Here is a 72089-nt window from a genome sequence, read left to right as displayed (position 1 = left end):
CACAATGCCTTTTACCTTAGGCCTTGGAGGTTTCTTAGCATGAGAGGTTTTAGACTTGAGATTTGTCTTCTCAGCTACAAATATAGCTTCTTCCTCCTTTAAAGTCTCTTAATCCATTCCAGGATTATGCTTGAGAAATAGTCTTCTAGCAATTTCTTCATCAAGTATCTGAATCTTGGGATCTTTATAATAGACGGTAGTCTCCCTTCCCTTGAGCTTCAGAGTTTGCAAAAGCTTCTAAGAGTCTTGACTATCACCTTGAATGAGAAGATCAGAACTTGATATCAGATTTTGATTATCAGAACTTGCTATCAGAGCTTGAGCATCTACAGCTTCAGAACTTGTCTTCTTCTGTGTAAAAATAGAAGATTAGCTAACATCAGTAATTAGTTTCCTTAAAGAAACTTTACTGCTTTTCCCTTGCTAGGGTTTCCCTGGTCATCTTCTTTGTCATCCTTCTTCTTCACTACTTGACTAGTTGAGCATTTGGACTTCACTACCTTCTCCCCCTTTTTGGCATCATCTGGTAGGAGTAGAGATAGAAGAAGTTCTACTAAAGATTAAATTTCATTCAGTTGAGCTTGTTGAGAGGCTTGATTCTGCAGCACCTCAGTCAGTTGGGCCTGTTACTTTTCTTGAACCCTCTCAATTGCCTCTACTTTCTTATGAATAGGTCTGGTAAACCTCTTTTGTTTAGCTTGATCTCCATATCCAGCTTATCAGCTTTTTCCAGAAGTTTGTCAACCTTTTCATGAGTAATGGAGTGTTGAACTTGAAGGTTTTTAGTACTGAGAGCTATGACTTTAAGTTGAGCTTTAAAGTAAGATTTTTTCATCAACTCATCATCTTTAGCAATATAATCTGTCAGCACTTTGGAGCTTGGAATGAAATCAGATTCATTCCACTTTTTGGTCCATTCAACTCCTCTGTGTGTTTCTTCCCATGGAACAAGAGCAGCTTGTTCAACAAACTTTTTAATCAGTGCCTCCTCTCCAAGAGTTTGAGCTGGTGTATTTACTGGAGCTGACTCTCCAGAACTTGCAAGAAACTCTTCATCTTCTGACAACACAAGTGTGTGTGTGGTTGTTGGAGATTCTGGTACAACTTCATTTGTTTCCACATCCAGAATTGGAGTAGTTGGTATGTCAGCTTTTAGTGGAGAAACAGGTGGAGTTGTCACCTGTCCTTGAGGTGCTTCCAGAAACAGGATAGAAGGAATGATCATCCTATGAAGGTCAATTTCAGGACTTAATCCTGAATCTTCAATTTGAACATTTTCTTTCATTGGAGAGACAGGAGGTGTGATCACTGTATCCTGAACAGTGTCTTCATCCTGAGGTGGAGGTGACAAAGCTTCAATCACTATTAGCTTTGATGAGATCAGAGATTCAAGATCCCCTTCCTCAGCTTCATTAGTATCCTCAGATGGAGGTTGTGCCATTTGCCTTCCTGCTCTCATTTTCTTTGATCTCCTGGTTGGTGGAGAAACATGATCTGCATCAGAACTTGCAAATCTTTTCCTTTTCTGAATTTCAGACCTTTCAGCTTCTACTGTCACAAGTTCTGATGCATGAACCTGGACTTGTTCCTCTTCATCATCAGACTCATCCCTTAGAATCATCCTTCTTCTCCTTGGTGTAGATTTAGGAACAGATTTTGCCTTTGAAGATTTTACAACTGGCACTTTTTGGGAAGTACCAGAGGTTGGTTTGGTAGAAGGTGCTGATGGTTGAGGTTGAGAAGATTGTGCAGGTTGGAAATAAGTTCTGATGGTTGGCTGTGCTTGTGAGGCTTGAGTTGGTTGAGCATTTGTTGAAGGTGCTGATGGAGGTTGAGATTGTACTGGTGTTATATCATGATATATGGAACTGTATGTGTGAGGATCAGCATTTATTAAGAATTATTTAACTGATTCAGGACAACAGAAAGTATAAATAAGTTGACAAAATCTAGAAAAATAGACTATATTGCTATCTTCTTTCATCCTATCACCAATAAACCCCAAAACAACACTTGCATAATCAAAATGTGTTTGATTCGAAAGAGCATACCCGATTTGCTGACTCATTATGGGTATAGCATCAAAGTTTAAGCACTTATTGGTGAAAGCTTTTGTAATACAATCAAAGAAAAAGCTCCACTCCCTCCTGATGTGGGGTCTCTTCAATTGTCCCATCTTTGACAAAGACTTTTCATAGCCCAGACTTGCCATCATTTGTTGAAGAGCTAGCTCCTCAACTATTAAATTGAAAATGCAATCTTCTATAAAATGTAGTGTTTGTCGAACAGTTGACAAGGTCACCACATGCTCATCCCCCCTTTTTGTAAAAATAATACTTGGGGACCCACCTTTTCCACCATCATCATAAACACATGTCCTCCAAAACTCCAGTATTTGCTTGCCTGAAAGAACCTGAGGTTGGGTCAGTGCGTAGCCTATTTCACTTCGAGCAAGAAATTCTTGGACGAAATGAAGTTCTGAAGGAGCCTCGTCCTTAGAAAGAATAGCCATGTAGTTATTAGGAACAAACTTGGCTCCATCATATATTAGATCTTTGGGTGCCATTTCTGTAAAGAAATAAGTGAGAAAATGTGTGTTTACAAGGTGTTTGTTAAAATGCCTGTAAGAAAGTTCGTCAGAAAATAGAGAGTAAGAGAGAGAGAGAGAGAGAGGGGGAGAGAGAGAGAGAGAGAGAGAGAGTAAAAGAAATAAGGAAGTAAGTAAGAGAGAAAGTAAAAGATTTGGGTAATCTTTTGTCTCTAATATTTATACTCTTTCCACTCAACGGCTCTTTTTGGAAGTAAAACAGACACTTTACACCTGTCATCCAGTAAATAGTCAATATAGTAGTTAGTGGGCACGGGAAATAAGCAGTAATTATTGCACACATGCATATGAAAAAACCAACACGCAACCCATTAACCAAATGATTATCACTTTTTTTATCTCACTTAATTATTTTCTGACAAAATATAACTGTTACAGTAAATACTAAAAATAAGCCAAGTAATTAAATAATGTCACGTAAGCATCAGAGTTTCCATAGACTATTATCAGAATTTAACGGTCATCAGAACATGGCTTCTGTACTCAAAAAGTGAATGACTGTATCTGTGATTCTTCACAAAAATACTGACTTGTCCTTAGAATTTATGCAAATAATACTTAACTGTTTGTCAAAAACAACTTAATCACCACAGTAATTTTCATCATTCATATGAAGTGAGAGTGTGTGCATTTGCAAAAGATCATAAAATGATTAAAATTTGATAAACTTCAGTATATCTTAGAAATAAGGCATAACTAGGAAAAGTGCTTAAAATCTGTCTTTAATTTTGAAGTCTACTATAGACTAAATTTATGCAAGAGTCCATCTCAACTGTTTGTGCTAATTTTATGCATCTTTTGTCATTCTTTTTACAGTGGCTTCTCAGTGTAAATGAGTCACAAATGCTATCAGAGTTTATGCTATTATCATAGTATTTTTCAGTAATCAGAGAATGTGAAAAGTCACCAAGAAAAATTTATTTTCTTTTCTAATGCATATAACTTAATACCGGCAATGCACTTGGGTCTTCCCTTTCACATATTTACTCTAGATCTCAAAGGAGTACCTAACTTCAATTTTTCTTTTCTTTTGTTTTCTTCAGATAAGTGAGGCTTATCAAGCATGTAGTTCATCCTTAAGATTTACTGACATCATAATTTGACAGAGAAGAAGCAAAAATCTAGTTTGAGACTTAGTAATAAGATACACAAAGTAAATTTAACTAAGATCAAAATCAGAGTTTGCTTGTGTTATGGATTTCCACACAAACAACTAATTCAAACATGGGATATGTAGTTTGTTAAAGACTACTAAGTCAACATCTAACAAATAATCCTCATTAGAGTGAATAGTCACAGAACATTCAAAACATTATCAGAGTATATAGAATTACATCTGATAATAATCAGTATTCAATATATTACAATTTGAGCACAGATTACATGGAGATAAGACAATCTATAAACACTGATCATAAAGTCTGATGCATGTGAACAAAAACTAAACAGATTTGGAGAAAGAACCTGAAACCATTCCAAGTTCATTTACCAGTCTTGCAAAGGTAGCTTCACATAGTGCTTTTGTAAAGATATCTGCTAGTTGTTGATCTGTTGGAACAAAATGCAATTCCACTGTACCTTCCATCACATGTTCCCTTATGAAATGGTACCTAATGCTGATGTGCTTTGTCATTGAGTGTTGAACCAGATTACCTGTCATAGCAATAGCACTTTGATTATCACAGTAAATGGGTATTTTAGAAAATTCTAACCCATAATCCAGTAACTGATTCTTCATCCAAAGAATCTCTGCACAACAGCTTCCTGCAGCAATATATTTTGTTTCTATAGTTGATGTGGAAATTGATTTCTGTTTCTTGCAAAACCAAGAAACCAATCTGCCTCCAAGAAATTGGTAGCTTCCACTAGTACTTTTCCTGTCTATTTTGCATCCTGCAAAATCTGCATCTGAGTAACCTATTAGCTTAAAGTCTGATTCTCTAGGATATCACAATCCTAGATCAGATGTACCCTTGAGGTACTTGAAAATTCTTTTCACAGTACACTGTTCAGGATACAAATCTTGCCTAAAGACAGGTAGCATACATGATATCAGGTCTACTTGCAGTTAAATAGAGTAAAGAGCCAATCATACCTCTGTAGTTAGTAATATCTACTGATGCTCCAATATCTTTATCTAACTTGGTTGTAGTGGCCATGGGAGTGGATGCAGTTGAACAGTCTTGCATTCCGAATTTGGATTAATTTATGAGAGTACCTTATTCACTTTGCTTGACTTGAAGTCCCATAAAATAGCAAAGTTATCCCATCATACTCATTTGATATCTTGACTGCATTAGCTTTGCAAACCTTTCACAAAGTTTGGCATTTGTAGAACGAAAGATGATATCATCAACATATATATGTACCAAAAGAAAGTTCTTTCCATGGTTGAGGTAGAACAATGTTTTATCAATTGTGCCTCTGTTAAATCCACTTTCCAGAAGGAATTGAGCTAAACTCTCATATTATGCTCTTGGAGCTTGCTTAAGGCCATAAAGTGCTTTGTCAAGTCTGTAGACATGATTAGGAAATTTTGGATCTACAAATCCTGGAGGTTATTCAACATATACCTCTTCTTCTAATTCTCCATTGAGAAAAGCACTTTTCACATCCATTTGAAAGACTTTAAACTTTTTGTGAGCAGCATAAGCCAAAAAGATTCTTATGGCTTCCAATCTAGCAACTAGAGTAAATATTTCATCATAATCAATACCCTCCTGTTGAGAGTAACCTTTAGCAACCAGCCTTGCTTTATTTCTTGTAATTATGCCATCACTGTCAGTTTTGTTTCTGAACACCCATTTTGTGTCAACAATGGATCTGTTCTTTGGTCTTGGCATTAGGGTCCAGACTTTATTTCTTTCAAATTCATTTAACTCTTCTTGCATTGCTTGCACCCAATCAGCATCTTGAAGAGCTTCTTCCACTTTCTTTGGTTCAGTCTGAGATAGAAAGGAATGATAGAGACATTTATTTGATGTTGTTGTTCTAGTTCTGACACCTGCTTCAGGATCTCCAATTATTAAGTCAGGTGTGTGTGATTTGGTCCACTTCCTTGCAGATGGAAGTTGATCTCTAGAATTGGATTCTCCCCCATGATCCATGTTGTCTCCATCAGCATTTTCTGATGCTCCCTCTAAAGTTATACTCTCTGAAATTGCAGAATTTGAGTTGGATCCTTTGAGAATTGAAGAATCAGAGTTTCCAGAATTATCATAATTTGGCTCATCAGAAATTGATGAATCGGAACTTGAAGAGCCAGTGACAGGTTCTGATGCTTCTTGAGAGTCTTGAGATGTGGTAGGATCATTAGCTTGCTCCTCCTGAACAGGTGCATTTTCCCTTGGAGTAGTTACCACAATTTCAATGACATCAGAATTTATCCCGTCAGAACTTACAGGATCAGGATTTAGGTCATCAGATTTTACAGAATCGGAATTTAAATCTTCATTTTCAAATCTCATCTGATCATGATCATTGAAATTTTCAAGTCCAATAATCTTTTTATCATCAAAAGATACATTGATAGATTCCATGATAACCCTTGTTCTTAAATTTTAGACTCTGAATGCTTTTGTAGAAAGTGGATATCCAACAAAGATTTCTTCATTAGCTTTTAGATCAAATTTTGACAGCTGTTCAGGATGAGTCTTAAGAACAAAACACTTGCATCCAAATACATGAAAATATTTCAGATTTGGCTTCTTTTTCTTCACCATCTCATATGGTATTTTTCCATGCTTGTTTATGAGTGTAGCATTCTATGTAAAACAAGAAGTCTGCACAGCTTCAGCCCAAAAGTAGGTTGTTAGCTTTGCTTCATCAAGCATAATTTGTGCAGCTTCAATGAGAGTCATGTTCTTTCTTTCTACAACTCCATTATGTTGTGGAGTTCTAGGTACAGAAAATTCCTGCTTTATTCCATGCTCTTTGCAGAACTCTTCCGTGATTGAATTCTTGAACTCAGTGCTATTATCACTTCTTATGATTTTAACAGAATCTTCAACCAACTTATCCAGCTGTCTGACATGATCAGTTAGAGTAGATGGAGTTTCATTCTTCTTGTGCAAGAAATACACCCAAGTGTATCTTGTGAATTCATCCACTATAACCATAGCATATTTCTTTTTTGCAATGGACATGACATTGACTGGACCAAATAGATCAACATGCAGTAAGTGATAAGGCTCAAGAATTGAGGATTCAGTTTTGCTCTTGAATGAAGATTTTCTTTGTTTTGCCTTTTGACATGAATCATAAAGGCCATCAGAAGCAAATACTGATTTTGGCAGTCCTCTCAGAAGATCTTTCTTTACTAGCTCATTTATGTTGTTAAAATTTAAATGAGAGAGTCTCTTGTGCCAATTCCAGCTTTCTTCAATTGATGCTCTGCATAACAGACAGATTGCAGAACCATCAGAGTTTGTTCAAAGACTGGCTTCATATATGTTACCATGTCTGTAACCTTTCGGAACCACTTTGCCTGTAGAATTACTTACAACTTCACAGTGTTCTTCAAAGAAATCCACATGGTAACCTTTATCACAGATTTGACTCACACTTAGCAGATTGTGTTTAAGTCCTGAGACAAGAGCTACTGTTTTAATGATGACATTCCCAAGATTGATATTGCCATATCCCAGAGTCTTTCCCATGTTTTCATCTCCATAAGAAACTCCTAGGCCAGCTTTCTCCACAAAGTCTGATAGCAGGGCTTTATTTCCAGTCATATGTCCTAAACATCCACTATCCAGAACTATGATATTTTTCCTGTTGCCCTGCAATCACAAAGACCACTATTGGTTAGTTTTAAGGACCCGGACTTTCTTGGATCCTTTGGCCTTTTAAAGTTTGTTAGCATTTGCAGCGGATTTAATTTTAGAGTTTATGCTAACTTGCTTCTTATCAGACTTTATATCAGACTTTGCATCAGAATTTACACTAGAAGGAATTACACTAACTTTCTTCAAAGAAGGTTTTATTTGATAATAATCATAGTACAAACTATGATATGCCTTACAAGTATAAATAGAATGCCATAAACTACCACAATAAAAACAAGGATTTTTTGGTTTAAACCTAACAGACTGACTAACTCCTGATCCAGGAGGTAAAGAGTTTATATCTTTATTTTTCCTGCAAAAAGAAGCAAGATGGTTAGACTTTCCACAGTTATAGCATTTCTTTCTAGGAGCATTAGGAACAGGCATATAATTATTGCTTTTATTCACACCTTCATTTCCATTCCTATTTTTCCTAGCTTCCTTTACCTTGTTCACATTTCTAATCTCTTTCAGCTTATGCTTAAGCTGCTTCTTTGTCATTAAACCTATGTTAACTGAAGCTGGTTTGTCCTGTTTCAATTTGTCAGAAGTTGACTTTTCTTTGACTTCTGTTTTAGAATCATTCATCTTTTCAGACTTTGACACATCAGTTTTTGCTACAAATTTAACAGGATTGACTTTAGCTTTTCAGCTTTCTTGGTAAAGTTTGATTTAGATGACACAGTTTCCTTTTCTTCCTTATCATCTAGGTAACCTAGACCTTCTTTCCATTTTCTATTTTCTAAGATTTTCTGAGTTGTTCTTCCATAGTTAGTCCAAGTTTTGATTATCTCCTTTTCCTTTTTCAGTTCAGATTTAAGAGATTTATTTAATTTTAGCACTTCATCTCTAACATACAAAGCCTCATCTCTTTCTATCTGAGTTTGATGGAACATAACTAACTCTTTTTCTAAATAGGTATTTCTGTTTTGTAAGAGCAAGACTTTCAGAAGTTAATCTTTCATTTGTTAAAGTCTGATCTTTAAAACTAATGAACATGGTTTTTAGCTATAATCTTAGCTCAGAAATATCATCAGTATGAAAAGCAAGAGTTGATTGAGGTACCTTTAATTCAGCAGCATCAGTACTGCTATCAGTATTTACCAGCAAGGCATAGTTCACCTCATCTTCAGAATCTGAAGTATCTGCCCAGTTTTTCTTCTTTGTGATAAGTGCATGTCCTTTATCACCTTTTCCTTTCTTGTAGCCAGGAGAGATGTGGCCTCTTTCACCACAATTGTAGCATTTGACATTTGAGTTGTCTCCTCTGTCAGACTTTCCTCCTTTACCTTCAGACTTTCTGAACCCTTTCTTTTCAGAACTTCCACCTTCCCTGGAAAACTTTTTGACCTTTCTGAATTTCTTGTAGGCAATCTTTATGATACCCTTCACCATAAGAGCACACAGTTGCATCAACTCTGCATCAACATCAACTTCAGATCAATTTTCAGATTATGAGTCATCATCATCATAATTTGATGACTCTGAATCAGACTGTATGATGAGAGCCTTTCCTTTGCCCCTCTTTGAGACAACCACTTTAGGAGATTCCTTCTCAGCTTTAAGAGCAACTGTCTTTGACTTTCTTCCATGCCTTTTGCTCCTTTGATCCATCTCAAGTTCATGAGTCTTGAGCATACCATAGATTTTATCAAGAGTAGTTTCAGCAAGGTCATAGTTGTCTCTTATGGTAGTAGACTTCAAATCCCAATTTTCAGGAAGAGCTAAAAGGAACTTTAGATTTGAATCTTCAATATCATATAGGATACTCAAATGCTCTCAGTAAGGGAACCCTAATACTCTCATATCGATTGTGAGTTTCATTGTTTTGAGTATCTTGAGTTTTGGTGGGCTTAGGTGGGGTTTGTGTTTCTTCAGACATGATTGTAAACTGGATCTCACTGTTTGTAAATCAACAGAGAGGCTTTAAAACCACTTATTGGGTCACACAACACTATAGAAGGGGGTTGAATATAGTTTTTATACAATCAAATCAATTTCGAACACAAGTATGTAACAGTAATCAAATATATTCAATATAATAAACTATGTTACAATAGAACAGTTGTTCTCTCTCAGTGATGAACAATATCACTAAGAGTTGCTAGGTTACAATGTCTATTCTTTCTCGTTAATGATAACACATATAGTGTAAACCCTAAGCTGTGTTTATATAGTACACAGTTATAAGATATCTTCTAATTGATATGGAATATAATTCTGTCTCCTAAAATATATCAATCAGATATCATCTTCTACAAGTCTTCTTGTCTTCTAACTCTCCATGCATATCTTCTATTGTTTTAGTCATGATCCTTTCTTGTAAATCAGCTACTTCCCTTATCTGAAGTATCCGCACTTAAGTCCTGATATAAATCCTGACGACCTTAAGTTCTGATATAAGTTCTGACTTCGGTAAGTTCTGATTTCCAGTAATTCTTGATATTAAGTTCTGAAACTAAACACAACAGATTAGACATGACATCTCAAATATATCTAACAGAAGCAGGGGATATATTCTTGTTGTAGTTGAAGTTACGGCTTCTATTATCGAGATTCAGCAGAAGGATCCTTTCTTTAGGTACATTTTGATTTTCCTTTCCTACTTATGTAAATGAATAAGTTAATACAGCAAAACCTATAAATTTATCATCGAATAGTTATTTTTTAAACCTTAGGTAATGTATGAAATTTGAGGTATATGTATATATGCGTAATTTATAGTGTATTATGTATGGCGTGTTTGTGGCTTATGTAGGGATGATGTTTCTGAGAACCTGTTGCATTCGGAGGAGATGTTGGCGATTTTATAAAGTATGGCAATTATGACGTACTGGCTCTTTCAATTATTGTTTTCAATATGTAAATGTATTTGGCTTGTACGAATTCGTGCTTTTGTTGCAAAGTGGGATACTTTATGGTTTGATTGCGTAGTTGACAAACTATACGGTTAAAGATATGTAGTAGCATTGTTAGGGGTTGAAACTTTCTGAATTTTATTTAATGCTTTAAGGTTTATAAACAAAATAATGTCATTATTATGAATATATCTAGAGGCATGTACCGCCTTCTAAAAATTCATTATGGAATGTTTTTAAATTATATGAAGGCATAAATTCAGAGTATTGTTGTTGGAAACTGAAACGACGTTCTAAGTTATTGACGGACTTGACATGATTAATAGATGACATTTTTTGCTAAAACTATTTTTGCAGTAGCTTTATTACCTTATTTAAGTTGTATTTTTTTTATGTTTCTATCTATACTCTAACTGTTGCATCTCAATTGTGAAGACTTGTGAATGGTGTTGTGGAAAAGACACGTAAGGAGACTGAGGTTTCAATTGGGGAAGCAGCTGATGAACTCATTCCACGTATGCTAATAGATGTTCGTTATGGTGAGGAATCCGTTTTACATCCATTGTACTTGAAGATGGTTATGTTTAATCACATTGATTTTCTGGTGATATAATAACTTCAGTTGTTTCTCTATGTTTTAGAGTGTTCACATCGTGATATGCCATCTCTTCAGCTTGTCCGGCTTGCTTCTTTTAAGGTTAATTAGTGTATAGTTTGATGGACTGAATAATCTTATTTCATCAATTAAATATCATTTGTGTCTTTGTAAAATATTGTTTATTGTCATGTGCAGTTTTTACAAACCAGTCCTTGCATTGTGACTAAATGGTCTTGAATAACTTATAAGGCTTTTAAGTGTTCTTTTTTGGGTGGACAACTCTTCCACTTATTTATATTTATATATTTTGTAGCAAAAATATTTTTTTGATAATTCATTTACTTATAAGTTATAAGTGATGGGAAACGGAAGTGAATTATATGCATTAATCCACCAGATACCGAAAGGATTAAGTATAAAGTAACATAATTAAAAGGAGTTTTATTTAAGGATGTATGTATGTGTGTGTGTATAAATATAAATATATGTATATATATATATATGAGGATGAGTTTTATTCCCTTATTATTGATAACTGTTAATATCTATTTTACTCGGACTCGGCTAGAATTGTCCAACATGGATACATTTTCGAGTATCGGACTTTGGAAACATTTTGAAAGATATACATGTTTTTGGCATAAAATAAGTGTCCAAGTCCCAGTATCAATGCCCGAGTAACGAGTGTCCGACACGAGTACTCAAAGGTAAAATGAAGAGTCCGAGTAATATAGATAAATATTGAGGCTGTCAGGTATTATTTGCTCATTGTTGATGTGGTGTTCAGGCACTTGAGTGGTTGAAGTCCTATTACTGGGAGCCTTAGACAATGGTCATTCCAAGTGATCCAAGTAATAATGTCAAGAAAGAGATTAAGTTTGTGTTGCGTGAATTGTTTCTCTCATTTGATGTGAAGCAAACTCATCAACCAACTTCTTCTATGGACAAAGAAAAACGTATGTATACTCTCTTAATCATTTGTTTGTACAATATTTTGTAGCCTTGTTTGTTACACCACATCAACCCAAATATACCCTTTATGTTTCAAAAAAAAGAGAAGGGCTTTATTAACTTTAGTTAGAAGATTATAGTCTGATTTGCCATCAAGCTGATATATCAGTTTGTAAAAATTTGTAGTTCATAATGTTACATCAGGATTTGCTATAGCTTCTAGGTTTTTATTACACTTGCTTAAATGGCAAGGTTAGATTTACTTTCAATTGCTCAAAATTAGTGGTGAGGGCTCTACGAGGAATGATCACGGGTAGTGCCTCATCACATACATGTGACTTCTCATGACCAGCTAGTAGCTTATCAAGTATTAAGACACATAACAGTTTCTTCGATTTAGAAGAATATTATTTTGAAACTTTTAGGTTGCCCATAGATAGGAAGGAAAATATCTGATGAGAAATAATTATATTTATGGGAAAGTATGGAAAATATTGAATTTATGAATGAGGATGGGGATGGTAAAGCTCTATAGGATGAAGTATAATGGGAGAGAGAAGCAAGGTAAAATTTTCAAATTGCTACAGTCTACTTAAATAAAATTATGTAGCCCGGTAAAAATAAATTTTGAAGAAAAAGCTTATGATAAAAGATGGATGCATTTTTATCTGGTTCAATTCTTCAGTTTCAACATTTTAAACATGAATATTAAATTTTGCTTATGTGTCTTGATTGACTCTTTGGACCATTTGATTTGTCTGCTTTGTTTTGGTATAAGGGTGTCAGTACACAGTTAGGTTCTTAATGCATGAATTAAAAAATAACAAAATTATTATATTATAAGCATTTTGGAGCTAGGTTTCTTTAGGCATTTTGGAGCTAGGTTTCTTTAGGAAAAGGTATTGAACTGGAGCTAGTTGTTTTCATTATTTAGCCGGTCCGCTCTCTTAGAGTGCTAAACTTGTGCTTTAGGAGTGCGAAACTGAAGTTTTAACACTGTTGCGACGCTAGTGCTTAGTAACACTAAATAGATGTTTAAACCCAAGGAAAATTATGTGAAGAGACTTTCAAGTAAGTTGGTATTTGTTTAATGTTTGATTTTGACTTTTCTTGTGCATCTAACTTTTGGCGGTTATTTTGTGTTTGGTTTTGTAGAAGCATATACACGGGAATAGCATTTACAATAAGCCATGAATGTACCTCAACTATTTTGTTTTACTTTTGTATAATTTATTTATTTCCTTGCATTTGTAGGTGTTAAATATTCTAAAAACCTTTTTAGACGTAACAAGATTCTCTCACTTAAGGCTCGCAAGATTTCTTTCAAGGTTGCAGGCAAGATTGTATATTTGATTTCCTTTATCTTTTACATTTTTGGTTTTTCCTTGCTCTTTTTTTTCTTTGCTCTTGTAATTTGTACCCACCCCCAAAGCGTGACTTGGGGTCTGGATTTGAATGAGAGATTCTACTGGACAGATAATTTTTAAGCAATAATTTGTGGACAGTACCTGTTGTTAAGTGTCTAAAGCATGTCCTAAGTTTTAATTGGTTAATGAGATATTGATGCATAATAATTAATAGAAAGCCATTCAGAGACTTATTTTATATATTATTGTCTGGAATAAGCCCTATTCAGTGAAAATTGTAATCATGTGAGATTGTTTTTACATCCTACTTGGGTTCACGTAGCATAAATATGCAATATTTTATTGTGGAATTGCTAACTTGAAACTTTATAGCATACTGGTAAATTGTAGACTACTTAAGCCGGTCACTTAACATTTGTTACTAAATTTACTTTAGGTCCTAAGAAGCATATTAGCAGAATGTTGAAAAGTTTTTCGCGGTTTTACTCTTCCTTCTCCCCAGAAGTAGTATTTGTTCTATTGAAGTTGCTGTTGAAGGCATCAGATTCTGCAGATTTGATAGTGGTAAAGAATTCTATTAGCCACTCTGCTAACTATTTGCAGACTGGGTTGAATGATTTAAAGTCTGTCATTGTTAAATTATTAGACAGAGAACCAGAGTTGCTTGTGAACCTTTTCAGAGGAATTCTTGATATGATTGAGACTTTAGAGTCGGGGAATTATGATATTGGTAAGTTTTGTGGCATTCACACTAAGTTTTTAACACTATGGTTTTTAACATGTTTTGTGTGGCTAATAATGGTTCTAAATTTACAATATAATATCATCGGTTATATTTAATTGTGAAAAAATGTCTAGAATGTAATCTAGAGACTGGAGGTTGCTTGTCTCGTCTTGCTTGATTCATTACTTTATTTGTATTTATAGTGAAATGCATTTGTTAAAAACTTTTGGAAAAGTTGTAAGTTTCCTTTACCAGATAGAGAAAAAGCAGGGCCGCGACCCCTGAACTAATTAGTGATCTAATAGGAGTTTCCTTGTTTCAATGTTCGGTAATCATAAGTTTGATAATTCTTAGTTTCCCTTTTTGTGTTGATTTCTCATTTGTCCACGCTACGTACTTATTTTGGTATGCTATGTTGATTTTATTATCTTCAATAATATTTGTTTCATAGAAGGTAATCTGCACATCTATATGCCTGCTTCAAAAAAATAACAATTGTTTTTTGGCTTTAATCTCTATCAAGTTTCTTCTCTCCTGCATTTTCTTCCTCACTTGATTGTCATTTTTTGGCTGTATTCACTAGTATTCAATTCAGCGTTGATCCAACATAATTAGGGTTATTGTCAGGAGCAGAACATTTTAAGTCAGTTGAAGTGGTCTCTCAAATTGAACAGTTGTCTCATCTGTTCGAGTGGTTGGTCTTCAGTTGTAAAGGATTAAAGCTTGTAGTGAACAAAGAGTCTGCAGTTAAAACTAGTTCATCTACAGAACTGGTTCTTTCAAATACAACAATACTGGAATATTTACGTAGATGTCTAATGTTATCTTCTGGAAACAATCAACTAATGAAGTCAGCCTTGGTTATTGCACACATGACAGGAAGTAGTAAACTTAAGAAATTAGCTTTAATAAATTATTTGACTCTGCATGATGAAGATGAAAATTTGCCCTCTGTTGGTTCTGGAAGCTACCCCGCCCAGCAGGAGTATGATCTTCGTAAAGTGGCTGAGAAGCTAGAGGGTTTTAAGAAGCAGCATGTGAAGGACATTGATGCAAATGCAACAGATGGACATGTTGGTAGGAGTGTTTGGGTGGTGGCGAAATCTTGGAACTCATGTTCCATCGGTATGCTTCCTCCTGCTCAAGGTTATTCGGCTCATCTTCCTGTTCTTGACGATGATGAATATCATGAAGAAGTTAAAACATCATCTGGACTCAAGGAGTTTCCGGAGTTGAACCATTGTGATGGTAAAAGAGAAGCAGATTGTAGTCTTGTAGATCTGGAAAGTTTATGTTGCAAAAAAATGAGAGAGGGCGGTGCTGGTTTAGAATCAAAAGACAAACAAAGCCAATCATTGGAAGCCTATTGTAAGACCCTTGGACTGGATTGGAATTCGGGGTTCGGTTTCACTAGGCAGCCAAGTGAAATCAGGACCGAGCGTCATCAGGCGGCGACTCTGATTGGGCGCCAGGTGGCGACACGGACTAGTCGCCGGACAGGGACTCAGATTGGGAACTATGGCGACTCGAGTTGGATTTGGTTGGCTGAATTTTGTGTGGGCAACAGGGAGCCGGGAGCTAGCTTGGAGTCCAAAAATAACTAAGGGGCTAGTCAAAACGTGGGCATATATGTGGCAATGGGGGCTGATTATATATGTGATATATATGTGTATATTTGCTGGGATATGCACTAGTGGGATGCTGAGGTAACTATCTTGCAGTTGGGGCTCAAGACTTGGTGGGAAATTCGAATTTGAAAGCATTTGAATCCTGGAACTGCTAGTAACTTCCAGCAGTTGGGGCTGCTGGGCCTGTTGTGGTTGTTGGGGCTGTTGGGGCTGCTGGGGGCCGAGAATAGGCTCTTATATATATAGATAGGCATTTTTGAATGTAATCTAAGTGGAATTATGTACAAGTTCTTATTGTATTATGCACTTGTACTATATGTTAGGCAGTATGCAAAGTCTGTAAGCATATGTTGGGATTGTATCCTTATATTGTTGGGCAATAAAAGGTTGGGCATTCAGACTCGTAAATTTGCTGTGTATTTACATTTTCTTGGTAATTAGACACACTTGCACACACGATTGGATCTTGGTTATGCGTGGGTTTCATAGTTATATTGTTGTGTTTGGATTGCTGGGGTTGCTGGGCGACAACCTCTCGAGAAGGCTGACTACTTGGGCGTTGGGGCGATCGAGTAGGCCGCACGGATCAGAAATTTCAGAGTAGAAAATCTGATCCCGTGATAAGTGGTATCAGAGCTGCGTTGATAGATTCGTGGATTCAACACAATGGCTGGTGGAAATTCTACGGGTGAAAGGTTGGCTAGACTTGAAGATTTTTTGGGGGTGCCTTTGTCAAGTGATGAGATTCCTATAGCGAATCAGGTTCAGGTTCTAAGGGAGGGCCTGGATGAATTCAAGACCACAGTTGATGATCTTGTGAGGGTTATGAAGGAGGGTTATGATGCCCAAATTCAGGCATTGCGTGATGAATTGGTGCTGGTGAAGCGGGCTGCTATCGCTGGTGCATCGAGTGGAAGGGAGGGCCACTCAAAGTTGAAAATTCCGGAGCCGAAACCTTATGATGGGGCGAGAGTTGCCAAGGATCTAGAAAATTTCTTATGGGACATGGAGAAGTATTTTAGGGCTGCCCATATCGATTTTGTAGAGCAAGTTTCAATCACAAGTATGTACTTGGTTGACGATGCAAAATTATGGTGGTGGACTCGTACTGATGGTGATGCGAGTGTGGACAGGCCGGAGATAACCACGTTTGAGGCATTGAAGAGGGAACTTAAGGAGCAATTTATGTCACTTAATGCTTCTTGGCTTGCTAGGGAGAGTTTAAGGAATCTCAAACAAACGGGATATGTTCGAGATTATGTTAAAGAATTCAGTTCTTTGTTGTTGGATATAGAGAACATGTCGGATGAGGATAAGCTGTTCAATTTCTTGGATGGACTTAAACCTTGGGCGCAGGCAGAATTAAGGCGACAAGCTGTGAGGGACTTGCCGACTGCTATCGCCGTTGCTGATAGTTTGGTTAACTACAAGCAGGCTGGTTCTCATAACGCTGAAAGGGGTAAAAATAGTGGCAAGAATCACAATGATGAGGACAGAAACAAGAAAAATGACAGGAAAAATGGCAATGGTGATGCCAAGGATAATAGGCAGTCTCAAGGTGTTGGTGACAAGGGGTGCTTCATATGTGAAGGGCCACATTTTGCAAGACAATGTCCCAAGAAAGAGAGATTAAATGCTCTTCGTGTTGATGAAGAGAATGAGGAAAATAATGAGGGAAATGATGGGGTTCAAGTGAGGGTGAATCCTATGCGTTTGGTTGCACTAAGGACTGAAAAATCCATGGAGGGTGATGGAATTATGTATGTCAAGGCCTTAGTGAATGGGAAGGCAGTCATGGTTATGGTAGACACGGGTGCTACAAATAGTTTTATTGGATTGGATTGTGCTCCAGAGCTTGGGCTAAAGCTGGAGCCAAGTTCAAATCAGATTAAGATGGCTAACGCTGAGGTGCAGAAAATTGGGGGTACTTCAAATGTTGGCTTGACTCTTGGTGAATGGAAAGGTAACTTTACGTTTCATATTGTTGCCTTAGATGATTTTGATTGCATCCTAGGTATGGACTTCTTTAGGATGACAAGTAGCGCTATTATGTTGTGTTATGGAGGTGGGATTTTGATCATGGATGAGGCATGTCCATGTTTTGTGAAAGTTGTTCCTATGCAGATTGACAAGGGTAAAAAGAAAATGAAGAAGTTGGGGACTGTTCAGATTTTGATCGGCGACATGTTTTGTGAAATTGAATCACAGGTTGGCGAATCATCTCTACAAGGCAGCGAACTTGGTAATTTTCTGGTTGGGCCTAAGTCAATGTCTCCTAGGGTTGGGGGCGCTGCTGGAACTTAAATCAAAATGGAATCTGATGTGTGGGCGACTGGGCTTCTACACATGGTCATCAGGTTTGGTGATGAAAGGGGAAAAATTGTGGAGGTTAATCTGATCAACTTATGGTAGCTGGTTGGGTTTGGTCGTGGCAGGAACCGTAGGCGGAATTGCAGCCTTGGTTCATGGGCGTTGGTTTTGTTACTTTGAGAGACGGACTTCTCAAAGTTGTTGCTGAGTTGATGAGAACATTAAACTCAGGAGGTGTGGGATGGTTTGTAAGACCCTTGGACTGGATTGGAATTTGGGGTTCGGATTCACTAGGCAGCCAAGTGAAATCAAGACCGAGCGTCATCAGGTGGCGACTCTGATTGGGCGCCAGGCGGCGACACGGACTAGTCGCCAGATAGGGACTCAGATTGGGAACTATGGCGACTCGAGTTGGATTTGATTGGCTAAATTTTGTGTTGGCAACAGGGAGCTGGGAGCTAGCTTGGAGTCCAAAAATGACTAAGGGGCTAGTCAAAACGTGGGCACATGTGTGGCACAAGGGGGCTGATTATATATGTGATATATATGTGTATATTTGCTGGGATATGCACTAATGGGATGCTGAGGTAATTATCTTGCAGTTGGGGCTCAAGACTTAGTGAGAAATTCGAATTTGAAAGCATTTGGATCCTGGAACTGCTAGTAACTGCCAGCAGTTGGGGCTGCTGGGCCTGTTGTGGCTGTTGGGGCTGCTGGGGGCCGGGACCAGGCTCTTATATATATAGATAGGCATTTCTGAATGTAATCTAAGTAGAATTCTGTACAAGTTCTTATTGTATTCTGCACTTGTACTATATGCTAGGCAGTAGGCAAAGTCTGTAAGCATATGTTGGGATTGTATCATTATATTGTTGGGCAATAAAAGGTTGGGCATTCAGGCTCGTAAATCTGCTGTGTCTTTACATTTGCTTGGTAATTAGACACACTTGCACACACGATTGGATCTTGGTTATGTGTGGGTTTCATAGTTATATTATTGTGTTTGGATTGCTGGGGTTGCTGGGCGACAACCTTTCGAAAAGACTGACTACTTGGACGTTGGGGCAATCGAGTAGGCCGCACGGATAAGAAATTTCAGAGTTGAAAATCTGACCCCGTGACACCTACCATGGTCATTTGATGTTGGATGGTGTGCGGAAGAAAGTTCAAGAAAAAGAGATACTTGACATTGCATCAGACAAGGATTTTGGTCTAATGACTCGTACCTTCTTCTTTGCTAATTAGACATTTTGCTACCTGGTTTCTCTTTGCTGAACACATTGGTGGCTGGCCATTGTAGATGTTCCTCTTCTACCTGTAACAATCCAATTTTTTACGAACCTAGATCTTGGTGTGAAGATTTTTAGTTGCGAATTGTTGGCCTGAGTTGTTGGAATTGTCAAGGTTTCAATGCTGCAGTCTCAGAGAACCTCGGTCGCAGAAACTCGTAGAGCTTTCGGTAAGAATTATAGATTTTACTGGAATCATCTGCATGTCCTTGCATTAATCATCTTTTATTTGAATTATTTGTTGGTAGATGCCGTATCTAGACTAAGTTCTTACGTAAATATAATTTGGTGTTTGCAGTTGAATTTACTGGCATCCCTGAGTTAAGCTTTTACTTTTGATTTAAATGAAAGAGGCTATAGTGGCTCATTACAAGGGTTCCTTCAAATTCAGTAAATCCTAACTGGTGTACTGGGAACTATAACACTTGAGGACTTCTTCACCCTGACTCAGATGAAAGATGGTCTGACAGCTCTGGATCGAATAGTAGAAAGGGGGTAGATGCTTATTCCCAAATACTTATAATCAGTGAGAATGAATTACAATCATCCAACTTGCATTTAGTGCATAGAAAGTGGTAATTTAATTTTCATTCCAACATCACATACATACATGTTATTCTAATTCCTAGTTCTTCTCTCCACTTCCATTCCCACTTTACAAAGAGAATATGAATATGTTCCCCTCCAGCTTTCTTCGTTAGTGGGGCTGTTAATTGTTTGCACTGTCAAACAGAATCAGTATCGCAACTTCTGCGGCTTTCATTTTTTTCCCTTGGGGACAAAAATTAATATATTACTCGTAGTATCAATTTTGTTAAAGTCCACGCTTGTACTTGTTCATCAATTGTGCATCGCCTATTGGCTACTCTCTCCATATTATGCTCATTCTGTAATATAGTCATTATTAGATTCTCTAAACGTATAGTGTCTATAGAATTGTCTCATTTATAGACTAAATTAAATTAATAATACTTTAAGAACCATTATGTTTCTCAGTTCAATTTTAGGTTGGAAAATGTTTTCTTAGATATTTAAAAAAAGTATGGTTCAGTTAACCGTAGACTCGACTCGGTTTAAATATTCTACTTGTTTAACACCATTCCTACTCGATTATGGTGACACACGCTTATATTCAAGGATAACTTCAATTTAATTTTCAAAATCTTCAATACTAAAAAAAAATCCCAATTGAGAAAATAATCGTAAGAGTAACTCTAATAACTTAGGTATTTGGTGTGTCAAACTGATTTCAAGAAACGGTCTTTCTAATGTGTGCACAAGGGCACACATTAGTCATTAACTCTAATAAAAATGAGCTCTTTTTATTGATGGAATTGATGTGAATGCAGGGGGCCATTAACATTTATTATTCAATCACCAATAAGAAGAGCTCATTTATATGTGAGTTAGTGACTATTGTGTGCCCTTGGGTAAAATAATAGTCTTTCTCTGTCCCATTAAATTTTATACATAACTTTTTGGCATGTTTTTCAATACTCGTTTAAAGTATATTCTCATAATATTTTTTTCAATTTTTTTTGAATAAAAATTTTATATTTAAATTTTTATTCAAAAAAATAAAAAAAAATTATTAAAATATTTTATAAAAATCTCAAAATATGTAAAAAAAATACACATATACATCTCGTTTGGACGGAAGGAATATCATACCACAGTAAGTACTAACTTAGGTATTTGGTATCGTAAACTGATTTCAAGAAATGTGTACAAAGACACCACCAGAAGAGTACCTCAATGATTTCTTACCCGCAAAGATTTATGTCTTTTTAAAGCTATTCTTAACTTTAGTGTTTTCAATTTATTTAGGTTTGTTTATTCTTTTCATGGAGAGATTGATGAATTTTGGTGCGATTTAATGGCCTTAATTTTAGAAATGCGGAATTCAAAATTTTAATTTAGTAATAATAGTTGTTATTAAATTATATTTATTGTCAATAGCTCAAAATGAATGAGACGAAGTATGTAAATTTATACATGTTCACTCTTACAATTATTTGATTATATTTTTAAGAAGAGCAAATTTCTCAACGATCTGCTCTATTTTATATTTATTTAACTCGATTATTTTAGATACTGTATAATTGTTTATTATTGATTTAATTCTTCGTAAAAAAACACGCCCCGACTATCGCATGAACTTTATACTCAAATCTTCAATAATTTGAAAGCTACAATTACTATAAATCTAGAAAAAAACAAATACTAATAATTTAAACCAAAGTACAAACATAACCTTATCCTGACAATGCGTGGGATTGTGATAAGAGGACCGAGAGTAAGAGTACTACTTGTACCCACGTACTAGGCTCTAGAGTTATAGGATATTAGCATGGGGCCCACAGTTTGACGAACCTGCAGCCTGGCGGAAGATTTAACTACTAGATTACAAAAAGAACTGGGAAAGGGGTAGGGAAGCTCTTTAATTCCGAGAGTAGACTTTTTTATGCTCAGTTGTCCGTGTGGGAAAAAGACATCCGCTGCCTTTAAATCTAGGGCCCAATCCCATTTTCCTTATAGCACCATTTTTTTTCTAAGGGATCAGATTTTACTTGGTCCTTTCAAGTTGGTTTTTTTGGGATGAAAAGAGTTTTTTTTTGAATTAAATCGGTGTTCTAATTAAATAAAATCTCTAATATTAATAGTTAGTAATTAAAATTTTGAAATAGTTTTTATTTAGAAAAACTTATTTTGATAAACTACTTGAAGGAGTTTTTTCAAGTAGATAATACAAAAATTAATTAAAACAGCTATTTACCAAATAGTTTTAATCGAAACTGCTAAATTCAATCAGTTTACCAAAATACTTATCTCAATCACCTAGTCAAAACAATTATTTTAAATTGCTACAATTAATACCTACAACTAATTGTCAAATATAACCTAAGTATTTTATAAAAAATTAACTTATAAGTTAAAGTTAAAAAGCGTTATATAAGTTATATGAACATCATAACTTATAAGTTATTTAGATATTTGGATAATTTTTCGTAAGAGTTGCTTAAAAATTGATAATGTGTTTGGTAAATCATAATTTATAAATTATAGTTTTTAAACTAAAATTAAAATGTGAATTTATAAATTACATGAATTAAGAATTTTAATACATTAATATAAAATAAAAAAAAATTATAAACAAGGATAATAACCATGGAATAAAATTATAAAATGTACTATATTCATCTCGACAAAAGTAAAATTATACTAGTGTTATTGACTAAAAAAATAAATTAAATATAATTAGATTGATTTAATTTGGATGGTATAATGATCTCAGGTAAAAATAAAATTATACGATTAAAACTAGATTAAACAAAATTAAAACTAAAAGATAAATAACTATCATTGAAAATTTTAAATAAACAAATTTTAAATTTATTTATATATTTGAATAATTTTACTTATAGAAAATAAGTGTTTGATAAATTATGATTTATTGATAAAAGTAATTATCAAAACTAATTCATAAACTATATTTCAATATTCATATATAATAAATGAACCTGTTATATTTTAAATAATCAATAACATAATAAATTAGGCGGCGAGTAGCGGTGACAATTCCGGGTTATGGGTCGGGTTCGTATCGAGTTAGATGAACATGATTTTTTTTAGTCTGACATGAACCTGACCAGACCGGAAACTGGTTCAAAAATTGTGACACAAACCCTACCTAATGAATACCCGAGTTACCTGAAACTGACCTATTTGACTCGAAATGACCTGAAATTCAGATTAGCCAATATAAATTAAATTAACAAATTTTAATTTGTAACATTACAAAAATATATGTTATGCCTAATTAACGTAGAAAATAGAAATGTAACAAAACACAATGTTACAATATCTTATAAAATGTTATTAGACATATATATACTTATATTATACATATATATATATATATTATTTATTTACATAAACAGGTCGGGTTCGGATATTTCGAATCAATCCGAAAATTATCCGATTTTTCCAAGTAAATTTTTATCCAATCGGAACCCGACCCAAAAGTTAGAAACCAAATCCTAATTCGTACTTTTACATGTTGGGTTCTTATCGGGTTTCAGGTTTGAAAACGGGTGTAAGCCGAATTAAGCGGATTTTGACCATTTAAGCGATTTTTGACCAATTAAATGAGGGATTAAAATTATTTAGAAAAAGAAAAAAAAGAGGTGTAATATAATATTTTTAAATGTTACTTGTATTTTTTAACTTGATTATGACTTTGTGAATGATTGTTTTGTTGATGTATTATAATACATGGATGTTTTCTCTTTATACAAAAAATATATAATATTTTTAATATATACATATTTATTTATTTATAATTCGATTAATGGTACGCTTTTAAAACCGCTTAAGCGTCCGCTTTAGCACATAAGAGTTAGAAGGTGACCTCACCGCTTGGATCCGATTTGGGTTTTTTGTAACATTGAAAAATGGATATGAATTTTATAAAAATAAACTGATTCGATAATAATTCGATCTGATACAAGTACGATCTATTAAGAAGTGAATATAGATTTTCACTCATATGATACCATAAAAATTTGATCTGAATTACATAAATTATATATTTATAAATTTTATATATGTATATAATTTAAATATAATAATTAAATTTACTGTACTTTATATGTATCAATGTTCTCATTCTTTAAAATTATTTTGTTATATTTTCACACAAATTATTATTTCATCATATTATAATTTCTTGTACACACCATTATATCAGCGAGCGAACACGTGTGTCGGGAATTATTTCCCTACATAGTTTTTTAATTGTAATTCACAAAATTTCTTTAATTCATTTTATGAAAATGACATATATAATTAAATAATAAAAATATTGACCAAAATACCTAAAAAAAATTTTGAACTATTCAAAATACCTAAATACGTTGAACAGTGATCAAAATACGAGCTATAAACACATCGGGAAGATGCGTATTCATTTTTTTCGAATTTTATAAAGCACACACGCGTGTTCTTTTTTAACTTAAGAAAATACGCATCATAAGATGCACAATCAAATAAAGTAAAAAATGAACACACATGTCAAGCATGCATGTATTTTGTTAAGTTTTAAAATAAAATTGAATTTGCATCTCTCAGATGCGTACACCGTGAAAATTTTAGGCGGATTTCCTCTCGTTTGGATATTAAGGGTATTTGAAGTTCAAAACTCGATATTTTGATACAATACCCTAGTAATTCTCATATATTTGTCAAATTACATTATTAAACTTCTATATGTTCATTTCATAATTATTTTAAACCCGATATTTTTTTACCTATTTCCTAATATTTTTAATTTTCACAACATATTTGACTATAATTTAGCTTTTTTATTATTAAACTATGTTAAATTAATATTATGATCTCAAATAATTTAAATGGATTTAGAGAATCGATCCGATAATCGGAAATTCTAACGAATATGGATGGATTATGTTATTAAATCCGAAAAAGATACAATATGATTCCGATCTTACAAATTTTAATGGTTATGGATATGAATTTGATTAAATCTGATCCAAATCTTACCCGTTGGCAAGCCTAGTTCAGATACACTTTCGGACTGTATAAGTTATGTGAAATGGTTATCCAAATATGCACCAAGTTTGTCCAAAGAATAATATATAATAAATTCAAAATGAATTTTTCATTTCTTTTTTATTATGTTTCATACTTGGTCGTTTTACATTTCTAGTCATCAATAATATATTATGAAATCAATTTGTCTCTCCAACAATATTTTGAGATAATTATGATTTTTTTGTTACATACTTGGGTCTTTTAATATACATGATGATGGCGTAGTAAAATTTGGTCAAGTCTCTTAAATTTGTTACCCTTATAAAAGATAATTATTAGATCTTTGAAATGAACATATACATGTCTTGTCTGATATGGTTAGTTTGTCTTAATGCATATCAAGATATGATTTGAAGTATGTCCTTGTCATTAAGTTTTGTTCTTTGTTAATATCATCTCTTGTCTTTAGATTTTTGTGATTTTGTTTTTATCATGGATTCAATAAGTAATATTATTTAGGCTATGAACAAAATAACACTGGAGGATGAGGAGGATGAGGGATTGGCTTCTGATGTTGAACCAGGAGTACAAGATCTGGTAGCGGATCACGAGTTCAATGTAAAATTATGCTTGATTGGTCGATTTTTGGTAGAGGGAGTTATTGATTTCTATCAATGACGCAAACAATGGCAGTTTTATGATGACCATATAAGGGATTGTTCATAAAACAATGTGGATGTTAATTTATTTTTGTTCCAGTTTTATCACGAAATGGACATCAAGAGAGTAATTGAAGGCAGTCAATGGTTTTTTTATCGCAAAGCTCTATTTATTAAAAGAATGAAAGAAAGAGATACCCCCTGCAGTCAGACTTACTACAATGGATCTTTGGGTGCAGATACATGAGTTACGTGCAGGCTTCATGACTGAAAAGAGTGGTTAAGGAGGTTGAAAACTATATTGGAACGTTCGTTGAGTCATGTGCTAGTAATTTCACTAGGGTATGGAGAGAGTTTTTAAGAGTTTAAGTCACAATAGATCTGGAAAAACCATTGAAGAGGCATGTGAAAGTATAAAAGACCGGAGTATCATATCAACTTCAAATATGAAAATGTTCTTACATTCTGTTTCATATTCCTGAACAGTAAGTCGTACGATACATGGATACTAGCACCTTTAAGATGACAAACAAAGTTAATTGGTGCTAAGTGGATGAGAGACGACAACAGTGATAGCCGGAATACACCAACCGAGGAGGCTTGTAACGGTAGCAGAAAGATGAATAATATGCCACAAAATCAGGGATTAGATATGCATGGAAAAAATAAAGGAGGTGTAACAAACAAGGAGAGAGAACTGGACGTGAAAACAGTCATTTCAAAAGATAAGGATATCAGAATAGAAAATACTTAGTCAAATCTCATTAAAATAGGTGTGACATAATAGAAAATAAAAAGACGGGCTGATGATGGATTGGGCCTTGCAGACGATATAAACAAAAACACAGAGTTGGACATGGGCCTAGATGTTGATGATGTGTTCACTATGGAGCAAGAAACTCAAGACAGTCAAATAATTATCGAAGATCCAGAAAACGTAAAGATAGAGAGCCTCATAAGTGGTTTTCGCTAAACATCATGTGTATCTTAATTTGGAATTTCCATGGGCTTGTGACCTTATGGGTTTTACAATTCCTTAAGGAGTCCATACTCCAAAAAAGCCCATACTTTGTTTTTCTCAACGAGATTTTGTGTAAAGAGGAAAGGGTTGAAAAAGTAAAAAAGTTAGTAGGTTTTGAGGGAGCTTTACAGTCAATTCTAGAGGGCATGGTGGAGGAATAGCTCTCTCATGGAGGAATAAACATGAGATCACGTTAATGTCTTACAATAAAAATCACATATATCTGGTGATTGATACGAAATATTGGAATAAATATAGGCTGACGAGTATTTATGGTGAGCCTGATCGAGCTAAGAAGAAGAAGACATGAGAGTTGATTTGCATATTACACAACCAAATGTCCTCACTGTGGGTTCTTATAGGTGATATGAATAATGTGGTTAAGCAAGAAGAAAAAAGAGGAGGACGTCCTTACCCGTCCTTGCTCATTCAAGGTTTTCAAAAATTCATAGACGATTGCGAAGTACATGATTTAGAGCTTGAAGGTTATATGTATACGTGAGAAAGAGGCTACGGCACAGAAGCTTGGACAGAGATTAGACTAGATAGAGCGCTGGTTTCTCATAGATTTATGAACTAGTTTGTAGATGCTAAGCTGATTAATTTGAAGATAATCGACCTCTGATCATAGTCTAATCCTATTGAAGCCTTTTTCATGTTCTTATTCAGTAAAAGTAAATAAGTCTAGGTTCGAGAATGCGTGGCTAAGGGGCCCTATGTATGGAAAGATAGTACATGAGTCATGGTTATTGAATCAAGGAAAATCTTTGACAGAAAAAGTCAGTTTCGCCTCGTAGTTATTGGAAAGATGGGGCAAAGAAATAATAGTGAGTTTTAAATCACAGGTTAAACAACTGAAGAAGATTATACAGTGCTGAATGGAAGGAAATATGCCCATTTGGTAAAATTGTATCAAGACAGTGCCAAAAATCTGATGGATCTAAACAGTGAGCAAGAAATTTTCTAGCGTCAAAGGTGAAAATAACTCTGGTTAAGAGACGGAGACGGCAACATCAAGTTTTTTCATGCAGCTACAAAACATAAAAGAAAGGTCAATAAAATCAATATGCTAAAGAATGACAATGGAGATAAGGTTGGATGAGGTTCGAGGTTGGAAGAGACAACGATGGATTATTTTTCGAATCTATTTGCAGCAACTATCATTGAGTGTAATGAGGTGATTAAATATGTTTCTAGTCTTGTTATAGAGGAGCAAAATACTGCGATGGTAACAGAATTCCAGTCAAAAGAAATCAAGAAATCTATGTTCAAGTTGCATCTCGACAAGTCCCCTAGGTTAGATGAAATGAGCAATATTTTATCAGAAGTATTGGAAGGTGGTAGAAGACGACATAGTACAATTGACTGATCATTTCTTTTTTATAGGGAATTTTGGTCAAGATATAACAGACACGGATATTGTACTGATTCCAAAGAAGAACGATCCATCAAGGTAGTCTCGAAGGCCTATTTCTTTATGCAATATTGTGTACAAGGTAGTCTCGAAGGTGTTGACAAATAGGCTCAAAAATATTGTGAACGGTATAATCTATATTTCTCAAAGTACTTTCATTATAGGAAGGTTGATCTCCGATAATGTAATGATTTCGTATGAAGTCATGCACTATAAGAAAAGAAAAGTGGCTGGTAAAATAGGTTGGATGGTGTTGAAGTTGGACATGAGCAAATAGTATGATTGCGTAGAATGAAATTTTTAAAAGAAATGTTGAATAAGACGGGCTTTGATGCAAGGTAGATATAATCGATATTAGAGTGTCACCATTGTTCGATACAAGATAGCACATTCAAGAAAAGATTTTGGTTTAATCGTGCCAAGTAGGGAAATTAGGCAAGGGATCCACTATCTTCTTACTTATTCTTAATTTATATGGAGGGTCTCACAACTCTTATCTAAGATTATGAAAGAAGACGACTCCTATATGGCATTAAGATCGCGAGGGATGCTCCGGTATTGAGCCACATATTTTTGTTGTTAATTCTTACATATACTGTAAATAGGTTGGGCTTATCAAATGAATTAGATACTGCAAATCTTTGAGAAAGCATCAGGTCAACAAATAAACAAATCGAAATCTTCTCCTCTCTTTAGTTGTAATACAATGCAGGCAAGCCATGGTCTGTAATAGGTTGGGCTTTCAAGAAGTTACAGAGGGGACAACTATTTGGGGCTTCCAAATTTTGTAGGAAGAAATAAAAAGGTAGTTTTTGGATACCCTAAAAGTCGTATGCATAGTCGGATTGAAAATTAGGAAAAAGTTTATCTGTCAAAGGGAGGGAAAGAATTACTGATAAATATGGTGTCTCAAGCTTTACCAAGCTATGCAATGGGCATCTTTCTACTTCGCAAACAATTATGCAATGAGATGGAAAGTCTGATGTGTAAATACCAGTGGAGGAACTCAGTTAATAGGCTGAAGGGTATACATTAGATGTCTTGGGATCGTATGTGCATGAAAAAATTAGAGGGTGGAATGGGTTTCAAGAAGTTGCATGAGTTTAACCCCACTCTTTTGGGAAAGCAAGCTTGGCGACTAGTCACGAATCCAGACATTTTGGTGAGTACAATCTTTAAAGCAAGATATTATCCTAATGGTCACTACACCATAGAATGCATATAGCAACAACAAAAATATATTGTCTTAAGTGCTATTTGTGTTGCAGTAGAATATATGGCAACAAATATGCAAAATTTTGTTGCATCCGGTGGTGATGCAATAGAGGTCCTATAGCAATATTTTAAGCTATGTATAGCAACAACAAAACATTATTGTAATAAACCATTTGTAGCAACAAAATTTATTTTACAGCAACAAAGTTAAATAATTGCAATAGCTGTTTTTATCGGCTAAATAAACACCTTAAGGCAACATTAATTGGTTCAATTGCAATAAATTTAAGGTGAAATTTAACAAATATTGCAACAAATGTGAACCAATTGCAATATTTTATAGCTGATGTAATTGTAAATGGCAACATATTGGGCCACAATTGTAACAATATTTTTTTAAAAAATAATAGGATCGGACTATAAATAGACTGAGGCTCCGTTTGGGAGTGCTGTTGAAAACTGTCGTGCTGTGAGAAAAAGTGATAGTGGAAAAAGTGCTGTCAGGAAAATTAGATGACTGTTTGGTAATTTTTTTAATTTATGCATATTTTGAGATATAATATATAAAAATAATATTTTTGAGAATGTTTGATGGTGAAACTGATAGCTACTTCTTGGAAAAGCTGAAAATAGCTTTTTCCAAAAGTATGGGGGGACATGCTTTTGCTAAGCTTTTAAACCAAAAGCGCTTTTCCAAACAGCAGCTTTTGGAATTTACCAAACATATTTCTAGGGGTGCACACGGGTCGGGTTGTCCCGGTTTAAGCCATTTTAGTAACCCAACCCAATTAAATCGGTTTTGAATATTTTAACCCGACCCATAAAAAATAAATCCCCAACCCAACCCTATTTATTGCATATCGGTTTGGTTCGGTTTGAGTTGGGTTGAACGAGTTATTAATAATTATTTAAGATAAAAATATATGTTAATGGCGTACCTAGCTAATCAAAATACTAGTTGGAGGTAAACTTAAATTCTAGTGTTAGCCTTGACTTAGTTGGAAAATGTTACAAGAGCTTGAAGTAGTTCATTTTAATATGACTAAGATTATTATGCATTACACTTAAAGTTACCCTAATGCTTGCTGGTTTGTGCTTGTCTTGCGCTTTTGATATTCACCAACTTTAAAACTATATAAAATCAAAAGGATCAGTTATAAGTACCTAGTAATACAATGAATTTGTTTTAAAATTGAACAACAAAATAAAACATGCAATAACTATAGAATAAACATGTACATAATTTACACAACCATGTTAAAAAAATCGGGTCGGGTTGGGTTGGTTAAAAAAAGTTAAATCCCATACCCAAACCATCAAATGCGGTTTGACATTTTATAAACCCAACTGAATTTTGGGTTGAAATGGTTTGGGTTAATCGGCCGAAAGTAGGGGCGGTTTGGGTTGGTTTAATCGGTTTTGGCAACTCTTGTGCACCCCTACACATTTCTGACAGCTTTTCAGCAAAAAACTGTTTTAGCTGTTTGCAATAACAATACCAAACGGGGCCTAGTCCAGACATTTTTATGCCACCAAAACCAAACAATAATGTCATTCATAACCATTACCAGCCATTTTAAAAACAACACGCTGGTTTTCCCAACATCCTCATAAAAAGTATTGCTAATATAATTTTGAAACCAAATGCCAAAAATTAACCTAGCTATTTGTACAAACTTCGAACTACAAAATTATACATAAAGCAATCTAATTCTCATGATACAGCTTCAAGTGGCTATTCAAATTTGTTGATTACTGCACTAAAGCCTTCTAAAATCAAGAATTTGTTGCAAAATGAAGCAAGTATTTTCTACTTGAGTTCCTTTGAGAAAGGCCTGCAAAATGAAGAAGCATACCTGTGATCTTTTTAAGCGCATGATATTAAAGATGCTATAACTAAGAGCTAATCTCCTACCTTCAAATGATGACTTTTCGATTATACTTTATGTTCAGCACATGAGCGTGAAGTTAGATGTTCCACTCTGGATAATAATTCCAGGAAAGAGGACAACTAAAACTACAAAAGGAAATGTGCAAAGTGTTGAGTGACATTTATGACACTTTATAATGCTCTATTAAGATTTAAATTGGTGTATTTGTACTCAAGTTATTGGTGTTTTAATGTGTTTTCTAGTGTTTTTGCATTCCAGGCATTAATCCGAAATTCAGGTAAATTAGCATTGTTTTGGTGCTAAAATGGTGTTAGGATGGTGTCCATGGAATAAAGCTCGGAAAACCAACTCATTGCAGCAAGAATCGAAGAAAAGTAGAATTTTATCAAGGAGGCCGGCGCGCCCGCGCTGTCATAGCGTGCGCCCGCGCCCAAACTACAGAGATACAACGCGCCCGCGCTGATGAAGCGCGCGGCCGTGCCGGGTCGGGATGTTAAAATCCTGATTCTACTTGGCTTCTAATTGGAGGACTTCTATTTTGCATGCATAAATAAAAGACGTTTTTCATAGAGAGACGCACCAGAGCACAAGGAGAAGGCGTAAGAAGACCGTTTTAGCATGATTTAACGAAGCCGAAGAAGATCTAGTTCTTACTTGTGATTCTTTATTTTAAGTTGTAACTTTGGATGCTAGTTTTCTTATTCGTGAACCTATACTCTTGTTCCGTACTTTATTTATTATTTGTTTATAAAAACTACATTTATTATACCATGCTTTCATCGTAACCCAAGTTGATGATGAGTTCGATTATGGGCTAATCGTTATTATAGGGTTCTAGCGGATTTATCAATGGATTTCTTTAGTTGATTTATTTTGATGCCTTAGTGTGTGGTGATTGTATGATAACCTAGTACTTGTTGTGCTTATTCGTCTTATGAGTGTCGCGAACTTATAAGATATCGTGTTAATTCTTAATGAAGAGACAGTGAATTTAAGCATTTAGAACTTGCCATGCTAGCATAGGTTCATGTGTTATTGTTATGCATGATTTATAGGTAATTTTAACCATCTTACTTGCCCTATGTAATCATGATAGATAATTTATGCATTAAACCGTTATGTTGTTAAATTCTATAGACATATACGGTCTCAATATAATTGATGTATATTCAGCTTCTATCTCTTTTATGGATGTCTGGTAGTATAATATTCGTGCAACAAAAGTTGCCGTTTATCAGTTTCGTGTTATCTAATTAGTGTCATCACCATTGCATGCTAAGGTTAAGAACGAAAAGGCCATTGAATGAAGTACTTAATGAAGTTAGAATCCCATGTTTGTGTCATATATTATTTAACTCTCTTTACTCTCTTTAGTTAATGTTCTCTAGTATAATTCTCATTAGTTAATCATAGTATAATCTATACTCAATTTGTTATTCATCTTAACATTGAATAATAGCCATATCATTGTTGCATAAGTGCATAAATCACAAAGTTAATCTAAGCATGTCCATGTGGGAACGAACTAGAAATAATTCTATATTACTTGCGAATGCGTATACTTGCGTGAATTTTTAGCGCGTGTTTAGCGACTAACAATTTTTTGGCGCCACTGCCGGGGACTGCAGTGTTAACTTATAGTTTATGTGTTTGTCATCAGTGATCGTTAAAGTTCATTGACTCGAACATTGTTACTTACTTACTCTTTTCCTTGTCGTGTTTCAGGTACTCTAGCGCGCATGTATGCATATGCGTTCGCGGGCTCGTAAGAGAACTCTGGATCAAGTCGAGGAAGAAGCTGTAGTGATTCGAAGGGAAGTTTTTAAGGACGAAGAGAAAGTAGAGGAAGAAGAGAAAGTCGAGGAACCATCTTTAGTAGTTATGGGAGATCAAGCAGAAAATCCTAAGGCTCTGATGGACTATTCTCAGCCTAAGATCAATGATATTCAGTCGAGCATCATCAGACCAGCCATCTCGGCTAACACCTTTGAGATCAAGTCAAGCACGATTCAGATGATACATAACTCAGTTCAGTTCAGTTTCGGTGTTCTCCTACAGAAGACCCCAACATGCATATTAGGGATTTCATCGAGTTCTGCGACACTTTCAAGTTCAATGGGGTGACTGAAGATGCTATCAAGCTGCGACTCTTCCCATTCTCTCTGAGGAATAAGCAAAGTGTTGGTTACATTCTCTACCACCAGGGTCTATCACCAAATGGGAGGATCTTGCTCACAAGTTTCTCACTAAATTCTTTCCTATGGCGAAGAATGCTGCAATTAGGAATGCTCTTACTCAGTTTGCTCAGCAAATTGGAGAATCTCTGTGTAAGACTTGGGATCGATATAAGGAGATGCTAAGGAAGTGCCCACACAATGGCATGCTTGGCTGGATGATTATAAACTGTTTCTACAATGGTTTAGGCGCTCAGTCTAGACCTATGCTCGATGCAACATCTGGTGGAGCCTTATGGGCCAAAAGCTATAATGAAGCGTATGAGTTGATTGAGCTCATGGCAGCTAATGAATACCAAAATTATACGCAAAGAATGTTGCAAGGCAAGGTAGCAGGAATTCTGGAAGTGGATACAGCTACTACTATAGCTGCTCAACTTCAAGCTTTGATGATAAAACTAGACTCTTTGGCTATTTATGGAGTTAATCAAATCACTAGTGTTTGTGAGCTTTGTGCGGGAGCACATGAAACTGAGCAGTGTGCTATTTCTAGCGAATCATCTCAATTTGTGAGCAACTTTCAGAGATCACAACAACAAGTTCCAGCCACTTATCATCCAAATAACCGCAATCATCCTAACTTCAGCTGGAATAACAATCAGAATGCGGTGCAACAATCTTATCAGCCATACACAGCAAGGCAGTATAACCCTCCTGGTTTTTAGCAACCGCAATATGCCCCTAGGCAAAAATGTAATGCCCCCAAATCCAGGGTCAGGAATCTGGGTCGTCATGTCATCCTTCACTCATGTGTAACCTGGTATTGATTCAATAATCCAATAGACCCCAATCTCATACCCGCACACACAAGTTATAGCCTTAGAAACGACGTACAAAATGTAATCTTCTTTTATTACACTCAAATGTACTTTACAGGATCTCAAATAATTATTTATAACCTCTACATGAAGTTACAATAATTACGACCGATATCTTATATCTAATCTGATACTCTAGCACACCTGAATTAAAACTGCCAGGGATCCTCCCCATGACTGCAAGCAACTAAGTCCCACACCAGCATACTGGTTATCTGTTGTGTTGTGTCATTTAAAAGAAAACAAGAGTGAGCTATAATGCCCAGCATAATAATGTACAGTATGAAAATGACTGTATGATAAACACACGTAAAACATCATATTTGATAGATACGTTTTCTTCAAAATAGTTTTCCTTGGTGATACACACCTTCTTATGAAAACAATCATTTAATGGATTTTATTAACCTGCGAATACCTTAATAGTAAACCCAGCACCTAGGCTTGGGCTACGGTATTGCATCACAATTCCAATTGGAAGAATAGGACATTCACTGGAGCCACCGCATACGATGATCAGTCGTAGTACGGAAATAGTAACATTTTCTTCTAGTAAAAGGACGAAACTGTCATCCCTCGGGTATCACCCTTGCCACATTCGAGCTACGTGTCCCATTTTCGGGTATACACATACTTCACAAGTTCCTGAGTACACTAAGTACCTTCGCCTGCGGTACCTTTGGTAGTCCATCTAGCACACATAGTACTAGAGCCTACCCCTCCCTTGTCCTTTAAAAGAATTGTATCAATCTCAAGAACTCGAACCACATCGAAGTTCCCCATGCGTTTTGCTTGTTGATAGAAATAGCTTATCTCTTTAAGATATAAGTGTATATATATGTATATATGTACTTCCGAGAATTTCGGAGAAAGCACTAAAGATGTGAGTTGACCGTTGTCAACAGATAATTAATAAGGGGGAAAAGTTTCTTCTCGAAACTATATTCAATATATTAATAAGTCGGGATAATATTCACCGACGATCCGAAATTATTCGAATGATATTCTTTAATCAGAAAGTATATTTTAAATTAGGATCTATGATTTTTAAATCAATAATAAACCCTTTTAAGAATAATAATTAATTAAATAATAATTAATAATAATCAAACCTCGAATGAGTTTACTCTCTAAAAGATTTATTTAAAATAATATTCCTTAACTAGTTTGTATCTATATAATTAATAATATATAATGATTAATTGGGTTTGAAATAAATAAACGTTGGAGTACTACTCCCATAATAAAGGAATAAGTATATAATATTTGTTATTCGAACAATAAAATATAGTTGAGGTAATATGATCGTTGGAAAATCGTTTTAATAAAAGTTCGAGGTGTTTTAATGTTTCGTAAGTGGACGATAAGTCCCTTTTAAAATGTACTACTATGGACTTATAACCGTCCCATAATATATCCGGAATGATTCCCGGGTTTTATCTTAAATCCCTACCGACTCTCGGTCTTATAGAATATGTCACGCCTTAAAGCGAAATAACATTTCACGATATATACTTATCGTACAACATCGCTATATTATGTGAAATTCAACAACTACGTATCATGGCAAACATGGTATTTATGCGATGATAGTAAAACAATCATTTCACAACACAACACAACAGTAAAAATGGAGTTGGGTTTGTAAACTTGCCTGGGTATCTCGAGGTGGAGGATGCTCTAGGTTCCGCTCAGAAATCTATGACCATAAACACAATTCATCTCGTTAGGTCCCGTTCTAATTTACGGCGACTCGCACTCATGCGCTATTTATTATGCACCCTCTCAACTTATACTACCCTTATTATTCCTTTAAGTCCTTATTCACATCATGGTTGCTTCATTTTTCTAAGTATCTTAGGTTCATTCTCTTTATCATCGTCGGCTCCGCTTATGGATTCTTACAATTTCTACTCGCGCGGTCCCGGCTCCGATATTTTTATAAAATTGAGAAGTCATTCTTTTTACTTGAAATTTTTATAGCCGTTAGGAAACTTAATATGTTACTCTCTGTAAAAATTTCATGATTTATGAATACTTTTAAGTTGATCCTTTATATTTTCAAAGTTCGTGTTTCGTAGTAGTTTTTGTCGCGTAAATCACTTTTACTAAAACGACCATAACTTTTGATCCGTAAATCGGAATCAAGCGATTCAAGCGCCTAAATGATCCTTATAACATTTCCTATCATAATAAAGGGTTATTTTCAAGAAATTACAGTTTAAAACTCCGGGACTTTCTGCCGAAACCTAAAGTTACGATTCGTTAGTTTTAACGGGGTTACGTTTACGATCGGGGTTTCGTTTACGCCCTAACCCTTAACACAACCACCAACAATAATCATTTTATCATCAACATACAAACTCCTCTCAAGAACATCATATTATTGAGGCAACAACAATCAACCTTAAATCTACTCAACTTAAACTTCAAGATCTCAACAATACCACTTCTTAAACTAAGTTTTCTACCACATACTAAATGGATCTTAAAAATGAATCTTAAATAAAGTTGGGCCAAATATTTTTACCTTTCTTGAAATCTTGAGATGTTTTCTTGAGGATGATGGAGGCTTGGAAGTGCTTGGTATGATTTTTGGAGCCTATAACCACCATTGAAATCAAGAAACCAAGGAGAGGTTACTATTCATACTATTCACTAGTGAGTTTCTTGAATTTATTTCACCCATCAAACCCTGATAAAAAGAGATGAAAGAATTTTATTACCTTAGTTTAATTTCTAGGAGGCTTGATAATTAATGGGATGATTTTACCATGGCTAGAACTTGAGATTTTGAATTGGATTTCCCATTCTTTAGCAATAGGGTCGAATGGAAACATCAAGGGGGTATTTATACTCCTCTTGGTTGCTTAGCTTGGTTGATTTGCTAGGTGACTTCTAGGAAATGGGGTGGAAGATCTTGCACTTGATTTTTATTCTCCTAGGTTGAATCCTAGGTTTATTCTTGTTGCAAATCTTAGGGAGAAATCTTTGGTAGCTTCCTAGAAACTACTTATGTTAGCTTCCTTAGCACATTATTTGGATAGCTTGCTTGATAATCCTATGGTTAGCTTACTATTTGATAAAGTAACCATGGTTACTCTCTTACCATGGTTTAGTTAGTGCGTTACGTTTATTTAATCGTTTACGCGTTCGCTCGGTCGCTTAAACATTTTCGTAATACTTATTCGTAAATGGTTCACGACGTAATTCCTTTCATATTTATTCCTTATATTTTTAATTATCATACTTGAATATAAATCCGTAGGGTTTTAATCTTCTAATTATATTGTGATTCCCGTAATCCTCGATAAGTCGTAAATACGGTCGTTTTTCAAAGTTCATTTTCTTCGAAAACTAATAGAGTTTACATACACTCGTTTGGTACGTATAATCGTAATATCAACTCCGAAACTCATTTTCTCGTGCACTACATAGTGTGAGCTCAAAAGTTTTCCCGTCCGTTAGAGTTACTATTCATTAAACGTTTTACAAGGTCTAAAAAATTCAAGTTATTATATTACCATTCATAAAGGTCTTTTACCGATGTCAAAAATTTGGGTTCTTACAAAAAACTTCAACTTTAGCAGTTACCGCAAGCTAATGAAAAATCCGAATTGGAGGAGTTGAGGCTCATGTGCAAGAGCCGAGCTGTGTCTATCAAGACCTTGGAGAATCAGATTGGGCAAATTGCTAATGCATTACTGAATCATCAACCTGGCACGCTTCCGAGTGATACTGAAGTGCCAGGAAATAAGGAAGCTAAGGAGCATATTAAGGCAATTACATTGAGGTCTGGTAAGGTTGCAAATCCTAAAAAAGCAAGGACTCCAGAATCTGAAGTTAAGGCTAAAGAAGAAGAAGTGTAGAAGGAAGCAGAAATGGAACCAAGGAAAACTACTGTTGAGCACACTCCTCTTGAGGGTAATACAAGGGAGAAACAGATCTATCCTCCACCTCCTTTTCCTAAGAGGATGTAGAAGAAAAAGCTGGATAAGCAGTTTCAGAAGTTTCTAGAGGTGTTCAAGAAAATTCACATCAACATACCTTTCGCTGAAGCTCTTGAACAAATGCCTTGTTACGCGAAGTTCATGAAAGGTATTCTCTCTAGGAAGGTGAAGCTTGATGACTTAGAGACTGTTGCTCTCACGGAGGATGCAGTGTTGTGCTGCAACAGAAGTTGCCTCCGAAGCTTAAAGATCCTGGAAGCTTCACTATTCCATGCACCATTGGAAAGGTGTCATTTGACAAGTGTCTATATGACTTGGGAGCTAGCATCAATCAGATGCCCTTATCAATCTTCAAGAAAATGGAATTGCCTGATCCAAAGCCAACTTATATGACTTTGCAGTTGGCCGACCGTTCTATTACATATCCGCGAGGTGTTGTGGAGGATGTCTTGGTCAAGGTGGATAAACTCATCTTCCCTGCTGATTTTGTAATTCTTGATTTCGAGGAGGATAAGAAGATTCCCATAATCTTGGGAAGACCTTTCTTGGCTACTGGCCGAACCTTGATAGATGTGCAGAAGGGTGAGTTTACCATGTGAGTGATGGATTAGGATGTAACTTTTAATGTGTTCAATGCCATGAAGTTCCCTACGGAAAATGAGGAGTGCTTAAAGGTGGAGTTGGTTGATTCTGTGGTTACCTCAGAACTTGATCAATTGCTAAGGTCTGACGCCTTAGAGAATGCCTTGTTGGGTAATTACGATAGCAAAGATGATGAAGGGGATGAGTAGTTGCAAATTCTGAATGCTTCTCCCTGGAAGAGGAAGATTGATATGCTTTTTGAATCTCTGAGAATGGAGGAGTTGAACAAAGCTCTGAAGTGCCTCAAGTAGGGCTGTTCACGAACTGAGTCGAGCCGAGTTTTAGTGTAAACGAGCCGAACTTCATTTTTTTTCTGACGAACCAAGCCGAGCCGAGCTTTCTTATCAAACAAAAAATCGTATTCGAGCTCGAGCTCGTAAACTAACGAGCCGAACACGAGCTTGTTCACGAACAAATACGAACTGAGTTGAACCGAGCCGAGCCGAACAACTTGTTTAAAAAATAAGTTCAGAAATAAAAAAAATTGGTTAATCCCAACTAATCCAAGCCCAACAAATATCCATACATTACCTAGTCAATTCACCACTTTTCATCTCTATCAGAGCCGCCCAAATGACTAAATTTCTATACACACATTAAATACAAAACCAATATATACACACCTAATTAGATCTTGAAATTCCTTACTCATACTGTTTAGACTATATACATATGTTATACTACTTCTTATTCTAAGCTACTGTAAGTTGTATCAACAAACTGTTGTGGTTTGTGGCACATGTAAAGAGAACAGAGAGGGTTCAAAACAAAGAGATGGAGTCTGGGTAGCCTTTTACTCCGGTTAATCAAATGCCTCTTATCCCATCTCTATGTATCTCTCTCTCAGGAGATTGATTGGGTGGGTGAAAATTTGGTTTCTTATTTTGCACACTTGTTGGTAGTGATGGTATATATATAAAATATTCAGGAAATATAGATTTTTTTCGAGCTTTTAACAAACGAGTTTGAGCCAAATGAGTTCGAGTCGAGTTCGAGCCGAGCTCGAGTCGAACATCCTAAAGCTCGGCTCGAGCTCGTTTTGCTTAACGAACACTTTTTGGTGTTCGAGCTCGAGCTCGAATTGAAAAATGAGCCGAGCCGAACGAGCCTTTACCGAGCCAAACTCGAGCTTGTTCGCGAATAGCTCTGTTCATGAACAGCCCTAACCTCAAGTCATCTATTGAGGAAGCTCCTACTCTTGAGCTTAAGCCTTTACCTGTATTTGAGGTATGCATTTTTAGGTGATGCATCTACTTTGCCTGTTATTATTGCATCTGACCTTTCAGGTAGCAACGAGGAGAAGCTTTTGAGAATTCTTAGAGAATTCAAATTGGGAATTGGTTGGACTATAGTAGATATTAAGGGAATCAGCCATTCGTATTGCATGCACAAAATTCTGCTAGAGCCAGGCAGCAAACCTACTGTTGAGCAACAAAGAAGGTTAAACCCTATCATGAAGGAAGTCGTGAAGAAGGAAATTCTTAAGTGGTTGGATGCAGGGATCATCTATCCCATTTCTGACAGTTCTTGAGTGAGTCTGGTTCAGTGTGTACCAAAGAAAGGAGGTATCACATTGGTCGCTAATTTGAAGAAGGAGCTTATTCCTACACGAACAGTCACGGGGTGAAGAGTTTGCATGGATTACATGAAGCTGAACAAGGCCACAAGAAAAGATCACTTCCCTATGCCGTTTATTGATCAGATGCTTGACAGATTTGCTGGGCATGAGTACTACTGTCTTCTGGATGGTTATCCTGGTTATAATCAAATTTGCATTACTCCAGAAGATCTGAGAAGACTACTTTCACTTGTCCATTTGGTACTTTCGCCTTTCGCAGAATTTCTTTTGGGTTATGTGGAGCACCGACCACATTTCAGAGATGCATGATGGCTATCTTCTCTGATATGATTGGTCAGAATGCGGAGGTGTTCATGGACAATTTCTCTATGTTTGGTGATTCATTTGATGATTGTTTGCAGAATTTAGGTGACTTTCTCAAGAGGTATGTTGAGACCAATTTGGTTCTCAATTGGGAGAAATGTCACTTTATGGTGCGACAAGGCGTTATTCTTGGGCACAAGGTCTCTAGTAAGGGTCTTGAGGTGGACAAAGGGGGGTCATCGAAAATCTTCCCCCACCAATTTCTGTTAAAGAAGTTCGCAGTTTTCTAGGTCATGCGGGCTTCTACAGGCGGTTCATCAAGGACTTCTCAAAAATTTCTAAATCTTTGTGCAATCTTCTGGAGAAGGATATCCCGTTTAAGTTTGATGACGAGTGTGTGACTGCTTTTGAGTTATTAAAGAAAAGTTTAATCACGGCACTTGTCATAATTGTACCCGATTGGAGTGAACCTTTTGAGATTATGTGCGATGCAAGTGACTATACAATTGGAGCAGTTCTTGGGAAGAGAAAGAACAACAAAGGTGACAGTTTTCATTGATCACGCTGCAATTTGATATCTCGTCTCGAAGAAGGACTAGAAGCCTAGATTGATTCGATGGGTTCTTTTGCTTCAAGAATTTGAGTTAGAGATCAAGGACGGAAAAGGGACTGAAAATCAAGTCGCTGATCATCTCTCACGTTTAGAGGATCTAATTGCTACTTCACAAGATAAGTCATTAATTAATGAGTCTTTTCCCGACGAGCAGCTGTTTGGAGTGCAAGAGGAAGAACCGTGGTTTGCAGACATTGCGAACTACCTTGTGAGTAATATCATGCCTCCCAACTTGACATACGCTCAAAGGAAGAAGTTTCTGCATGAAGTGAAGTAGTATATGTGGGATGAGTCGTTTCTTTTTCGACAAGGAGCTAACCAAATCATCAGGAGATGTATTCCTTACAGCGAAACAGGGGGAATCTTACGAGATTGCCACTCAACGACTTATAGAGGATATTATGGTGGAGAAAAGACAGCAGCTCGTATTCTTCAAGCAGGTTTCTTTTGGCCAACCTTGTTTAAAGACGCTCATCAGTTCATTTTGAAATGTGATCGATATCAACGTGTGGGTAATATGTCCAAGAGGGATGAGATGCCTCTTAATGTGCTTCTCGAGGTTGAAGTCTTTGATGTTTGGGTAATTGACTTCATGGGGCCATTTGTCTCATCTTGTAACAATCAGTAAATCTTGTTGGCGGTTGATTATGTGTCAAAATGGGTTAAAGTTAAGGAGTTTCCAACAAACGATGCTAAGGTAGTGCTTAATTTTCTTCACAAGCAGTTATTCACAAGATTTGGAACTTCAAAAGTCATAATCAGCGATGAGGGGTCACATTTTTGCAATCACAAGTTCACTGCTATGATGCAAAGTGTTGTGTATATGTTGTGTACTTGATGATCTCATGAACAAAACACCTTGGTAGATTTTACTTAGTGAAAATATGTAGCACTCGACGGATAAGATTAATAGTCCCGACGGATGATGAATTATTATCCATCGAGTGAGTAGCTTATGTAACAATAAGTCTGTAGCACATTTCTGCATACACATTGTTTAGAATCTGGAGTAGTACTTAAGTCATGTTGACTTTAGCTAGATAGACAGAATAGGTTGATTAATTGTATATAGATGATGTCTTGTAATTCTGCATAAATGAAATGAAGTCTAGTGCCTGATTACTACCCGACGGATAAACAACAATGAATTCGACGGATGATCAACAACCCGACGGATGATCAGTAACTCGATGGATGACCAACTCGACGGATGATCATAAACCCGACGGATAAAGAATTCAAATATCTGTTGACAGTGACAACACAGTCACATGCGTCGAGTGTATGCAAATGGAATGTGGTAGCCTATTCAACTGGGTTTTCGAGAACAAAGAAGCATTGCCATTTCCATGCTATTATGAAGATATTCAAAGATGCTGGAATAGAGTAATGAAGTAGTATTGTAATAGACTAGATAGTTTTTGTTTTATTATCCTGTCTCATTACTTTGTAATCTTGGTGATAAATAAACCAAGAAGCAGCAACTAAGGAAAAATCTGAGATACAAGCAGAGAAACATTTGTAAGTAGAATTCTTAGCATTTCTCTGCATTCTTAGTTGTTCAATATTTGTAAGCAGTTGTGAGCTTTTTGCACACAGAGTTCTCTCGATATATATTATATATCTCTGGTGGAATCATTCAAATCCACCAGAAAGTTTTTAAAAACTCTTGTTTTTAATTACTTGTGTTTTGATTTATTTAAGTAACTATTCCGCATTGTGCTAATCAATTCACACCTATATATATATATATTCGAGTTAGAACATTGTTAATCAAGAAAAAGTTTCAAGAATTCCATTCAACCCCCCTTCTGTAATTCTTGTTATATTGTTAAGGGACTAACAATTGGTATCAGAGCAAGCTCTTAACTTACAAAGAGTTTAAAGATCAAAACAATACAGCAAGATGAACAAGAAGGATGTTGGAGTTAAGATTCCTTTTCTGGATAAAGATAATTACCATCATTGGAAGGTAAAGATTCATCTTCATTTACTTTCTCAAGATGAGGCCTATGTGGATTGCATAGAAAGAGGCCCTCATGTGGCAATGAGAGCTGCAACTGGAAATGAGCCATCTGTCCCCCAGCCAAGGCATGAATGGTCTGATCCTGACATTGAACAAGTCAGGAAGGATAAAAAGGCCATGAATATTCTGTTTAATGGAGTTGATGGTGATATGTTTGACAACATTATCAACTACAAAACTGCTAAGGATGTTTGGGATACAATACAGATCATCCGTGATGGCACTGAGCAAGTTAGAGAAAACAAGATGCAGCTACTGATTCAGCAATATGAGCATTTTCATAATGAAGAAAGTGAGTCTCTCACTGACATTTTTAGTAGGTTTCAAAAACTGCTAAATGCTCTAAAGCTGCATGGAAGGGTCTATCAGACAAAAGACTCCAATCTGAAATTCCTTAGATCTCTTCCAAAGGAATGGAAACCAATGATAGTCTCATTGAGAAACTCTCAAGATTATAAGGAGTTTACTTTGGAGAGACTGTATGGCATCCTAAAAACATATGAGCTTGAAATAGAGCAAGATGAGAGGATGGAGAGAGGAAAGAAGAAAGGAGGGTCCATTGCACTAGTTGTTGAGTTAGAGAAAGAAAAGGAGATGAAGATGGAAGCTGTTGAGTCAACTTCAAGGGTCTGTGAAAGCAAGGGCAAGGGGCTTGCAGTAGAAAGTGAAGATTCTTTGAGCCAAGATGACATGAAAGACATTGATGAACATTTAGCATTTCTTTCCAGAAGATTTGCCAAGCTCAAGTTCAAAAAGAACTTTGGAGCAGCCAAGCCAAATAGAAACATGGTGGATAAATCAAAATTCAAATGTTTCAAATGTGGCTTGGCAGGGCATTTTGCCAGTGAGTGTAGAAAGTCAGATTCCAGGAAGAAAAAGTTTGAGCCTGTGGATTATAAGCAAAAATACTTTGAATTGCTCAAACAAAAGGAAAGGGCTTTCATTACACAAGAAAATGACTGGGCAGCAGATGGTCTGAATGAAGATGAAGATGCCAGCTATGTCAATCTAGCCCTAATGGCCAAGTCTAATGAAACAGAAACAAGTTCTTCAAGTAATCAGGTAATTACTACAAACCTTGCACATTTATCTAGAGCTGAGTGTAATGATTCTATAAATGACATGTCTACAGTGTTATATCATTTACGTGTTACACTTAAGTCTCTTACTAAAGAAAATGCTAAAATCAAGGAAAATAATTTTTTTTTGAGTGAGATAAATAATGTGCTAGAGTCTCAATTCATTGATTTTGAAAAATTAAGAATTGAATGTAAGATTTCCAAGGAGGAATTAACTGAATCCTTGAAGAAAGAAGAAATTTTGAAGAAGCAGCTTGAGCGTGAACAAGAGGTGATTAAGGCATATAAAACATCTAGGGATGTCCATGCCCAAATCACCAAAGTTCAAGGAATTGAGTCTTTCTGTGATGCAGCCTGGAAAAAGAACAAAGAGAAACTAGAACCAAATTTGGTGGATGGAGTGCTAACAGATGTAGACTCGACGGATGATGAGGATCATCCGTCGAATAACAAAAAGTGTTGTCCGTCGACTGATGAAAATCCTCACCCATCGTCTGTAAGCAAGCCTATCAGTAAAGTCAAACTTGTTAAGTTAAATGAAAAGTATGGATCTGTTTCCAAGAACTTTGTTTTAGGAGAATCGAGTCAAGTTAAGAAAGGGAAAAAGGCTAATGTTGGTCACATGACTGTCAAATAGTTAAATGACAGACTTGAGAAGATTGAGGTGAAAACAGAGGCTAAAAAGAAAAATAATAGAAATGGTAAAGTAAGGATTAACAAACACAATAACTACATACCTGATAAATATGCTCCTAGAAAAATCTGTGTCAAGTGTGGCAGTGTAAATCATCTGTTTATTAATTGCAAATCTGCCATGCTTACTTCCATGTCTGTGCCACCTCACTTTCCTAACATGAATGCCATGCCTCCCATACCTATGAATGTTATGTCTACACAGAATATGAATGCACAGTTTGCTAATATGCCATTTGCACCTAAATTTTATTATGCTGCATTTAGTATGCCACAAATGCCATTTAACATGCCTTACTGGAATAATATGTTTACTAATAACATGCCATTCCCTGTTGATTATAATATGCATGATAAGTCTATTGCAATGAATGGTTTTAAGGGCCCAACTCAAATGACCAAGGATGAATCTGATATCCCCAAGTCAAATGAGATAAAGCCTAAAAAACAGAAAAAGAAAGCTAACAAGGCAGGACCCAAGGAAACTTGGGTACCAAAATCAACTTGATTTGGTTTTGATGTGTGCAGGGAAACAGAAAGAATCTTTGGTACTTGGATAGTGGTTGTTCAAGACACATGACTGGTGATTCTACCCTGCTCACAGATTTTAAGGAGAGAGTTGGCCCAAGTATTACTTTTGGAGATGACAGCAAGGGTTATACTGTGGGATATGGCTTGATTTCAAAGGAAAATGTCATCATTGAGGAGGTTGCCTTAGTGGATGGTCTGAAACACAATATGTTGAGTATCAGCCAGCTTTGTGATAAAGGCAACTCAGTAACCTTCAACTCAGAAGCCTGTGTTGTGACTAATAAAAGAAGCAACAAAGTGGTTCTCACTGGTGTGAGAAAATGAAATGTGTACCTAGCTGATTTCAACTCATCTAATGCAGAATCTGTTACTTGTCTTCTCAGTAAAGCAAGTCAGGATGAAAGTTGGCTATGGCACAAAAAGCTATCCCATTTAAACTTCAAGACCATGAATGAGCTAGTAAAGAAAGAACTATTTAGAGGCATACCTCTAGTGGAGTTTTCTAAGGATGGATTGTGTGATGCCTGCCAAAAAGGGAAGCAGATTAAAGCATCATTCAGGAAGAAACTTGATTCAACAATTGAAGAACCTTTTCAACTGCTACACATGGATTTGTTTGGACCAGTCAATGTGTTGTCCATCTCAAGGAAAAGATTCTGCCTAGTAATTGTAGATGATTTCTCAAAGTTCTCTTGGAAATATTTCCTAAAGTCTAAAGATGAGGCTAGTGAAATCATCATCAATCACATAAGGCAAGTCAATAATCATCCTGATTTCAAGGTTAGAAGAATCAGGAGTGACAAGTGAATTGAGTTCAAGAATTCTATCATGAGAGCATTTTATGAGGAAAATGGGATTCCGCATGAGTTTTCAGCAGCAAGAACTCCACAACAGAATGGAGTAGTGGAAAGGAAGAACAGATCACTTATTGAAGCTGCAAGGACAATGCTTGAAGAATCTAAACTGCCAACATATTTCTGGACTGAAGCTGTAAATACTACATGTTACACTCAAAATATTTCCCTGGTTAATCAAGCAAGATGCATGACTCCCTATCAATTGTTCAAGAATAAGAAGCCACTCTAAATTTTCTTCATGTCTTTGGTTGCAATTGCTATATTCTAAGAAATCAAACTGATCAAAATGGAAAGTTTGATGTTAAAGCAGATGAAGGAATTTTTGTTGGATATGTTGTTGGTAAAGCATATAGAGTCTACAATCTAAGAACCAACATTGTTGTGGAATCAATACATGTTGTGTTTGATGATAAAAAGATTGAAGGACTGCAAGATGGAGATTACCATGAGAACCTCAAATTTGACAATGTGAAGATGGTTAGTGATGACAGTGATGATGAAAGTGATCAAGAAACGACATCAGAGGATAATGCAGAAAAATCTACTGCCAATGAAGCACAAAACTCAACATTTGTCGAGTTACAAAATGCTTCATTCGTCGAGACGAAATCTGCTTTATCCGTTGGGAGACAACCAGCTTCATCCGTCGGTACTCAAAATTCACCATCCATCAGGTTATCGAGAGAAGCTGGAAATCAAGATAGATCACCTATAGATGTTGCCCTTTCTCGAATCAAAGATCGACAAACTCAGGGGGAGTTTCTAACAATCAAAACTCAATCACACATCGAGACAACAATGAGGCCTCTTCATCTAGAGCTAATCTACCTCAACAAAGAAAATGGATAAAAGATCACCCTTTTGAGCTCATAATTGGTGATGTATCTTCTAGAGTTCAAACAAGGAGAGCAACTCAAGAAGAATGTCTATATAGCAGCTTTCTTTTCAAGGAAGAACCAAAGAAGGTAGAAGAAACTTTGTTGGATCCTGATTGGATTTTAGCTATGCAGGGGGAGCTAAACCAATTTGAAAGGAATAATGTATGGAAGCTGGTGCCCAAGCCTAAAGGAAAGAATCCAATAGACACCAAATGGGTATTTAGAAACAAGATGGGCGAAAATGGCATAGTAGTCAGGAACAAAGCTAGATTGGTTGTTAAGGGTTATTGTCAACAAGAAGGAATAGATTTTCATGAAACATTTGCTCCTGTTGCAAGACTTGAAGCCATCAGAATCTTCTTAGCCTATGCAGCCAATGCCAATTTCAAGGTCTATCAAATGGATGTCAAGAGTGCCTTTCTGAATGGAGATTTGGAGGAGGAAGTCTATATCAGTCAACCTCCTGGTTTTAAAGATCCAAATTTTCCAGAACATGTCTATTATCTTTTAAAAGCACTCTATGGATTGAAGCAAGCACCTAGAACCTGGTATGACACTTTATCAAAGTTCCTTTTGGAAAATTATTTCACAAGAGGTACTGTAGATAAAACTTTATTCTTTAGAAATGTTAATGGCTCTAGTATACTTGTTCAAATTTATGTAGATGATATTATTTTTGGCTCTATAGATGAGAAACTTTGCAAAAAGTTTGCCAAATTGATGCAAAGTAAGTATGAAATGAGTATGATGGGAGAACTAACTTACTTTCTTGGTTTACAAGTTAAGCAAGTTAGTGATGGAATATTCATTAGTCAAACTAAATACATTTTTGATCTTCTAAAGAAGTTTGATCGAATGGATTGCACATCTGCAAAAACTTCCATGGCCACTACAACTAAGCTTGAATTAAACACTACTGAAAAGTTTGTGGATATTTCAAGTTATAGGGGCATGGTTGGCTCACTTCTGTACTTAACAACTAGTAGGCCAGATATAATATTTGCTACATGTTTATGTGCTAGGTTTCAGGCTGATCCTAGAGAATCTCACTTGATAGCTATTAAGAGAATTTTCAGATATCTCAAGGGGACACCAAAACTTGACATTTGGTACCCTAGAGATTCTGGTTTTGATCTAACTGGTTATTCAGATGCAGATTATGTAGGTTGTAGAATTGATAGAAAAGGAACAACAGGAACCTGTCAATTTCTAGGAAACAAGCTTGTGTCCTGGTTCAGTAAAAAGCAAAATTTCCATCACTGAAAATCCAGTACAACATTCAAGGACAAAGCATATAGACATCAAGCACCACTTCATAAGGGAACATGTAATGAATGGTACTGTGGAACTACATTTTGTTCCAAGTGAGAAGCAGCTTGTAGATATCTCAAATCACTGGATGAATCCACCTTTTCAAGGTTGGTAAGTGAGTTAGGTATGCTTAATTATTCTTAAATCTATATGAGTTAATTTGCAAGTTGAAATGCAGCCATAAATTTAATTGATTTTTCAGTCTAGGATGAAATTTTGGCTAAGTCAAAATTTCATCTCGACGGATGATCTTTATCCATCGAGTTTGATCAAAAATCAATTATTTTTCTGGAATATTTTTATGACTCGACGGATAACAGTTTATCCTCATCCGTTGAATTATCTTAATCTTAGCCATTAATTTCCTGAACATTATCCATCGAGTATACTTACAGTTTGTAAGCATAACATGACGGATAATGGGTGGAATTTTTACAGTTTATTTTTAAACGGCTATTTTAGATAATTTCTATTGGTTACATTATTTTACTTTATTATTTTTAACAGTTATTTTTGAGATAGTATAAAAGCTTATTTCATTTCAATCACTTTTCTTTTATCATTCTCAATTCAACTGCTCAAACTGCATTCTCTCTCAAAGCACTTACTCTCTTTCTCTTCAAGCTCTTATTCTCTAACAGTGGCACATGTTGTAAAGATTATGTCTCAAACTGGGTTCATTTATGAGAAGAACAATTTCACTGCATCAGTAAACAAGGGTATTCAGCAATCTGGTGACTATCACAAGATGATGTACTTTGTGAAGAATTGCAAGCTTAGCTATGCCATGCTGGAATCACCCACAATCTTTTGTGAAGTTGTAGAAGAGATGTGGACCACTGCTACATACAACTCAATAGATAAGACAATCACACTCACCATTAAAGGTAAAGAGTTCTGTATCAATAGTGATGTTATAAAAGCATGTTTCAAGATTCCTGATAACACTGTGACCTCACCACACACTGACACTGATATAATCAATATGCTTAGTTCCATGAACTATGCTCTTTCTACTTCTAAGTTAAGTGACATTAGGAGAACGGGTCTTAGGAAAGAATGGAGTTTTATGTGTGATGTAGTGACAAAGGTCTTTTTAGGAAAAATCAGTAATTTTGATTCAGTCAATATATCCATGCTTAACATGCTCTATATGCTAGTTACAGATAAATTCTATAATTTCAGTGACCTTGTTTTGTTTGAGTTGGCCTATAAATTAGGAGAGTTAAATAAAAGAGGTAAGAATGTGTAATGCTAGATTCTTTATGATGTTAGCTAACCACCTCTGTGAAGAGATTGTGGTTGAGAACCCAAACAACAAATTAGATTGTTGGGTTCAAGAGAGAAGGCTCATTGCAGATTTGAACAGGGCCAATCATCACAAGGATGTGCCATTGTTCTATTTCCCTGTAATGGAAGCACCTCAGGTAAGTGAGGTAAGTTCATCTATTCCTACCACTATTCCAACCTCACTAATTTCTTTGAGTTCTAGTGTGGCTATGGCAACTGTGTCAATGACCCAACAGTTGCCTACCCAAGCTACCAAACTTGCAAATATTTCAAAATCCAAATCAAAGAAAGCCCCCTCTGGTATCTCTCAAAAGATGCCAGTTGCAAAATCCACCAAAAACAAAGAGGGGAGTGTGCAGGTGGGTAAGATAGGTGAGGGAAGGGGTGAACATAAAAGAAACCCTAAGGATAAGGATGGAAAGTTGAGTGGTTCCCAGCCTAGCCACACTGCAGTTTCCCAACAAACTGCAGTGCTTAAAAAGGATAAAAGCTCATTTCTAGCTGCATCCTCCCAAAAGGATATAGTTATTGAACAAAGCTCTCAACCAAGAGCACAGGCCAAGAAGGTTAGGGACACAAACTCACCCCAAACTTATGCCAGAAAGAAGAAATCTAAAACCCTTGGGGATGCAAAGGGTACACACACTGTGCAAACTGGTGATAAAGACACAGTCACTGCACCTTCACAAATTCAGTTTGATGTGGCTCCAATAAATGTGGAATCACAGCCAAAATCTCTAGTAATAGAAGTACCTCAAACACCAAACTCACCAACAAATTCTTTGGATGTGGATATGATAAACACATCAATTCCTGATTCCCCTTCTTTAACTCTGTTGGGGAAGCCAAAATCTAGTGCAAGTGAGCATCATCTTTTAGATGATTTGTTGGCTCACTTTCCAATTCTTTCAGGAACTGTTGAATCATCTGTGCCCAAAATATCTTCAATCAGCACAGAGTCCACAATAGTTTCTCTTCCTAGTTCATTCATTTCTACTCTCTCGACGGATATTGCTCATCCGTCGAGTAGTGATTGTATCCTGACGGATAAGCTTAACAGCAGTTATCCGTCGGATAGCAAAACCACTCACCCGATGGATATCACTCATCCGTCGAGTATATCTGCACAACCTCAAACTTCATTTATTTCAAGTGCGGAAGATCTAGTGGTTGTACAGTCACTATTATGATTGAGAGAGAAGAGTGTTTTGAGTGAGAGTCTGGGTTGCTCCCAGGAAAAAGGAGAGGAAATGAGTGAAACTATGCAATCCATTTCTTTAGGATTGGCAAAAGAAAGTGAGAGGAGTCCTATCTTAGTAGGTGAAGGTTGGGGTGTGAGGGTGGGGAGCCAGGGTGAGACCCTGATGCAACAAAAGAGAGAAATCGAGAGAAATGCAGGTACTGGAGCTATAAGGATGGATGTCATTGCTAGTGAGTTAATGAATGTCTAGGATGCAGACAGGGAGGGATTATCTCAGCAACCTAAAGCTGTTATAGATTCCACCTCCCTTGATGCTGAGGCATTTACTCACCCTATTCCAGCTTATCAACTTCTAGCTGAACAGGGCAATGACAATGCAGAAAGGATGCTCAATCTGATGCATACCACACAGTCTATGATAAGAGCTAAGGATGCCATCACAGCTTTTCCCTCTACAGCTGCTGATATGGATTATGAGACTGGTGGCTCGGCTGATTTCTTTGGTGATGAAAGTGGGGATAGTGAAGATGGAGCAATGGACATAGGGGGAGAAGTAGGTTCAAGTTCAAGATCATGTATGCCATCATGGGAATTTTCAAAGCACTGTGATGAGCACTACTTCAAGACAACCCTGATCCAACTAATCAACCAGAAAAATACTGTTCTTCAAACCACTTCAAATGCCAGCACCAAGAAGCTCCTTCAGGCACATTTAGCCTCTCTACAACTTTAACAAATTCAGGGCTTCCAACATGCTAGGGATGTAAACGCCATCAAGGGTGATATTGAGGAGATGAAGAAGGCCATTTTAGATAAAATGGACTCTAAGCTTCCAGAAGCTACAATGCTTGATATCAAGAGGCAATTAAGAAAAAATTTTGATCTTGCAACAAAGATAGATGCATTGGATACAAGAATGTCAGCCATGGAAGCATCTTTAACAGCCATTCATCTTCATCAAGCCCAACAGACAGATTTACTTCAAAAATTGGTGGCTGCCCAAACCCCCTCCTCTAATCAACTTGGTGATAACAAAAAGGGGGAGAAAGGACCAAGTGAGGGGGAGAAGCTTCAAATTCAAATCAGTAAAGTAATTGTGCCTTCAATTACTATCTTAAAGCCACCAGTTACATATAGTATAGATCTGATCAATACAGCAGCAGCCAACATAAGAGCAGCTGATAAAGAGAAGTTGAGTTTAGTCAACTGGGAGAAAATTGATGAGGATATACAAAAGAAGTTTGAACTAGTCAAGGAGACAGTAAAGTCAGCCATCCATCACTCTCAAGTCAAGCAAATTAGTGTGAATGAGATGAGCATGAACTATCTGGAAAGGGGACAGTCATCTTGCATCAAATCTCCAAAGGCTGAAACAATTCTGAAACCAAGGGTAAACTATTCAAAATCATCATTGAAGAACCCTTTGGATACTGTGTATGAGACACCTAAGCCTGATGAAAAGAAGCTTCTGTCAAGGTCAATTGCTTTCTACAAAGATCCAGCTGATTCAGCTTCTAAAAGGAGAATTGCTAAAATTTTCAGGAATGGGAAAGATATTTGTGTGGTGGCTGGACATCCTCAATTTGCCCAAGCAAAGAGAGAAGAAAAGTCTAGATTGAAGCAGGAAAAGAAGCAAGCTGCTCTAGATGCTAAAAAGACTAAACAAAAGAAAGAGCAAATTGGTATCTTGGCCAAGCTACATGCTGTAAATTCATCACAACAAATTCCTGCTCAGCCATCTGAAGTTATTGAATCAAAGAAGCAAGTTGAACAACAGAAGAAATCTCCAAGAATCAAGGAATTGGCTAAAAGAACTAAAAGGAAACTGGAAATTGTTGATAAGGAATTGGAGAATCAGTTTCCCAAGGAATCCACTCCAACTACAACTCAAGCATCAAAATCCTCTGTGGTATTTGAAGATATCAAGGTGGTGGATCCTTACAGGAATATCCATGGTGAACCTATTGTGCCTAAGGATGAACCAGTAGAATGGGAGAACATACCAATTCCTGACTTCTATTTAACAATCCTTAACAAGCCAAAGAGAACAAAGTCAAGAGCAGTCAAGAAAGTGAAGCTGTCACCTCTCAAATTCAAATCTCTAGTCAAAGCTCAATCTAAAGACAATAAGGGAGATTACATGTACTTGTGTGACATCAAAGAATTTTCTGATCTAAACCTCTATCTAGATGAACTAGATGAAGTGAGAGGAATTGATGCATACAGAAACCTACCTGAAAGGTTAGTGTTCAAGTACAAAGGAGGAAAGGAAATTCAGTTGCCACTTCACAGGATCCTTCAAGAAAGCCAAGTTGTACTGATTAAGGTTTATTCATCCTTCAAGAAGAACTTTGGGTTCAATATTACTGCAAGAAGATTGGTACTGAAGAAGATTGAAGAGCTAAGGAGTGTGTTAGTCCCTTAACAATATAGCAAGAATTACAGAATGGGGGGTTGAATGGAATTCTTTATCTTTTTCTTGAAATAAAAATGTTCAACTCGATTATAGATAAATCTGTTTTGATTAGCACAATGCGGAATATAAACTTTAATGAATCAAAACAAGAGTAATTAAAAACAAGAGTCTTTAAAAACTTTCTGGTGGATTTAAACAATTCCACCAGAGATATATATTAATATATCGAGAGAACTCTGTGTGCAGAAATGCTCACAGCTGCTTTTATAAGATAGAACAACTAAGAACACAGGAAATGCTAAAGATAGTGCTTACAAAGATTTCTCTGTGTTTGTTTCTAAGCTCACTTAGTTTTCTTAGTTATTTTATTTGCTACTCTCTTGGTTTATATATATTACCAAGATTACAAAGTCAAAAGAACTGAATAAATATAAAATCTAACAGTCTTGATCTTTGCTGCTTTTCGTCCTCTATGACCCAGTTAATAGGCTTCCACAGTGTTTGTATCCAATCTCGACGGCTGTGTGTCAGCTTTCACTGTTCAACTGATGTTTGAATCTTGATATTATCATCCATCGACTTTCAGATCATCCGTCGATGACTTACTTGATCATCCGTCGACTGCTATTTTGAACATCCGTTGAAAGTCATTTGATCATCCGTCGAAGCTTTGTTAAGCATCCGTTGATAGCTATTTTGGCACTTGACTTCATTTCACTTATACAGAATTACAAGACATTGCTTATATACAGTTAATCAACCTATTCTGCATATCTAGTTAATGTCAACATGACTTATATGCTACTACAGATTCTATACAAAGGTGCATACAACACTGTGCTACAAACTTATCATTATATAAGCTACTCACTCGATGGATAATAAATTACTCATCCGTCGGTACTCAAACTGAGTTATCCGTCGGGACTATAATTCTTATCCGTCGAGTGCTACATTATTTCACTAAGTAAAATCTACTTAGATGTTTTGTTTAGGTAATCATCAAGTGCACAACATATTCACAACAGAGTGTTAGAGCTAAAGATGCACTCTCAAAGACTCTAATCATCCCTTACACAGGGATAAGAGTGCATCTAAGGCCCTACTGGCTGATGGAGTTCATGGATGACAAAGGAGTGAGAAGATTTTTCAGATTATAAGACCAATTGAGTATCTCCGGCAATTAGACTCTTTTGTAAATGCAAGAATCTGATGAACTGGAATTCCACAGGCAGCTCCAAAATCAGATTGAGGAAAATAACAGAAAGCTTGGAAAGAGATCCAGACCTTCAAGGAACTAGATAAATTTGCTCAGGCTAGAGGAGCATCTTGAAAATGACTGTGAGCAAAACTTTGTACATTTTGTTAATGGAAACACTTTTCAGTATTATCTACTGTCTTTTAAAAGTTGTATTTTTAGGGTGTTTTGTTATCATCAAGTATCTTTTAATTTATGGCTACAATTCCAGTAGACATAAATTCAGGGAGATTGTTGTGTATATGTTGTGTACTTGATGATTTTATGAACAAAACACCTTGGTAGATTTTACTTAGTGAAAATATGTAGCACTCGACGGATAAGGTTTATAGTCCCGACGGATAACTCATTTTAGTCCAGACGGATGATGAATTATTATCCATCGAGTGAGTAGCTTATGTAACAATAAGTCTGTAGCACATTTCTGCATACACATTATTTAGAATTTATAGTAGTACTTAAGTCATGTTGACTTTAGCTAGATATGCAGAATAGGTTGATTAATTGTACATAGATGATGTCTTGTAATTCTACATAAATGAAATGAAGCCTAGTGCCTGATTGCTACCCGACGGATAAACAACAATGAATTCGACGGATGATCAACAACCCGACGGATGATCAATAACTCGACGGATGACCAACAACTCAAAGGATGATCATAAACCCGACGGATAAAGAATTCAAATATCTGTTGATAGTGACAACACAGTCACATGCGTCGAGTGTATGCAAATGGATTGTGGTAGCCTATTCAATTGGGTTTTTGAGAACAAAGAAGCATTGCCATTTCCATGCTATTATGAAGATATTCAAAGATGCTGGAATAGAGTAATGAAGTAGCATTGTAATAGACTAGATAGTTTTTGTTTTATTATCCTGTCTCATTACTTTGTAATCTTGGTGATATATAAACCAAGAAGCAGCAACTAAGGAAAAATCTGAGATACAAGCAGAGAAACATTTGTAAGTAGAATTCTTAGCATTTCTCTGCATTCTTAGTTGTTCAATATTTGTAAGCAGTTGTGAGCTTTTTGCACACAGAGTTCTCTCGATATATATTATATATCTCTGGTGGAATCATTCAAATCCACCAGAAAGTTTTTAAAAACTCTTGTTTTTAATTACTTGTGTTTTGATTCATTTAAGTAACTATTCCGCATTGTGCTAATCAATTCACACCTATATATATTCGAGTTAGAACATTGTTAATCAAGAAAAAGTTTCAAGAATTCCATTCAACCCCCCTTCTGTAATTCTTGTTATATTGTTAAGGGACTAACACAAAGGTATAATGTGAATCATCGCATTGCTACGGCTTATCATCCTTAGACGAATGGTCAAGCTTAGGTATCTAACAGAGAGATCAAACGCATTTTAGAGAAGGTTGTGTGTCTATCGAGAAAAGAGTGGTGTTTGAAACTTGACGAAGCTGTTTAGGCGTATAGAAAAGCATACAAGACTCCATTGGGAATGTAGTCGTTTCGGTTGGTTTATGGTAAGGGGTGTCATTTGCCAGTGGAGGTAGAGCATAAAGCGTATTGGGCTTTGAAGAAGTTGAATCATTATTTGGATGCAGCTGGAATGAAGAGGATGCTTCAATTGAATGAACTCGATGAGTTTCGCTTCAAGCTTATGAAAATAAAAAAATGTATAAGGATAAAACAAGAGGTGGCACAATAGGGGTCTAGTGCTCAAATAATTTATGTCGGGCAACAAGTTCTTTTGTTCAATTCTCGTCTCCGTCTTTTTCCTGAAAAGTTGAAGTCAAGGTCGTCAGGACCGTTTATTGTCAAAAATGTGTTTTCATATGTAGCGATGGTGTTTTTTTAGAATGATCTCGGCCAAGCATTCAAGGTAAATGGTCAGAGGTTGAAGTATTACTATGGTGACACGGCAAACCGTGAGGTGGTTAGTGTTTTATTGTCCGTTTGATCTCGAGTTTCTACGTCAAGCTAACGGCGTAAAGCAAGCGCTTCTTGGAAGGCAAACCAAGTTTGTTGTACATTAGTAGGTAGAGGAAGTAAGAAGAAAAGATAAAAATACAAAAAATGAAAAAAATGGGGGCCAACTACAGTAGCACGGTGCGCCCGCACTAAGGAAGCGGGGCGGCCGCGCTGGAATTCCAGAGACACGACGCGCCCGCGCTGCCTAGTGGGGCGGCCGCACTGAAACAACAGAAACATGGCACGCCCGCGCTAAGGTAACGCGCGGCCGCACTGGTCCCCGAATTCTGAAAAAAATATAAGCTGGGAATTAAAGAGAAAATCGAGGACTTTGATTGAAAATCAATTCCTACCCGAATTTTACTCTTCCACATCCAAATTTCCCTCTCTAAATCAAACCCATTATTCCCACTATTCCCATAATCAATTCCCACTTCTATTCCTTATCTAATTCTCTTTTCACCTCCTATATATACATACACTTATGCACAAACTTCTCCCGAGGCAGGTGGTGTGAGGCCGAGGTTTTCAACTTCGGAGGGTGAAGCCTATAGCAAAGGAGCGAGGTTTTATGCCATCAGGGAAGGATGGTAAGTTGTTGGAGATGATTTTGGAGATGGGCGGGGTTGCTTTTTGCGAGGCACCTGCTGCTGTGCCCAGGAGTGTTGTTCGAGAGTTCTATGCTAATGCGAAGGCGGGGAAGAATAGCTTCACGGTGGTTAGGGTGATGACTGTGGAGTATAGTGCGGATGCGTTAAGGAGGGTATTAGAGCAGCCCGTAAGGAAGCCCGGTCAGGACACTTGGAACGATAAGACACTGGAGGATTTTGATCTGAATCTGATTGTTGCTACTGTGTGCATGCCTGATACTCACTGGAAGTTCAAGGGGGGAACGACCAATTATTCTACGTTCCCTGCTTCGAGCATGAACAGGTTTGCCCGTGCATGGAACATGTTTATTTGTGCTCATATCATGCCATCTTCTCATGTGCATGATATGACTGTGGAGTGTGCACGACTGTTGTGGGGCATTCTTCAGGGTGATTATGTGGATCTTGGGATGGTGATTTACCAGGGTATTCTGAGGTTTTTGAGAGGGAGTACTACGGGTTCTATACCCTATGCGTCTGTGGTGATAAATCTGTGTGTGGCAGTTGGTGTTTATTGGCCAGCACACGAGCAGCTCCAAATTCCGAGTGCTCCTATTGACAGCACCACTTTAGCTATGATGCAAGAATGGGATGGAGGCAAGCCTGATTTGAAGGGGCTTAGATATACTTTTGACCATTTACCTGGTGGGAGGCCAGCTACTGGGGCAGCTCAGTCGAGCATGACTGCATGGAGATCTTAGTTAGGCGAGGAGGCTGGTCAATCACAGTAGGAGCAGGAGGAAGCAGGAGCAGATATTGGAGTTGGTTTGAGCATGACGCAGTATAGTGTTAGGTCTCACACACTGTAAAAGGGGGTTGAATACAGTGTTTATCACAATCAAATTGAATATAAGAACACTGAAAACAAATTTTATTTAACACAATAAACTCTGTTACAATATGGAACTGTTCTCTCTCAGTGATGAACAAATTATCACGAGAGCTGCTACGGTTACAATGAATAATAACTTCGATTATAATAACACATATAGTGTAAACCCTATGTTTGTGTTTATATACTACACAGTTACAAGATAAATTCTAATTGATATGGAATGTAATTCTGCTTTCTAAAATATATCAACTAGTTATCTTTTCTTCTAAGTATTCTATTCTTTATAGAATTCCTTCTTCATGCATATCACTTCTTGTGTTTGTCTTGATCTTCTTTCCTTTCAATCAGTCGCCTTCCTTATCTGAAAGTCTCCTTAAACCCTGATATTATCTCCTGATAAATATCTTCTGATAACTTAAGTTCTGACAACTTAAGTTCTGACTTCAGTATAAGTGCTGATTTCCAGTTAAGTACTGATTTGTCCTGTTAAGTAAGATCTGAAAACTAAACACAAATCATATTAGTCATGACATTATCAGATAAATCTAACAATCTCCCCCAACTTGTAAATTAGCATAATATATAAGTTTAACAGATATTTAATGATGTCAAAAATATTAAGTACAAATGCATGAAAATTTGACTAGATAACTACAACTTATAGTCCTTGTAGCCTTACCATCCTTAAGGTCTGATAACAGCTTCAGTCTGTATACACATCAGAATTTAAGCAGTTGTAGATCTTTGACTTGGCTTTAATTACTGATCTTTTTGATATCAGGAGTTGTTCTGAGATAGTTCTTTAACAAACATCTCTCAGCATATTACAGTTCATTAACCATCCTCCTTTTAGCATTCTTCAATTCAACTGTATCTTCACCAATTTGAAAGATAGCAGCCCTGAGATCATTTATTCTAGCTTTCCTTATGTCCTGATTGATAAGTGGATTTTATATCCACTTGAAATGCTTTATTACAAGCTTAAATTGGTGTTTTGGACTCAAGTTGTTGGTATTTTGATGTGTTTTTGTGTTAATGTATTTCAGGTATCAGTTATATGAAGAAAAGAGCTTTTAAAGGAAATATGATGAAAAGTGATCAGAATTGGAAGCCAAGGCCATTGTCAAATTGTAGAGAATCTCAATAGCTTCGCGTGGGCAGTTGAATCGCCTAATTCTGACGAGTAGAACTCAAGTTATGGCCAAAACAAGATTCATCAGAATATTTTTCCCAGTCAGTAGCTGAGCGCCCGCTCAGGAGAGCTGAGCGGCCGCTAAGAGCGCGGCTGGTCGCTGATTTCGCTGAAAAAGCCTTTTTTGAGTAGAATTTGACGATTTTAAGGGTCCAGGTCCACTAGGGGCGTATATATACTTAAAAAAAAGGGTTTCATCATCCGGGAAGATTGGGATACCAAGGAGAAGACCTAGAAGCACAGAACAACTCCGAAAAAGAAGATCTTGTTTTCAACTTGTGATTCTTTGAATTAGTTGTAACTTTGGATGCTCGTTTTCGTTCTTGTTGAACCTAGATCTCGTTTATTCGTACTTTGATTATTATTTAGTTTATTAAGACCTTGTTTATACCATGCTTTCATTGGAACCCATGGTGACGATGAGTTCGATTATGGGTAATCGTTGTCATGGGATTCTAGCGGATTTACTTATGGATTTCAATAATTAATTGTTTCGATATCTTGGTGTGTGGTGATTGTATGATATCCTAGTATTGGTTGTGCTTATTCGTCTTATGTGCGAGCTAACATATAAGATAGCGTGTTAATCTCTATTGAAGCGACAGTGAATATAGAGGTTTAGAACTTGCCATGCTAGCATTGGTTCATGTATGTGTATGCATGATTCGTAGGTAACTCTAACCGTTTTACTTGTCCTATGTAATCAAGATTGATAACTTGTGTTTAAACCATTATGTTGTCAAATTCTATAGACATATAGGGTCTCAATATAATTGGTGCCTATTCAGCTTCTATCTCTTTTGTGGATGTCTGGTAGAATGGTACTCGTGCAACGAAAGTTGGCGTTTATCAGTTTCGTGTTATCTGATTAGTGTCATCACCATCACATGTTAAGGTTAAGAACGAGAAGGCTATTGAATGAAGTATATAATGAAGTTAGAATCCCATGTTTGTCATAATAGTAATTCAACTTCAATTCTCTTAGTTAATGTTATTTAGTATAATCTCTTAGTTTAATAAAAACCCAATTTGTTATTTGTCTTAGTATTGAGCGATAACCATACATTGTTGCATAGGTGCATAAATTGAACTTAACCTAAACCAGTCTCTGTGGGAACGAATCTGATTTATATCTTATACTACTTGCGAACGCGTATACTTGCGTGAATATTAGCGCGTGTTTTCGCCCTAACAAGTTTTTGGCGCCGCTGCCGGGGACTCGGTGTTAATTTTTAGTTTATGTGCTTGTCATCAGTGGTCGTTAAAGTTCACTTACTCGGATTCTTTTACTTTCACGGTTTATTTGTTTGTGTTTCAGGTACTCATTACAATGGGAGATCCAGCAGCACGAACGAAAGCCTTGATGGACTTTTCTCAACCCAAGATCAATGACATTCAATCTAGTATTGTCCGGCCAGCTATCACAGCTAATACCTTTGAGATCAAGCCTGGCATAATTCAATGGGTATAGACTTTAGTCCAGTTTGGGGGTTTTCCAACGGAAGATCCCAATACACACATTAGGGATTTCATTGAAATATGCGATACCTTCAAGTTCAACGGTGTTTCTGAAGATGCTGTGAAGCTGAGACTGTTCCCATTCTCTCTGAAGGACAAGGCTAAGAGCTGGTTACACTCTCTACCAGCTGGTTCGATTACTACTTGGGAAGATCTTGCTCAGAAGTTTCTTACTAAATTCTTCCCTATGGCGAAGACAGCTGCACTCAGGAATGCTATTACTCAATTTGCGCAGCAAACGGGAGAATCGCTAAGTGAAGCTTGGGAGCGCTACAAGGAGATGCTTAGGAAGTGTCCTCATCATGGAATTCCTGATTGGATGATCATCACTTGTTTTTATAATGGGTTGGGAGCACAGTCCAGACCCATGCTCGATGCAGCATCAGGCGGAGCATTATGGGCAAAGAGCTATAAGGAAGCTTATGATCTAATTGAACTGATGGCTGCTAATGAATATCAGTATCCAACCCAGAGATATCCACAGGGCAAGGTAGCAGGAGTTCTTGAAGTGGATACAGCTACAACTATCACTGCTCAACTAAAGGCGTTGTCTATGAAGATCGATTCTCTGGCTAACTATGGTGTTAAGCAGATAATTAGTGTTTGTGAGCTGTGTGCAGGTCCGCATGCGACAGAACAATGCGCTATATCTAGCGACTCAGCTCAGTTTGTGAGCAACTTTCAGAGATCGCAGCAACCAGTTCCAGACACTTATCATCCTGACAACTGGAGTCATCCTAACTTCAGCTGGAGCAACAATCAGAATGCGATGCAACAGCCATTCCAGCAGTTTGCAAATAAGCTATTTAACCCTCCTGGTTTTCAGCAACAATTTACACCAAGACAACAACTCCAACTTCAACAACAAACTAATGATGCAGGTCTATCTTCGAATGAAAAATCTGAATTGGAGGAGTTGAGGCTTATGTGCAAAAACCAGGCTCTTATATGCCAAAGCCATGATGTTTCTATCCGGAATCTGGAGAACCAAATAGGGCAAATTGTTAATGCCTTATTGAATCGACCACCAGGAACGCTTTCTAGTGATATAGAAGCCAATCCAGGAAAGAAAAAAGTTGAAGAACATGTGAACGCCATCACCTTAAGGTCTGGAAAGGTCGCAAGCCCCCAAATTCAGCAAGACGAAGAGCCTGAAAAATCTCAAGATTCAGAAAATGCAGTTGTGGCTGAAGAAGATGTGCAGAAGGAAGTAGAGGTGGAACCAAGGAAGACTACTATGGAACACACTCCTCCTGAGGGTAATACAGGGGAGAAACAGATTTATCCTCCACCTCCTTTTCCTAAAAGGCTGCAGAAGAAAAAGCTGGATAAGCAGTTTGAGAAGTTTCTGGAGGTGTTCAAGAAACTTCATATCAACATACCTTTCGCTGAAGCTCTTGAACAGATGCCTAGCTATGTGAGAATTATGAAAGGTATTCTCTCTCGGAAAGTGAAGCTCGATGACTTAGAGACCGTTGCTCTAACGGAGGAATGCAGTGCTGTGCTGCAACAGAAGTTGCCTCCGAAGCTTAAAGATCCTGGAAGCTTCACTATTCCTTGCACCATCGGAAACTTGTCATTCGACAAGTGTTTATGTGATTTAGGAGCTAGCATCAATCTGATGCCCTTATCTATCTTCAAGAAGCTTGGTCTGCCTGAGCCGAAACCAACATACATGTCATTGCAACTAGCTGACCGTTTCATCGTTTATCCACGAGGTATAGTGGAGGATGTCTTGGTCAAGGTGGATAAACTCTTCTTCCCTGCTGACTTTGTAATTCTTGATTTCGAGGAAGATAAGAAGATTCCCATTATCTTGGGAAGATCATTCTTGGATACAGGCCGAACTATGATCGATGTGCAAAAAGGAGAGCTTACGATGAAGGTTCATGATCAGAAGGTCACTTTCAATGTGTTCAAGGAAATAAAAGTACCCACAGCTAAAGAGGAGTGCTTTAAAGTAGAGCAAATTCAGGTTTTGAATGCACCTCTGTGGAAGAGGAAGTTGGATGTGCCATTCGATTTTCTTGGGTTAACAGAGCTGAAAATTTCTCAGGATCGTCTCGAGTCGTCTATTGAAGATGCTCCTACACTTGAGCTCAACCCACTACCAAATCACTTGAGTTATTCATTCTTAGGTGCACCCCCTGACAAGGGGTTGGGATATATCTTTGATGATGTAGAGGGTAGCCGAACGGATCCTCCAGTGACTATAGAGGGTTCTTCTCATATGCAACAGGTAGTTGATAGGACTGGTGTTGGTGACGAGCAGTACAGGCGAGTAATTAGGCGTATGGAGGCCATGCACGACATTCACCGTCATTTTGCTGAAGATTTGACACACGCTTTCGGTACTATTTTCCGAGACACTAGTGGCGAGGTTGATTGGCCACCTGATCCTCCACCCGACGAGGGTGACTCTCCCGCTAATTAGGTATGCCTGAAATCCTTATTATTACCTTCAATGAGGACATTGAAACTTTTAAGTTTGGGGGTGATAATGTAAGGATTAGTAGTGTGTGTCCATATAGATCCATATAGATTCATATTGCATGTTTAGTTGTAGTTCATTCATATTTTTGCATGATTGTTCATTTAGGACATATTTGTTTGTTTTTATGTAATTTCATATAGTTGCATTTGCATGCATATTTAGCATGATCCCTTAAGATGAACTATGATATTGGATAAGTTGATGTTGATTTGAGTGTGGTGATGAGGAATATAGGGATGTTTAAGTCTTAATGAATTGATTTGCATGCCAGAAATAAATATTTTCACAAAGTCTTATAGGGTTGCTTTTGATCTAGATCATGATCATACTTGTTTGTTGTTGAGATTTAATCACTTGGTTATATTTAGAATTTGTGATATTCTCGTAGTGACGTAAAAACACTGATTCTTTTTATCTGGAGAAAAACTTGGATTTCATTGCTAGTTGTTGTAAGGCTAGGTGTCAAATGGCTAGTAGCCGGCTCATATTTTTATGAGTAGTCTAGGGTTGAATGAGATGGAGCGAAACGCACTCATTCAGAAATTGTTGAAAAAAAAGAAAAAAAAGAAAAAAAAGAAAGAAAAAAAAGTATGTGTTTATGCATAATTGATCAAGAGTGAGCTCTTTAATACTCGAGTTATTAAGTTCTAGGGGACTTTGTGCCTAGTGACCTAAGGCTTTTATAGTCTGGGATCCGCTAACCTAACGCTCGCTACATGGGTATTATTGTATAAGTCTTTTGGGACCTCATTCATTGCACGGTCAAATAAGCATCTTTGCTATGTGTTCAATAATAGTGTGAATCCTTGTATAACTCTAGTAGAAAGGAGGTGTTGTGAGTCATAATGCGTTTATTGTCTATTCTGTTTATAAACTTGTGATTGTTTCAATGATAGATAAGTTAGGGTTATTGATCTAGTATCGAGAGTATATCTGTTAAGCATCCACACCCGCACGTTTCTGGTTTCTGAGTTGGTTTGTGGGATTTATTTGGACTTTGTTTCAAGTTATTGCATTCTTAGAGGCATTGGTTTATTCATTTAGTTATGGTTATTCTGAGGGGATCGATTGCATTATCATTTAGCTGCATTCACGTAGTTGCATTCATGCATTAGGTTTATTTTGTAGTTTTGAGTATGTTTATGCTTGAGGACAAGCATCGATTCAAGTTTGGGGGTGTGATAAGTGGATTTATATCCACTTGGAATGCTTTATTACAAGCTTAAATTGGTGTTTTGGACTCAAGTTGTTGGTATTTTGATGTGTTTTTGTGTTAATGCATTTCAGGTATCAGTTATATGAAGAAAAGAGCTTTTAAAGGAAATATGATGAAAAGTGATCAGAATTGGAAGCCAAGGCTATTGTCAAGTTGTAGAGAATCTCAATAGCTTCGCGTGGGCAGTTGAATCACCTAATTCTGACGAGTAGAACTCAAGTTATGGCCAAAACAAGATTCATCAGAATATTTTTCCCAGTCAGTAGCTGAGCGCCCGCTCAGCAGAGCTGAGCGCCCGCTCAGGGCGCGGCTGGTCGCTGATTTCGCTGAAAAAATCCTTTTTTGAGTAGAATTTGACGATTTTAAGGGTCCAGGTCCACTAGGGGCGTATATATACTTAAAAAAAAGGGTTTTCATCATCCGGGAAGATTGGGATACCAAGGAGAAGACCTAGAAGCACAGAACAACTCCGAAAAAGAAGATCTTGTTTTCAACTTGTGATTCTTTGAATTAGTTGTACCTTTGGATGCTCGTTTTCGTTCTTGTTGAACCTAGATCTCGTTTATTCGTACTTTGATTATTATTTAGTTTATTAAGACCTTGTTTATACCATGCTTTCATTGGAACCCATGGTGACGATGAGTTCGATTATGGGCTAATCGTTGTCATGGGATTCTAGCGGATTTACTTATGGATTTCAATAATTAATTGTTTCGATATCTTGGTGTGTGGTGATTGTATGATATCCTATTATTGGTTGTGCTTATTCGTCTTATGTGCGTAGCTAACATATAAGATAGCGTGTTAATCTCTATTAAAGCGACAGTGAATATAGAGGTTTAGAACTTGCCATGCTAGCATTGGTTCATGTATGTGTATGCATGATTCGTAGGTAACTCTAACCGTTTTACTTGCCCTATGTAATCAAGATAGATAACTTGTGTTTAAACCATTATGTTGTCAAATTCTATAGACATATAGGGTCTCAATATAATTGGTGTCTATTCAGCTTCTATCTCTTTTGTGGATGTCTGGTAGAATGGTACTCGTGCAACGAAAGTTGGCGTTTATCAGTTTCGTGTTATCTGATTAGTGTCATCACCATCACATGTTAAGGTTAAGAACGAGAAGGCTATTGAATGAAGTATATAATGAAGTTAGAATCTCATGTTTGTCATATATAGTAATTCAACTTCAATTCTCTTAGTTAATGTTATTTAGTATAATCTCTTAGTTTAATAAAAACCCAATTTGTTATTTGTCTTAGCATTGAGCGATAACCATACATTGTTGCATAGGTGCATAAATTGAACTTAACCTAAACCAGTCTCTGTGGGAACGAATCTGATTTATATCTTATACTACTTGCGAACGCGTATACTTGCGTGAATATTAGCGCGTGTTTTCGCCCTAACACTGATCTAGTCTGATTAAATATGCCTTGTCAGACTCAAGATTGAATTCCACAGCCTTATAACCCAGAAAAGTAATTATAATCTTAGCAAAGTTAGGCTTCATCTCGACAATATCACCTTTGTGATCTCTGTACTTTGGACAGTATGTGATGTCAGACTTTATAGAGTAAAGCTTCTTCTGTCTTTTAATTTGAGTCTTCAAATAATTTGCAGCACCATCTGTTAATCTGTTCTTCACTTGAAGTAAGAATAGAACATGTTCTAGTTCCTCAAAATACTTCAGTAGTATAGCATTCTGCCTAATATGGTATACCCTTCCATCAGTCATAAAATATAACAAGATGTGTTCTTTCAAAAATGTATGGTAAATCATCTATATAGATTCAAGCTGATTCAATCTTTCAGGAGTAGCTCCAACACCTGGTTCACTTAAAGAAGTTGGATCATTGGTTGTGTTCTGTATTCTTCTTTCATCAGCACTACCCAATCCAGATTTATCTTTGGCTTCTTTTCCTGTAACAACTCTTACTTCAAAACCACTTGTTCCAGTCTTCAAAGATTGAGTCTGTTTAGCTTTGGTGAATCCTAGTAGGAGTAATTTTGAAGGTTTAACATGAGCAATGTCAGAGGTTTCCCTTTCCTTATCTTCTGATATCAAGCCAACTTGAGCTATGTCAGAGGTTGCTTGCTTCACTGTTATATCAGAACTTACTATATCTTGACTCTGAATAACATGAGCCATGTCAGAGGTTGTTTGAGAAATCTTCCTTTTTATCAGAGTAAGACTAGCATCTTTATCAGATATTTCTTCATCCACAAATGGCACATAAACCTTTACAGGTTCATCAACTTTTTCTTTTCCCTTGGACCTTTGATCTATCTCCACTTGTGATTTGGCTTTAGTTGCCTCAGGATTTGTCCTTTCTTTTATCACAATGCCTTTAGCCTTAGGAAGTTTCTTTTCAATAACAGAAGCTTCATATTTGGAGTTGACTTTTTCTAACTTAAGTCTGGCTTCTTCTTCCTTTAGACTCTCAAAGTCCATTCCTGGATTTTCTTTCAGAAATAACTGTCTTGAAATTTCCTCATCAAGTTCCAGATGTTTATCAGAACTTATCCTTTTACCAATATCAGAACTTATTCTTCTCCCAGGATCAGAACTTGTTCTTTGACTTGTAGTTCCAGCTTTGCTTGATGAAAAACCTTTACCTTGACCATGACCTCCACCCATTCCAGAGTTTCCCTGGTCATCTTTTTCATCATCCTTTCCCTTCAGTGTCTTAATAGTTTTGCATTTGGACTTAATTACTTTCTCCCCCTTTTTGGCATCAGCAGGTAAAAGAAGAGAGAGAAGCAATTCCACTGAGGATTGGATCTCATTAAGTTGATTTTGATGAGAAGCTTGATTCTTCAAAATTTCATCAATCTGAGCCTATTGCTTCTCCTGAGTTTTTTCAATGTACTCAACTCTGTCAAAGGTAGGTTTGAAAAACCTTTTCTTGTCCAGCTTGACAAGCATATCTTGCTGATTTATGGATTCTTGAATCTTGTCTACCTTGGCCTGAGTTACAGATTATTGACCTTGAAGATGCCTTGTACTTAGTGCAGTAGCTCTGAGCTGTGTCTTGAAATCATCATTGAGTAGCATCTCATCAGCTTTGGTCAAGTGATCAGCAAGTATGGTTGAAGAAGAAACAAAATCAACTTTGTTCCATTCCTTAGTCCACTCCCTTCCTCTAGGAGTTTCACTCCAAGGTACTGGTGCATCTTCTCTAACAAACTTCCTGATTAATTCAGCTTTGTTTGGAGCTTGTTGAGGTGCATGTCCTGATGGACCAGCTGCATCAGCATCTACATTGGCAGCAGCTTCACTAGTAAATTCATCATTAGCAGCATCAGAACTTATAGAATCAGCATCATCAGCATCCTCTGATAAAAGAATAGTATGAGAGGCTATTGAGGCTTCAACATCATCCTCTAAGTGCTGATCTCCAACTAAGTTCTGATCAACGGCCAAACCTTGATGCCCACCTAAAATTTGATTTTCATCATCCAGATTCAGAATTGGTGTAGAAGGAATATCTTCATTAAAATCAGCATCTAGAATTGGTGTTGGTGGAGGAGTGATTTGAGTTGGTGGAGTGATTTGAGTTGGTGGAGATTCTAAGTACAAAACCTCAAGCACAATCAAGTTATGAATATCAATCTCAGCACTTGTACCTGGGTCATCAGAATGTACTTGTTCAATTAAAGGTGACACATGAGGAGTAGGCACTCTGTCTTGAGTAGGTTCTGGTTGTGCTGAAGGAAGTAATTCAATAACAATTGGTTCTGTTGGGATCAGAGATTCCTGACCCCCTTCCTTAGCTGCTTCCTCATCTTCTGATACTGACTCAACTGTGTCCCTATGAGCTCTTTGCTTTTTCTTTTTCTTCAAGGGTGGAGTCACTGTAGGAGCTTTATCATCAGGATTTAGCTTTCTAAGCCTTTTTAGAGGCCTAGAACTCCCAGTTACAGTGTCTTTCTGAGAAGAGATCTTCTCATCTTCTACTACAACAGGTTCAGACATGGGAACCTGTTCCTCATTATCTGACTCATCTCTCAGAACAAGTTTCCTTCTCTTCTGTTGAGTCTGAGGTACTGTCTTAGTCCTCTTGGGTTTGGAAGATGAAGGCTTCACAGGATGTGCTGAAGGTTGAGATTGAGATGACTGTGATGGTTTGAAATATGTCCTGATTAAGGGTTGAGTAGGTTGAGGTTGAGAAGTTTGAGGTGTTTGTGTAGATGTGGTATGTTCTGATGGCTGTTGTGGTGGCAGGGATGTGGGTTGAACATCAGGGTAAACAGATGTGTAGGTTTGAGGATCAGCATTTACCAGTATCTGTTTCACTAACTGAGGTATTTGTAAGGGTCTAACCACTTTTTTCTTAATGTCAGCATTTAACAAATCATTAAAAGCCCTTTTTGCAAGCTTAAAGGGTGGAATTAAATCAGTGGTAGGTTGGGGTTCATCAGCACAACAAAAAGTATATATAAGCTGACAGAATCTAGCAAAGTATACTACATTCCTATCCTCTGTCATCCTATCCCCTATGAAACCTAGCACAACACTTGCAAAATCAAAGTGAGTTTGATGAATAAGAGCATACCCGATTTGCTGACTCATGATTGGAATAGCATCAAAGTTGGAGCATTTATTGGCGAATGCCTTAGTGATGAAATCAAAGAAAAAGCTCCATTCTTTCCTAACATTTTCTCTTTTCAGTTGCCCAAGCTTTCCCAAACTTTTCTCATAACCTAAACTGGCTATAAGCTGCTGTAGAACCGGGTCCTCCACTGTTGAGAATGTACAACCTTCTGGTAAGTGGAGAGCTTTGCGAACTGCCCCAGGAGTTACTACATGTTCAACATCATTTACTTCAAATACGATGCTTGGAGTACCAGTAGCACCACCATCATCAAAAATTCAAGTCCTCCAAAACGTCAGTACTTGTTGGCTTGAAATGGCTTGAGGTTGGGTTAAAGCATACCCAATCTCACTATTTGCTAAGAAATCTTGCACAAAGTGCAAATCTGATGGAGCTTCAGCCTTGTTCAAGATTGCATCATAGTTATTTGGTACAAACTTGGCTCCATCAACAATTAAATCCTTGGGCGCCATCAGAAATTAGTGAGAAACTTGTTTGCCTGAAAGGTGTTTGTTGAAATGTCTATAGAGTGAACTGTCAGAAAATGTGAGAGAATAAGAAAAGAGAGAGAGAGTGAAATAGAATAAAAATATGAATAAAAGATTTGAAAATCTTTTATCTCTTTTACTTAGACAAACCACGTTACAGCAGTTAATGAGGAGTGGAACAGACCTTTATACCTGTCAAATATGTAGCAATTAAGGAAAAAGTTAATAGGCACGGTAAATAAGCAATTATGACTTTACACGTTCAGTTTTTAAAAAAAACTGCTCCCACTAAACAAATAATTATTACTGCATTATCTCACATAAACCAATATTCAAAAAAATGTGACCGTTGAGGTAATGACCAAAAATAAACCAAGTAAATAAATACTGCCACGTCAGCATCAGAACTTGATTATTATCAGAATTTAAAAGTCATCAGAATATGGCTTCTTAACTCAAAAAATGAATGTTTATTCCTGGTATTCTTCACACAAATACTGATGTGGGTACATCAGAACTTCCATCAGAACTTGTCCTCAGAATTTATGCAGCTAACACTTAAACAGTTCATCCAAAATAACATTTATCACCACAGTAATTTTCATCATTCATATGGAGTGTATGTGTGTGTATTAAGCTAAATATCAGACAAAGAGCAAAGTCTGATTCACTTCAGTACATCTTAGAAATAAGTCATAACTAAGAACTTTGCTTAAAATCTGTCATTATTCTGAAGTCTACTATAGAATGAGTTCATGCATGAGTCCACCTCAACTGTTTTTATGCTCATTTTATGCATCTTTTGAAATTCCTTTTTACAGTGGCTTCTCAGTGTAAGTGAGTCACAACTGCTTATCAGAATTTATGCTATTATCAGAGTATTTCTCCAGTAATCATAGAGTGTGAAAAGTCACCAAGAAAATTTTATGTTGCTTTTCTAATGCATATTACTTAATACCAGCAATGCACTTGGATCTTCCCTTCCACACTTTTTACTCTAGATCTCAAAGGAGTACCTGATTTTTATTTCTTTTCTTTTCTTTTTCTTTCGATAAGTGAGGCTTATCAGAACTTAGTTCATTCACCAGATTTACTAACATCAGAACTTAACAAATAAGAAGCACTAGTCTAGTTTTTGACTTAGTAATAAGATACACAAAGTAAACTTAACTAAGCTCAATATCAGAATTTGCTTGTGTTAAAAGATTTTCACATAAACGATTACTTCAGACATGGAATCTTTAGTATATTAAAGACTACTAGTTCAGCATCTAGCATAATTATCCTCATTGGATTGAATAGTCACAGAAACATGCATATCACTATCAGAGTTTAGAAATTCACATCAGACAATAATCAGCATTTAAGCAAATTTTCAATTTAGGCACAGAATTCACAAAGATAGTAATATTTGTAAATATTGATCATAAAGTCCGATGTATGAGAACATAAACTAAGCAGATTTAGAAAAAGAACCTGAAACCATTCCAAGTTCATTTACCAATCTTGTAAAGGCTGCTTCACATAGTGGTTTTGTGAAGATATCTGCTAGTTGTTGATCTGTTGGAACAAAATGCAATTCCACTGTACCTTCATCCACATGTTCCCTTATGAAGTGGTACCTAATGCTGATGTGCTTTGTCATTGAGTGTTGAACTGGATTACCTGTCATAGCAATAGCACTTTGATTATCACAATAAATAGGGATTTTAGAATATATCAACCCATAATCCAGTAACTGATTCTTCATCCATAGAATCTGTACACAACAGCTTCCTGCAGCAATGTACTCTGCTTCTGCAGTTGATGTGGAAATTGACTTTTATTTCTTGCTAAACCAAGAAACTAATCTGCCTTCAAGAAATTGACAGCTTCCACTTGTGCTTTTCCTGTCAATTTTGCATCCTGCAAAATCTGCATCTGAGTAACCTATTAGCTTAAAGTCTGATTCTCTACGATACCACAATCCCAGATCAGCTGTACCCTTAAGGTATTTGAAAATTCTTTTCACAGCTGTTAAGTGAGGTTCTCTTAGATCTGCTTGAAATCTTGCACAAAGACAGGTAGCATATATGATATCAGGTCTACTTGCAGTTAGATAGAGTAGTGAGCCAATTATACCTCTATAATTAGTAATATCTACTGATGTACCAGTATCCTTATCCAATTTTGTTGCAGTGGTCATAGGAGTGGATGCACTTGAACAATATTGCATTCTAAATTTCTTCAACAAATTTCTGGTGTACTTAGATTGACAAATAAAAGTTCCTTGTTCATTCTGTTTGACTTGAAGGCCCAGAAAATAGCTAAGTTCTCCCATCATACTCATTTGATATCTTGACTGCATTAGCTTGGCAAACTTTTTACAAAGTCTATAATTTGTAGAACCAAAAATGATATCATCAACATATATCTGCACTAAATGTAAGTCCTTTCCATGGTTGAGATAAAACAGTGTTTTGTCAATAGTCCCTCTGTTAAATCCACTTTCCAAAAGAAACGGAGCTAATGTCTCATACCATGCTCTTGGAGCTTGCTTAAGGCCATAAAGTGCT

General features: G+C 36.5%; 1 protein-coding gene and 2 non-coding genes across 3 annotated transcripts; 1 reads left to right on the top strand and 2 right to left on the bottom strand.

Annotated features, from left to right (window-relative positions):
- Window positions 1–11719: 11719 nt before the first annotated feature.
- LOC141685774 (uncharacterized) lies at window positions 11720–15536 on the top strand. The gene is made up of 4 exons (XM_074490858.1): window positions 11720–11846; window positions 13096–13176; window positions 13645–13938; window positions 14548–15536. The coding sequence occupies exons 1-4, from the start codon at window positions 11720–11722 to the stop codon at window positions 15534–15536; spliced, it is 1491 nt and encodes a 496-aa protein (XP_074346959.1).
- Window positions 15537–33188: 17652 nt separating this feature from the next.
- Window positions 33189–33295, bottom strand: LOC141688040 (small nucleolar RNA R71). The gene has a single exon (XR_012561509.1). It is a non-coding gene; the product is annotated as a small nucleolar RNA R71 (small nucleolar RNA).
- Window positions 33296–60935: 27640 nt separating this feature from the next.
- Window positions 60936–61042, bottom strand: LOC141687633 (small nucleolar RNA R71). The gene has a single exon (XR_012561123.1). It is a non-coding gene; the product is annotated as a small nucleolar RNA R71 (small nucleolar RNA).
- Between the last annotated feature and the right edge of the window lie 11047 nt (window positions 61043–72089).

The sequence above is a fragment of the Apium graveolens genome, chromosome 9, assembly GCF_009905375.1.
Source record: "Apium graveolens cultivar Ventura chromosome 9, ASM990537v1, whole genome shotgun sequence".
Classification (NCBI taxonomy): Eukaryota; Viridiplantae; Streptophyta; class Magnoliopsida; order Apiales; family Apiaceae; genus Apium; species Apium graveolens.
Note: the sequence above shows the minus strand (reverse complement) of the source record. Positions and strands in the feature narration are given on the sequence as shown.

Coding starts and splice junctions, on each gene's coding strand:
- LOC141685774 (XM_074490858.1), top strand. CDS start 11,720: ATGGTCATTCCAAGTGATCCAAGTAATAATGTCAAGAAAGAGATTAAG. Junction 11,847..13,095: donor TTCTATGGACAAAGAAAAAC/GTATGTATACTC, acceptor TTGCATTTGTAG/GTGTTAAATATTCTAAAAAC. Junction 13,939..14,547: donor GTCGGGGAATTATGATATTG/GTAAGTTTTGTG, acceptor CAACATAATTAG/GGTTATTGTCAGGAGCAGAA.